Source organism: Nothobranchius furzeri, chromosome 18 (genome assembly GCF_043380555.1).
Source record: "Nothobranchius furzeri strain GRZ-AD chromosome 18, NfurGRZ-RIMD1, whole genome shotgun sequence".
Taxonomy (NCBI): Eukaryota; Metazoa; Chordata; class Actinopteri; order Cyprinodontiformes; family Nothobranchiidae; genus Nothobranchius; species Nothobranchius furzeri.
The window spans coordinates 30,797,604-30,867,093 of NC_091758.1; the positions used below are offsets into that span (position 1 = coordinate 30,797,604).

Sequence of the window (69,490 nt, forward strand, 5' to 3'; positions counted from 1 at the left end):
CATTTTCACAATTTGCTGCTGCTGAGCTAAGAAAGTTCCCATTTTCTGGTGGAATCTCCTTTCAGAGTTGCTCGGTTGGGTTTCAGGTGGGACTTCTCTCCATTTCTGTGTAACCGGAGAGTCGTGTTACCAATACAGTGGGTTAAAAAAAGTATTTAGTCAGCCACCGATTGTGCAAGTTCTCCCATTTAAAATGATGACAGAGGTCAGTAATTTACATCATAGGTACACTTCAACTGTGAGAGACAGAATGGGAAAAAAAATCCATGAATTAACATGGCAGGATTTTAAAAGAATTTATTTGTAAATCAGGGTGGAAAATAAGTATTTGATCACTTCAAAAAAGGAAAATCTCTGGCTCTCACAGACCTGTAACATCTTCTTTAAGAAGCTTTTCTGTCCTCCACTCGTTACCTGTAATAATGGCACCTGTTTGAACTCATTATCTGTATAAAAGACACCTGTCCACAGCCTCAAACAGTCAGACTCCAAACTCCACTATGGCCAAGACCAAAGAGCTTTCGAAGGACACCAGGAAAAGAATTGTAGACCTGCACCAGACTGGGAAGAGTGAATCTACAATAGGCAAGCAGCTTGGTGTGAAGAAATCAACTGTGGGAGCAATTATCAGAAAATGGAAGACATACAAGACCACTGATAATCTCCCTCGATCTGGGGCTCCACGCAAGATCTCATCCCGTGGGGTGAAAATGATCATGAGAACGGTGAGCAAGAATCCCAGAACCACACAGGGGGACCTGGTGAATGACCTGCAGAGAGCTGGGACCACAGTAACAAAGGTCAGCATCAGTAACACACTACAACGGCAGGGAATCAAATCCTGCAGTGCCAGACGTGTTGCGCTGCTGAAGCCAGTGCATGTCCAGGCCCGTCTGAAGTTTGCCAGAGAGCACATGGATGATACAGCAGAGGATTGGGAGAATGTCATGTGGTCAGATGAAACCAAAGTAGAACTTTTTGGTATAAACTCAACTCGTCGTGTTTGGAGGAAGAAGAATACTGAGTTGCATCCCAAGAACACCATACCTACTGTGAAGCATGGGGGTGGGAACATCATGCTTTGGGGCAGTTTTTCTGCTAAGGGGACAGGACGACTGATCCGTGTTAAGGACAGAATGAATGGGGCCATGTATCGTGAGATTCTGAGCTAAAACTTCCTTCCATCAGTGAGATCTTTGAAGATGAAACGTGGCTGGGTCTTCCAACACGACAATGATCCCAAACACACCGCCCGGGCAACAAAGGAGTGGCTCCGTAAGAAGCATTTGAAAGTCCTGGAGAGGCCTAGCCAGTCTCCAGACCTCAACCCCATAGCAAATTTCTTGAAGGGAGTTGAAAGTCCGTGTTGCTCGGCGACAGCCCCAAGACATCACTGCTCTCGAGAAGATCTGCATGGAGGCATGGGCCAAAATACCAGCTACTGTGTGTGCAAACCTGGTAAAGACCTATAGTAATCGTTTGACCTCTGTTATTGCCAACAAAGGTTATGTTACAAAGTATTGAGTTATTGACCAAATACGTATTTTCCACCCTGATTTACAAATAAATTCTTTAAAAATCCTGCCATGTGAATTCATGGATTTTTTTCCCCACATTCTGTCTCTCACAGTTGAAGTGTACCTATGATGAAAATTACTGGCCTCTGTCATCATTTTAAGTGGGAGAACTTGCACAATCGGTGGCTGACTAAAAACTTTTTTGCCCCACTGTAACTGCAGCAACGTTTTCACTAGAATTATAGATCTTGGTGCCGGCAAGTGCTTTTTTCTTTCCAAAGCTTTCAGCCAGCTGCTAAGACGTGCCAAGAAGCATCTTTAAGAAAAATGCAGCCAGTGATTTGTCAGTCTTGATGTGAAGCTTTGTTGGGCTTGTCGCAGGTCATCTGTCTTCATTTCCTTCTGAAAGAGGCGTTCACACGCTTGCATGGATGTTTAGTGAATAACACCGAGCACCAGGAGCCTGTGCCTGCATGTTTTACTAACATCGTTTGTCTAGGCTGCATGATAATTTTGTTGGATGCCAGATGACGGTACCACTGTTGCTGAAAGAGTCGACTGAGACGTCTTCACTCATCTGTCTCACTAAAGCAGATGTGTGCAAGATCATGTTAAAGCTCATCAGCCTGCAGGCTTACAGTATGAACACTCTGGTTGGCTCCACAAGATGCCAGTGGTGTCCCCAAGGGGTGGCCAGGGGGGCGATGGCCACCCCTGAAAAGTGTTGCCCCCCCCAATAATCTCCCCCAGGAAAGACCACCCCACTTAACTCTTTCGATCAGAAAAGCCCTTCGCTGCCAGCGATTTTCACTGTTTTTTTAAGAGTCGCAGAACGTTGCGTTCTATGAGGATGTCAACACCAAAACTACCAAAATAAAGAGTAGACTCACCTCTTACATCAGGAAGAATCAGCATGTTTCGAGCATTATCCGTTCTTTCATAACCCGTTGCTGAATTGTGATCAGCAGAAGCTTTTCCGGTTCACGCCTCCCTTGGACTGTCTTCTTCCTGATCACGTGACGTGTGATGAACAAATGAATGAAGATCAGCTTTATAGCTGGGATGCTTGTTCTCACGGTGCGGTGGCTCGTTCCGACGCCCACACAGTAAAAAAATGACAATGACGACTTTTGTCGTCAGTGGCGGTGAATGAGTTAATAAATCACATTCATGTTCACAATAACTATACATTCATCTTATTTGTTCAAGACATAAACTTTAAAGCCAATAAATAAATGTAGTAATTGTAATGCTTTTCCCGTACCTTAATCTTGGTAAATGACGACACCTTGTGAGCTTCTTAAGTCTGTTCTTTAATTAGCAGTCGTTTAGCCATGAAACAAGAAACCTCTTTTCCTCTTTCTCTCGCACTCCCTTCTGTTTTTTCCTCCACTTCCTATTCTCAAACTTTCAAAATTAAATATATGTGAACAACACTATCACCAATTTTCTTTTTTATTTTATTTTTTTTACAAAGTATACATTGAGGTGAGTTAAATACTGCACATCTAACACAAACTAGTCATACCATATTTTGCTGAACATCCTTAACACTTATTCCTTCATACTCTGTTATTTCCACGCAATGCTACATTTTCACAGATCTCTGACTGAAAACTATCTTCACTTGCAATCACATTACAGATTACTGTTTTACATTCAGGAACACCAGACCTATTTACATCTCTTAACCTTTCAAAGGTCATTTGAACATTCAAGTCTTTGATCCGATGTAGTCAGAAAGATGCATGGGTATGCGTCGGTTAGATCTGACTGGATATCTGGTCTTGTCCTTTAAGGAAGGGTTGACATCATCTCCAGGTGGAACATTTTCAAGTCCATGCTTGATTTTCCTGACAACCGAATGCCCATCCCATCTTCGTCGCCAATGTAATGTTTTTTTTCCCGTACCATAGTCTCGGTAAATGAAGACACCTTGTGAGCTTCTTAAGTCTGTTCTTTAATTAGCAGCCGTTTAGCCATGAAACAAAAAAAAACTCCTTTTTTCCTCTTTCACTCGCACTCCCTTCCATGTTATTTTTTCCTCCACTTCCTACTCTCAAACTTTCAAAATAAAACATCTGTGAACATCACACTAATAACATTTTTATCAATATTTTATTTATTAACTCATAATTTAAATATGTATGTCGAAAAGGTATAAATTCTTATAGTTTTCGTGGATATTTTATTGAGACAGCAGCAGGTAAATGAAACTGTTTTAATATTCTAAAACTTTAAAATTCAAAGCAGTAACTTCAATAAATGTTTTGATTTTTTTTCTCTGACATGTTTGTTTTCTCAAAATTAGCAAAATAATAATAATAATAGATTTTTTTAATCCTTTTGGAAATACTTTTCTTTGCATTTGACTCATCACCAAGGAGCATTGGGCTGGAATCTGTATCATGTCTGAGTGGCAACTAGGGTTGAGCATCTTGCCCAAGGGTGCTTCGGCACAAAACGTGTGGGGTCTGGGGATTAAACTGGTCTCCCTATTGATTCTTAAAAAGAATGAAGGAGCAACACAATGCATAACAGGCTAAACGCTCCCAGAGTTACCACAGCTGCCACCCCAAAATCTGCAGTGGCCCCCTCATTAAAATGTTCTAGGGGCGCTACTGCAAGTTGTGGATACTGAGTGCTTAAAAAAGATCAACATTCATAATCTGACCACTTTATCCAAGAATGCTCTAATTTAGACATAATCCTTTATTTTTGTGGAGATAAATACTAAGTATGTCAGATTCAACTGTACGTCTCTCAGATTATGGTTTCCTTTTAAAATTTTAGGTCATAATTTGGTTAAATAAATCTATTGTAGGAACACAAACTAAGAGCTTCACCTTCACAGGACAACATGACCTTAATCAGTGGAGAAAAGTCAGGAGAGGACTTTGTGTTTTTCTGCCAAAGTTTCTTAACCCTAATCTTGATCGATCAGTACCATACCCTCGGAGGCTCCTGCCAATAACAAAAACATTTTCTGTGTCTATTCGTGGCTGTTAGAGGCATTTATTGAGCCGAATCATTAGCTGTTAGAGCTCAGCGGGGGACGCTGGGCTGGCATCACCACAATCACTAGTTATCTTCCACAAACACAGTTTTGCTCTTAAAAATGCAACTTCACACCCCATAAAGTCATTTTTTGGTGTTTTGAGTTAAAACTTCACATAATTAAGAGGGAAAATACATTTCTCGGCCAAATCCGTCCTGGCTTGAGTTTAGACGACATCTGGTCTGATCGGTGTTTTTAGACTGGAGAATCAAAGCTAAGAAGAAAACATTTAAATGATAAATGCCACTATGTTTCCTTTGCTAGCCAGAGGGAAGTCTTAAATAATGGTTTTAATTTCAGAAATGATCACAGAGGAAATTGAAACCTTGAAGTAAACACTTTTCTCGAGGCACAAAAAAGGCATGCAGCCAATTTTCTAGCAATTACTCAGCCTTATTATTTAAAAGTTTAATCACTGAAGGATTTGTTTAATAAGGTGTTAGTTCTGTTTATCTTTAATTCGTGACGTCCTACAAAGGAATGAGAGCTGTTAGGTTGGAGTATAAATCCTAATCAAGTTCTGTTACCGTAATTTCCGGACTATAGAGCGCACCTCAATATAAGCCGCACCAACAAAAAAAAAGGTTTTCTACACACACGCTGCACTCGAATACAAGCCGCGGCGCAGCAGCCACATGCAGGTCTCTGGCGCACGGCGCATGTATGGCCATAACATAAGATAATTAGACAGAAAGACGCTACACGGAGGTTTTTCGTTGTTGTTTTAATTCAAAAAAATGAACTTTAAACACGGGTGAACGTGCCTGCAAGTTTAGAAAAGAAAACAGCACTGATAGCATTCATATTTCTGGATGGTTATAAAATAAAAACAGAAATGACACGTTATTACCGGTCATTTGCATGCATGTTTAGAAGAAAAGAACAGCGCTGACACAGCATTAATAAGCCCTGGATGATTAGAAAATAAAAACACACAAAACATGCCTGGTTAGTAAATAAAACACACTTGCCTACCAGAAAAAGTAATTCGCTCTCATCTTCCTCTTGTGCACTAAAGCCATTAAAGTCCTCTTCTTCAGTGTCGGAGTTGAATAGCCTCAGAAGAGCTTCGTCACATACCTTTTCTGTGGCGATGTCAGTGTCGCTGTCCATGTTGCTGTCATCATCCCCGGGTGAAGCTGGCTTGAATGAGTTCTTCCTGCTGCCGTCTCCAGCGCCAAACCATGGATTCATTCATGCCAAGCTTACGTGCGGCAGCACTGTTTCCCTCCTTTACTGCCAGATCGATGGCCTTCAACTTAAATGCGGCATCATATGAACTCATACATGTAGTTACCATGATGAGGGGGTATGGATTTGAAAAAAAGTCTTCGTCGTGCCGGCTGCTTGCATGTGCTAAATTAAAATGAGCACTTTCTTCGATTTCCACTTTTGACTTCCACCTGTTTCACTTTCTGCTAAAGCGCCCCCTGCAGGTGAAGGAAAATCTTCAGTAAAGCCGCACCTCATTATAAGCCGCATGGTTCAAAGCGTGGGAAAAAAGTAGCGGCTTATAGTCCGGAAAATACGGTAATTGATTTAGAAAGTTGTTAATTTAAAGGAAATTAGGACTTTTGACATTTTGATCAAAGCGTTAAGAAAATGTAGACGAGATAAACTACAGATTCGCTACAGAAGGAATAATTAGGTTAAATGTGCTTGTTTGCTTTCTGGGTAGAACAAACAAAGATCTGGTGATAAACTCCAGCTGCAGCGGGCTCGGCACCAGACCTGGATACGTTTAAGAGAACATGCGTGGTGAACTAGTGAGACACCAATACCGTAGTTGGATTTGGTTTACACTGAACCGCCTCATTATTTTGTGAGAATCTGAGAAAGTTCAAGCAGGTTTTGCCTTATTTATTTTTACTTGTTTTCTATTTTATTATTTGAACAGGAATATGCAGATGAATTTAGATCTTTATCAACCTGATTAAATAATTTAAACACATAAAATCAGCTGACCAGTTAGTCATTACTTAGCTTTTTAATAAAATACTTTTTTCCTTCTTGAGTTTTGATGGCTACTTATTACTTCTTCTTCTCCACCGAATGCTTGTATAGCGCCGTTGTGAGCCAGAGAACTCCAAAGTGCTTTACAATCACTCACACACATTCACACAATGATGGTGATGAGCTACATTGTAGCCACAGCTGCCCTGGGGCTCACTGACAGAGGCAGCAGTGTCACAGGTCACCAAATGTACCTTTTTTTTTTTTTACAATTTGAGCAAAAGGAAATCTGTGTCCTTTATTTTGAAAGTTGCCAGACACGTTCCATTATTTCTGACTTCCTGTCTGGTCTGATCTGAACTAAACCACTTAGCAAGGATGAAAATTACAGTAGAAATAATCATTTTTCCACTCTGCTTGATTATTATTAACATTATTTTCACTCTTTATTACCTCACTGAATGTGACACATTAATACCTATTTCTAATTGGTTATTAATGTAAATATTTGTCAACATGTGTAACAGTGTCCCAGGGCAGCTGTGGCTACAATGTAGCTCATCACCATCAGTGTGTGAACCAACAGATGACTGACTGGAGTGTAAAGCACTTTGGAGTCCTCGGACGTAAAACGGTGCGATGCAAGTGCAGGTTAGTTACCATAAACCCGATTTACGGAGAACACGATGACGTAAACATGACCCAACCCCATCAACGCCAGGTTGTTACACGGCGGTCATCCCAGTAACTCCAATAACTCATATTTTAATCAATATAGCAACAAAAGAAGCAAAAATAATAGTCCATACAAACTCATCTCCACCTCTTTCCCATCATGATGAACAACACGTTGTCTGGTTCCAGCGTTGGTCTGACAGATGTGGTGTGGTGGTGTAAAAAAAGTTTCAAAGGGGCATTCTTAATGCTATTTTTGAATAGTAAACGGTTTAAAAGATGAATTTCAAGGTAAGCAGCACAAAATGAAACACTAATGTAGTGGGACCCGACAGGATCAGGCTTATTTCACATGTAAAGACAATAAACTGGTGCCTCATGCACAATTACAGTTTTAGTGGAAGAGTAACAGGCCAGTAAACGACTGGTGAGTGTGGTTGGTGACCAGATGGAACCAAGTCTTTCCTTTTGTGTTGATTTACTGTGGCCATCAAATGTGGTTTAAATGAATGAGTGTGGCTGAGATGAACTCTAAAAATAAAATGCTACAGCAGGAATATCATCATGTGGCTTTATTTTTATTCACAATTCTAAAAATAATCCTTTCAGGCACTTTTGATGCAGGTTTTTTTTTTTTTGCCTTTTTCTCCAGATGATTAGAACTGCCCTGGGCTGCTTTGGAAAAACACCGGAGTCACAAAAAGACACAAGTACAGATGGGACCTGCGCCACGTCCCATCTGTACTTGATAAAAACCGCTGATTGTGGCAGAACAAGCAGTCAGGTCAACTGTCCTGCATAGCTGGACGAGCCTGGCTCTGATGTGGGGCTCAGAAATGTTTCTGTAACCGTTTTGGTGAGTCTTCCATCACCTTTTGACTTTTCTCCCCCGTCTGTTCATTCACACGATGCTCATCCCCTCTAACCTTCAGTGCTACGTTTCCGATCTTCGCTCCTCTCTGTCTCCTTTGTCACCCTGCAGACGGAGAACGATCTCCAGACGCTTCGCCCTAATGGGAGGCAGCTGCTCGTAGGTGTCAAAGCCGAGCTGGAGGTGCTGTTGGGGCAGGCGGAAAAGGAGCAAGTGGTTCCTCAACACCTGGAAATGAGATATGAGGAGTGAGAAGAAGCCTCGGTGTGAACCAGCTCGACCCTGCAGGTGACTCCAGAACCGTTAAAGACCAAACGTGGAGCGGCTGTGGAGAGCATTAAGTTAGAAAACAGAAATACTAAATACTGATTGTTAAAACTCTTGAGTTTGGATGGCAAAAATCAGGAAATGTTAATGAGACAAAAAGTGTTTGAAAAATGATCCAATTATTTAAATATTTAGTAAAACAATCAAAGAAAATCAGCCATCAGAAGAACAAATAGTAAACTAATAACTAACATCTTATTTATAATTAAATGAAAGGCACACATTTAAAAAATGTCCCATAAATATAATTTGTCACCAGAATAATGTAAAAATGACAATCAGACGGCAGCTAATCGATTCAAATCCCATTTTTAATGGATGTAGTAAATGAGCACGGACCAACATGTGTCTAGCTCCGGTCGCAGAGACTTCAAACCATTTAGATAATTAAAAAAAGTGTAAGTGATCAAGCCTGAGTCATGCTTCTCCGTCTGCGTCAGTGCGGAGACACGCAACGCCATTATCCGTCCTTGCGTAGGGCCCCGGCAGGCACGCAAGTACCTACAGAGTCTAGCCCACTTTTTGAAACATCCGTCCGTCGAGACGGAGAATGCAAGCTTGTGAGGGGCAGCAGTAGCTCAGGTGGTAGAGCGGGTTGCCTCATGATCGGAGGGTCATGGGTTCGATTCCAGCTCCAGCCAGGGGTATCCTGCTGTTGTGTCCTTGGGCAAGACACTTCACCCAACTTGCCTGTGTTAGTGGTGGTCAGAGGGGCCGACAGCGCCAAATGGCAGCCTCGCCTCTGTCAGACCTCCCCAGGGCGGCTGTGGCTACAAGCAGCTTACCATCACTAGCAGTGTGTGAATGTGAGAGTGTGTGAAAGCGTCTTTGGGTGTCTAGAAAAGCGCTATATAAGTTCAATGCATTATTAATATTATTATTATTGGTCAGGACGCCGCTGTTGTTTACACCGCTGCCATTGCGCCCTCAAAAACATACAGAGAGCCGAGGATAACTAGCGGGAGACACGGAGAAGCCTGAATAATTCCTCACGAAAAAACTCTAAAATATGAACGTTTAATTCCCCGTGACTGGAGGAGTGAAAAGATGCGCAGCAAGCGTTTTATTTGTGGACGGAAATGACAGGAAACGTGGGTTTAGAGGTGGCGAGCGCATGAAGAGGTGGGAGAATGAGAGACAAATTTGTCTGTGTTAAAAAGTCCCTTATATACAAAAAACACAATATAAACACACTAGCTTGGACTGGAGACATGACAGGATACCACAGAACAGCGCTACGCCCTCTGTTGTCCTGGCGGGGAATTGCTTTGCAACACTCCCCAGGAGACGAGAAGTATGAGGGCAAAACGCTTCCGTCAATCCGTGCGTGTCTGTCCCTTGCGGAGCTGACGGAGAAGCATGAATCAAGCTTAAAGGACAGCAGAACCTCCTGAAAATGTTGTTTGGATCTGATCTTGTTTCAGTTGCTGGACTGAGCTAAGCTTAGGAAACACTGAGGTGCATCTACCTGCCAAAGGGTCTGAGAGGCGCTAGCAAACAATGAGAATCAAACTCAAACGGAGCTAGTAGGCCAACAAAGAAAACAAACAACAGCAGCTTGAAGTGTGAGGAGCAGGAGAGAAAAGAGAGGCTGAGGCAGAAGTACCTCATCTGTAAGGTAGTAGATCTTCCTCAACATGCTCTGTCGAGCTGCTTCCACTTCCTGAAAAAGAACAAAACGTTCAAAGTCTCAGACACGTGTCACTGATGTGTACAGATTGAGGAGGTGAGATCTGGTCTGGGACTCCCCCCTCAGACCGAGAGCAGGTGCTGGGAGACAGGAGCCATCATCACCCCTGGAAAAAGTCGAGACGGGGCGACGTGCCGCCAGCTGTCAAGACTCTGGAGTTCAGCTTCATCTTAGTGAGGATGATATTAATATTACTGAAGGATGTTTTCTCACTCTGTAGTTGGTTCAACTATTGCTGCAGCAGAATTACAGCGTCTAAACTTATAACCATCATATTTGATCATTTTTAACCAAAGCTGCAATTTATGTCAGAACGTGGCACCATTGCTCCACTTTTTAAGGACAACATGAGTCATAATTACCTTATAATATAGCCTATGATAAAAAAAAAGTTTATTTACTGATAATTCACACCATAAGAATGTTTTTCAGCAGCAATCAGATGACGAATCAATAAACTTCTTACAATCCGAGCACTTCTGATGCTGTTGGCCCAGTTTTAATGGTGCACTGCTATAAAAAGTGTTGTTTCTGCTTCACTGTCATTATCAACAACATGAAAAACTTGGTTTGGCTCATAAATTCTTGCATCTTGTGTTCAGTGAGCTTTTATTTGATAAATAAAATGTTGATAGAACTTTGTAAATGCCTGAGCTCCAACCACAAGCCCAGCTGCATCTGTAACATCGCTGCACGGCAAAGTTTGTCTCGCATCCTCAGCTTCAGCCAGAGAAACGACTCCCAGAGAGACGTGTGTGTGTGTGTGTGTGTGTGTGTGTGTGTGTGTGTGTGTGTGTGTGTGTGTGTGTGAATCAGCGGCGTACCTGTGCCGCAGCATCCTGGGAGAAGACGAAGGAGTTAACGTGAGACAAGGCCACGGCGTATAAGACAGGACACCAGGAGGACCGCAGCGTCCCCGTCACTAAAGAGCGGAAGTAGAGACGGAGGAGAGGGAGGGAGTCTTCCGGGGGGGAGGTGAACGCCTCGATGGGAATGGACAGCTTCAGATGTAGAGACACACATGAGTGAGACTCAAGTTATAGTTAAAAAAAAAAGATGTTTGAATTCATTTTCAGGGACTAACCTGATCCAGGGTGACCCCCAGCGACCTCAGCATCCCAACATGTTCCCCAAACACAGCCAGCCTCATGGTGGCGCTGTATCTCCTCTGCAGGGGCAACAGCACCCAGCAGCCAAACAGGCGGTCTCCAAACGATACGGCTTCATACTGAGTCAAAAGAGCTGTGTACAAGTCGTGGAAGGAGGCGAGTCCCGGGGGGGGCACATCCAGGTCCAACGAGTCCAGCTTGGACTTCCTACACCAAAACAAAACAATAGATTATTTTAAAGGAAGCAGAGGATCTTTTTGGACAAGAACAGAGCTTTATCTTCACCAGACCTGGTAAGCAGCCTGAACAGACCCCAGGTCAGTTTCTGAACTGGCCTCTCCAGGAACAAGTCACTTGAACACAGGAAGACGCAGGACAGGCGGGCCAGCTTAGCAACGGGGAGGATCATCTAGGAAACACATGCGGTTTTCACTAAAACATGAAGATGCAAGCATCAACTATTGTTCCTACTGTGAATTATTCTGCTAAACATATTTAAAAGGAATTCGGATGTTTTCTTATTTGTTTGTTTGCGTTAAAGATGTTTTTCAGCATCTTGCAGGAGTGAAGAACTCAAAACTGATCAGAAAAATGTTTTTTCCTTCTGATTCTTTACAAAATTGTTGCCTTGACTTGTGGTTTTGCACCTTCAGAGCCTCCCCCCTCCAGATCTCCAGCATCAGCAGCCACTGCAGACAGTGGGTCACTGCCTGCAGAGCCCCACGAGGAAGCTCCTCCACCGCCAGGCCTCCGCCGGCAGAAACCCCCGTCTGCTCATACAGGCTGATGAGCGGGAGGAAACACCAGTCGGAGGGCACCGTGGGGCCGCTGAGCTCTGGAAGGAGATGGGAGTTGATCCACGGGTTGCGGCCCAGAAAAGCGTCTCGTGATGCGAGCACAGACGGCTCCAGGTGGGCGAGGTGCGTGAGGAAGCAGCCCCGTATGGAGGGCAGCTGGGTGCAGGCTTCTCTCAGGAGAGCACCGACAGTCTGGAGGGAGGGGGCGGAGTTTCGGTGTGTGTGCTCGTGCAGCCGCAGCTCCTCCAGCTCCACGGCCTCAGGTCCTCCGCTGTGTCCCTCGCTGCAAACCAAACGAGAAGGCACGAAGAGTCAAATAAACGGCGGCATCTGTGGACAATCAGCTAAGATGAAAAAGGACGGTTACGTTAAAAACTGCTTGTTGAAGATGATGCTGGAGAGCAGTTCGTGTGCCAGGTGTTCACTGCCTGGAAGTAACCAGGGAAGCAGCACCAGTGCCACCTGGTGGTAAAGTGAGGAATGGTTCGCTACAGTTGACTCAACAGTAACCTAGGAAACCAGTAGAGGGGGAAACAAACATTAAAAAGAAAAAACAAAAGCAAACAGCAGGTTTCAACTATGACTCACCAGTTTTTGTGCCAGTCTGAGCAGCAGGTACAGGAGGTGGTGCTCATGGCGGAGCAGCCACGCCCTGCTGGGAGACAGAGTAGGCGTGGCCTGACTGCAGCTTTGCAGGTAACCAATCACTGGCTCCGACACCAGCAGGCCACTGAACTAAAGAGCAGGAGGAAAAATCAGATAAAAAAAAAAAAGCAAGAACATTTCCTTTAACCCGTCTTCTGAAGGATCTACCTTGATGCTGAGACCTTTATGGATCCCTGTGACTGTTTCCAGCAGGAGTCCCAGTCCTGTCAACAGAGGGAAGGGGGAGCTGGGAACAACCAGTCCAGGACGATCCCTCCATCCTGGGCAGGCCAACCCAGGAAGGTTAGGAGTAGTGTCTGGACCTGGAGGACTGGACTGGATGTTACACACCACTGAGGAGGGCCTAGAGTGGAAACAGGAAGTAAACCAGAAGGCTACAAACACAGGAAAAAAACATGTATGATCAGTTTGCTTTAGCATGACGAATCGGTGTACCTGAGCTTTTTAATTAGATCGTGAACGACCCAGTGACTCGTGAGAGGGAGAAGAACCTCAGAAGTGAGAAGCTCCAGTTCTTGTAGCGTCTCCACCGGCTTGAAGCAGTTCTGTGGATCATCATTAGCATGTACACAAATGGGTCTTCTAAAAGTACCAGTTGAGATTATTTTCTCATGAACTGTTTTCACATTTGACAGAAAAAACAAACCTGTCTGGAGAGCTGATGGTAGTAAGCTTGTAGGTAGACCAGATACGCAGGAATCAGAGCCAAGCTGCCATCCTTCTGAGCCGGATCATCAAGGCTCTTGATGAAACCCTTCAGATGTCCCAACAAGGTTGCCTGCAGACCTGTGACGTGACCCCAGGACACGGGAGGCGGAGGCGGGCACTCCTCGCCCTGAGCGCTGTGATGAAAGCAGAAAACAGCATAAAGAAACATAAAAACCCAGACCCCATCATCCCATCAGTACCAGATCATTCCAGCCTGGAGCTCCTGATGGCAGCCAGCTGTGTGTGTAACGTGTGTGAGCAGAGACACCAGAGCCAGCAGACGGTGGATCTGCAGGGACAGCAGAGGACCTGAGGAGGACAGGAGGCTGTGGATGGACTGCAGTGTCCTCACTAAGGCTGGATACAGGTCTCTGTGAAGAGGACGAGGGACAGCAGGTAAAAACAGCATTTACAGACATAAACTGGTGATGTAAGGGCCTGAGTCTGCGGAGAGAATGACACAAACAGATGGAGTGTCTCCCTACACTGTGATCCTCTACAGAAACATTCATCTATTAGTTTGAGTGACTTTGTTGGTCTTTTAGCATGAAGTTTGTGAAGCACGGAAGTTTTAAAAGCAGCAACATCATTAGATACCTAATCCAAGTGACCCGGATCAGCATCGGAATCGGGACATCCCTGATAAATAATCTATAAGAATAATGCCACCATGCACAGGGTCGCGTTGTACCCACATGTAGAGCCTGCAGGCCTGTCCGTAGGCGGCTGCTACGGCCCACAGCCTGTAGGCCTCGGTGGTGATGGAGAGAGCCTCGCTCGGCTCCAGCAGCAGCTCACTGGGATCGGCACTCAGGAGGCACGACAAACGCTCCCTCGCTCCCAGAGAATTTAACTGAAAAGAGAAAGAAACCAGCTAATGATGAACTATCTATTAACAACCAGGAACAGAGGTCCCCTCTAATCATATGCTACAGAATAACCCGGTGAAGATGCATCTGGAAGGATTTGTTGACATCAGTTACCAGTCTGGCACAGGTGTGTCTGCCGGAGGAAGCCAAGACCCTTAAGAGCTTCATGGCGCTGGCGAGTGGGAGTCCATAAACAGACGGAGGATTGAGGGACAATGACTTCCAGGAAGCGGGAAGAAACTCGGACATCACCGTCTCCATCAGTCGAGGACAATCCAACACCTGAGAGGAATGCAGAAGCTATGAAGGAGACATCCGGTAAAGGAAGCTACGTTGTTCATCTGCGTTAGCATGCCTGCGTGACGGATGACGAGGAGTGTCGGGCGATCCGTGTCAGGATCTGCAGCACGTCCTGAACCACTGGAGGTGACGGTCGGACGACTTCGAGAATGTAGCGCAGCCTGGGGAGGAGCTTCATCTTCAGCAGGCCCTGAAACACAAACCCACACGTCAGTCTTCATCTACAGAGACTGAAACATGAAAATAAATTATGATTTTACCTTCACTACATCCTGTCTGGAAACTTCATAATCACTCTTCCTCTCTTCCTTTTCCTTTGCCGTCTCCTTCATGCTTTCATCCAGACCTTCATCCTCTTCATCTTCCTCCTCCTCCTGAGCAAATGGCAGCAGAGGAAAGGACGCCATGCCGCGAAACCAGGAGAAGGTGAAATCCAGACACTCCTGAGACAGATCCAGGACAAGCAGAAGAACTCCGAGGTCACACATTTTATCAGAGACTTGTCCAACATTTCTAACTACAGGTTAGCTTCTCTCTACATCTGAACATAACGGATGTTTTGAAACAGAAAATCTACGACTACTTCTGTGTGTGGAATCTGAGTGAGGACAACGTGTTCCAATAAAATGACGGATTCATCTTACTTCATCTTCTGCACACACGAGGAGTGCTTTCAGTGCCTGCACAGCTGCAGACATCACACCCTCCACACCGTCATCCAGCCCAAAGCGGAGCAGGAAGAGCAGCCCGGCGTCGAGCAGCGTGGACACCACGCTGCCGTTCAGAACCGACAGGTACGCTCCAGCACGAGCCTGAGGAGGGCGAACCACAGGCAGACGTTTAAGCACCCGTGTGTGTGGGTGCGTGTGTGTGTGTGTGTGAGTACCTTTGAGAGGATGTTGGCTAAAGTGCTGAGAGCCAGACTTCTCTGCTGGATAAACTGGCTCCGAGCTAACAGGAAGAGCTCCTGCAGGGAGTAACCTGCTCGCTGTGGAAACATCACAAACAGCAACAACAAAAACACTTTCTAAGTAATCAATCAATCAATCAATCAATCAATCACGTTTATTTCTATAGCACTTTCCACAACCATGGAAAGTGACCAAGGTGCTTTGCAGGACATAACAATAAAAGACATTACATAAAACCAGCGCAAGTAAAAACTCAGAAAACAATAACATACAAGTAAATACAACATATAGAGTGACATAAGTAAGCTAAAAAAAGAGATTAAGAGAGCCAAGAGAGGATAGCTACTGATAAAAAGCCTGTTGGAAAAGGTAGGTTTTAAGCTTGAGCTTGAACAAAGACAACTCAGAGGTCAAACGCAGGTCATCGGGGAGTTTGTTCCAGACTGCTGGAGCCGCGACTGAAAAAGAGCGGTCACCCCGGTGCTTGCATCTAGATCGAGGGACTTCCAAGAAAAAGCGTCCCCGCTGACCTAGTGGACCGTGTTTGCCAACGTATGGAAAAAGAGTCAGAGAGATAAGCAGGACCGAGACCATGGATACTCGTAAACATTATGATTTTGAATTTTATTCTGAAAAACACAGGAAGCCGGTGCAGTTCTAAGAGAATGGGAGTAATATGGCTCCGCCTAGGTGTGTTAGTGAGGAGACAGGCTGCAGAATTTTGGTCTAGTTGAAGACAAGCGATGGAGGATAAACCGACATACAGAGCATTGCAGTAACCGATGCGTGAGCTTATAAGGGCATGATTGACTTTTTCCAGGTCAGGGCGGTTTAAAATGGTTTCAGCCTGGAAACAGCCCTAAATTGATAGAAACTTGACTTGACTACCGCATTGATCTGTTTGTCGAAATTAATGTGTTCATCAAAGATGACACCAAGGTTTCTAACATGTTGCTTACATTTAACGGCCAACTGACCAAGGATGGTCACAAGGACACCTGGGTGGTTTAAGAGAGTAAAAACAACACACTAAGTTTTGTCTTCATTTAACAGCAGTGAGCTGTCGGAGAGCCATAGTTGGAGGTCAATGAGGCAGCTCGGTAGAGATGATATGTTAGAGTTGGAGTTGGGACTAATTGGGAGATAAATCTGCACATCGTCAGCGTAAATTGAAGTTCATGCTTAGCAAAAATTCTTCCTAGTGGTGGCATGTATAATGAGAATAGGAGTGGCCCCAGGACAGATCCCTGGGGGACACCACTATAGAGATAAGACAAAGTCATTTAGAAGTGACTTTCTCAAGGCTTCTTAAACTGACTTTAATATACTTAAATCAGAAACGATGGATTGATTTATTGTTGACTTTGTGCTACAGACCTCAGGCTCTTCTCCATGGTGATGCAGTCCCAAGTGGGTCGGCAGATCCTCAGAAGGTGGAATTAAGGTCCCTACAAAGTCGAACCGAGCCTGCATGGCCTTTAAAGACACATAAATGTTCATTAACATTCAAACAAGTCAAGGAAACAGTTTTCATGTGTAAAACGAGCTTAAATCCAGGAACCAACCAAGCTGCACATCTCAGCTTAACTCCTCACCTTTTTGGTTCCCTTCTTCCTCGGTGAAGGTAAGTCTCTCATCCACTCCAGCTTCTCTGGCTCTAGTTTATCCATATGAACCCACTCCCTCTGCGGCTTTACTGGAAGATTCTTCACTGATTTCATAGACATAATAATTATAATAATGCATTGAACTTATATAGCGCTTTTCAGGACACTCAAAGACGCTTTCACACACTCTCACATTCACACACTGCCAGTGATGGTAAGCTACCATGTAGCCACAGCCGCCCTGGGGCGGTCTGACAGAGGCGAGGCTGCCATTTGGCGCCATCGGCCCATCTGACCACCACCAACACAGGACACAACAGCAGAATACCCCTGGCAAGAGCTGGAATCGAACCCATGACCCTCCGATCATGGGGCAACCAGCTCTACCACCTGAGCTACTGCTGCCCCAAAACATGTACTCACAATGAGCCGGGAAGAGCTACAACAGGAACGATAATCAAGACGGATCAAACTCATACCAGTAACAGCTGGTTTCTCTTCCTCCTCCATCTCCACCTCTTGGGAAGGAACAGCAGCACCGGAAGAACCTGTGGTAAGATTTTCAGGAGGAGGATCTCTCTTGCTGCTTTTCTCTGTGGTGTGTTTGGATGGTGAATCAGAGGACAGAACACTCTGAGCTTTGTGAGATCTGATAAACTCCACCAGTCTGGGATCTGGAAAGCAGACATAACGAATTAGTTTTGGATTAAAAACTCACTGCAACCATAAAGGTTCTGATGCCAACCACATCCCTCCTTACCGAGCTGAGACAGGAGTTTATTTTGCTCCTCCATGATCTCAGCCTGAGACATGGTTTGGAGCTTGATCTGGTTCTCCTTGTGGATCCTCATGGTTTCTCCTGTGCTGTCTGGACTCTGAAGCCCATCACCAAACACCAACCTGGGACCTGAGTGCACAGGTGACGTAAGAATCAGGAGACGTGCAGTGAAAGTGAGTTTGTTCTAGCATAAGGTTCAGTGTAGCGTACGATCACCAGCATCATCACTAAGACCTGGGTCACTGTGAGCATCATGAAGGAGACTCTGCTGTCTGGACTCAGGATCCTGAGGTGCTTCGGAGGAAGGAGGTGAAGGTTTCTTCTCCTCCTTTAATCTCTGAGCAGCAATCTGACGAGCAAAGATGCTCTTCTTTCCTTTAACCAACAAAGGTGGCACCTGTAGGAAATAAAACCAGCAGAATCTTCTGTTACTATTTTATTTAACTTCTTTATACAATATCGTTCCTTTCAGTTAATTACAATAAAAATAAATAATGTAACTCAGGCCCATTATATGTGTTTAGATATTTTGCATCTACTAGACACCAATGCATTCACCTGACTGCTGGTTTCTAAGCGGTGCAGCACCTTGGGGAACGCCCGGTCTGTAAATACTGGCAGAGATATTGGTGCACAGCTGGTATCTCTCTCCTTAAAGAAAAATATAATGATATCTTTCCAAACAAGGAATAAAGGACAAATACATAGATTGTTGATTGCACAAAACCAATTAATAAAAGACACTGACAACAATCCTGGAAAGAACGGCACTGATGTGAGTATCATGTTGGTCCAGCCTCTCTTCAGCATCCTCAAAAGTGACCCGACTGGATTTGAAGCGGGACTTCTTGGGAGCGGCTGGAGTCAGAGAGGGGAGTTCATCTGGAAGATCTACACGAAAGAAAACAAATAAATATTGTTTTGTTTTATTTAAAAATCATGAAATACCCTTATAATGGTGTCTGATCAACCTTCTATGGTGACCACGTCCTTCTGATTTCCTTCATTCTCCCTGCTGTGTTCTCCTCCGTCTCCAGGTTCCCCTCTCCTCTTGTCAGGACGGCGGATCACGCTTGCAGCAGATGGAGCACCAGAGGTCAGGAAGCGCTCCTGCTCTCTCAGGAGGTCGTCTTCGGAGTCAGTGGGTTTCGGACGCTGCAACATCCCTCTGAATCAAAAATACTGAAATTAACCTTTAAATATGTCTCTTTCACACTCATGATACTGGGTGGTAACAGAAGCGTAGTCACGACTTCAAGGGGGGCAAAACTGGTAGATGCCCACTAAGTTTTGATTTCGCCCCTGCTAACATCTTTATTTATCAGAAGCTCGTTAGAAACCACAAAGCTGCTTTATAACAGCGTATTTAACAGATACGTGTTTGTAACTTCCAATATACTTTAGTGTTTTAAGGCTTTTTGTTTAGCGTGGCTTATATTAACGAACATCGTCACAACGGGCGCAAATGAACTATCCACACAGGCAGCGGTGTTGCTTTTGTTTTCACGTGTTTACAGCGTCACGCGCCGTAAACATTACCCACAGGTTTCATTAATAAACAAGCCACCTCCAGCTTTTAAACGTCTGTTCTAACACTGTTTTAAAGAGCGTCTCTAAAATTATCCGCATCTGTTTGTAGTATTTAGTTACAGTGTTAGCTAACCTTCAGTTTTCAGGCGCATCCAGACGGAACTATGTCGAAAGTCTGCAGTTCACACGAAAGAGTTTCAGTGTAGCACGTAGACTTCTCCTTCAAAGTAAAAGCAAGAACTGGAAAGCTGCTGGAATTTCTGTTGTTTAACATTGGTTTAAGGATATTTCGAAATATATTTAGTTATTTTATAGGAATTGTGCAAATTTAAACTAAATTTACTTTAAATTAATTAATTTAAGCTTTAGAAAATCATGGTTTTGTTTTATTTTTTGGTCACTTCCGCCAATAATCTTGACAGGATGCATCATGGCCAAGTGTAGTCCAATAATTTGTCCCAAAGTTGTTTTATTCGGCGACTCCATCACTCAGGTAATTCTGATTTATTTTCTCACATGTGGTTTTAAAACTTCACTTGGCCGATATACTCTCACTTATTAACTGCAGGCCTGTTAACATTAGGCTGTACATTTCTTTCAGTTTTCCTTTCAACCCAACGGGTGGGGAGCAGACATTGCCAACAAACTTGCCAGGTCAGCTGATAAACATAAATATTTTTATTTATTTTTTTTTGGAAATTTCATTTTTAAAGTTTAGCTAAAAAAAGATAATTTAATAATTTAGGGCTGTTTTACATGAGCTCAGAATTGCATCCTTTTTACATAGTTAACCAGCAGCTTTAATTTGTCTGATAATTTTTTAAATATTTAATACGATAAATTATACAACAGTAATATTGTCATTTAAATCCAGCGTGTATCATACTTTTTAAATTATTCTTTTTAAGATTTCGGTGTGTGTGATGGTAATTGTCAGTTCTATCAGGTAGATATTGTCAAATAAATTTATCATCTTTTTGTATCATATTTAAACCATTTTTTGTCTTGAATTTATTCCAGTTTTCATTTAGAGATCCTGCTTTTATATAACTTTAAATCTGACGCACCACATGATATAAATAAAATAATAATATTAGGACTATGATGACTTATCTGTGCCTTTGACTGATGTGGGAATTTAAAATTTACCTCCCTGGTAGAAAGTGTGACGTTGTAAACAGAGGACTGTCTGGCTACAACTCCAGATGGGCCAGGATTGTACTTCCTCGTCTCATCCAGAGCCAGAACCCAGGAGTCGTGGCTGCTGTTACGGTCTTCTTTGGAGCCAACGACTGTTCGTTGGAAGGTACAGCCTCGATTAATCAAGATGCTTGACTGGATGCTTCTTTTATTCTCCAGCACACAGATCTAGATTTTAATGCTGTTTACATCAACTCATGGACTTTTGGCCTCCTCCAGATGAGAACCCACAGCAGCACGTCCCTCTGCAGGAGTATTCAGAGAACCTGAAGGAGATCAGCAGATTTCTGACATCAGCTGGCATATCCGCAGACAAAGTCATCTTCATCACTCCTCCTCCTCTCCATGAGCCATCCTGGGAGAAAGAGTGTGTTCTCAAAGGTGACCTTGAGTCGCCACTATTTCCTGTGTTGATTCAGATTAAGGCTGAGTGTTTGTGTCCCGCCTTGCGTCTCATTCAGGGTGTCCTCTCAATCGACACAACTCTGTAGTGGGACAGTATGCTCAGGCTTGTATCCAGGCAGCCCGTCAGTGTGGTTCAGATGTCCTAGATCTCTGGGCACTCATGCAAAAAGATGGACAAGTGAGTTAACCCTGTCCTCCATTTGTAAGAACAGAGACATAGCTTCTTACTTTAGACTTTTATTTCGTAGCCAAATGGTCGATAAATGAAAAAGAAGTTCAAGAACTTTTGAGATTTAAAATATAAAACATTTGCACTTCCTTCGTTTTTCACATTTTAGTTTTTCACCTTCTTTAAAAATAAAAAAATGCCTAAATGTATAATTTTATAACTATTATAGCAGCTAACATTTGGTCCTGATCCCTCTAGGATTACACCGTCTACCTGTCTGACGGGCTGCATCTCTCAGAAAGGGGAAACCAGTTTGTGGCCGAGCGCCTGTGGGGTTTACTGGAAAGTCGTCTGGCCCACCTGCCTTTCATCCTGCCCTACTGGGGAGATGTGAATGCCAAGAGCCCCGAGTGCAGCCTCCTCTCTACCCAGTGAAGGGGGGCATTTGTTCTAAAACATAAATGATTAAACAACCTGCAGAGGATCGTCTCACAGCTGATTTACAATAATGTGTTAATGTTTAAATATGCAATAAAGGTCCTTTTTACTGAGATGTGCACCATGAATACAAGCAAAGAACGTTGAAAATCAAACACTTACAGGTAATAATAATATACACTTCTGGTATAAAAATGAACACCATCTGCTTCTTTACCCTGACCTACAAAAACAAATTTACAGTGAAAACATGACAGCAGGTAACAGCAAACAGGAAATCCTGTGCAGAGCTCACATTGGCACTAGTGTAGAAAAACCAGAATATCTGAGCAACTCAAATTCACGAATACGTTTGACTTCCTTCTGCACAAACTGGGCAAATATTCCTCTAAAGGCACCATTTTTGTTTTGTGCAGGAATCATCAGTATTTCTGTAGATGACAGGTCTGATTTGTACTGGAAGTCTGAGGTGTACAGTTTACGGTTTTATTTCCATCTTTAGTACAATAAACAAAGCTAAAACTCCTCAGTGTTGTAAAATAAACAAAAGCATCAGATAAGCTCAAAACCTAAATTCTCCAGAGATGTTTAAAAAAAAGTGTGAATAATTAAAATCGATTCAAGACTAAATTCGTCGATTCTTGTGTCCCATCTTAAGACGTCCCACTGAAACGCTTCCTGTCTGGATTTTTCCGGCTCGCATCACATGTTAACAAAATTTTCAAAGCTGAAGAGGAGCGAAACAGTCACGGTTTATATCCATAAACTCAGAAAACTGATGAATGCTTCAGGATTGTTGTGCTCTAGATCCTTTTTCCTCCTGAGGAGCACTTGCTTAACTCTCCAGCCTACGTTAAAACTGCTAATCTTATTTACTTAAATCCAAAGATCCTCCTGAATTCATCCTGAAACTAAAAAAAGGCACAAAAACGTGAACTCACAGTAGTATAACTCAACAATAATCCACATTTCACAATGTAAACACCTGTTTGTTGTATGAAAACTAAAAGGTGTGTGTCTCTGGGTGTTTGTGTGTTTTCTTAAATAATTAAGAGGCATGTTTTTTTTTCTATAACAAAAAAGATTCACCCATTTCCTCTCAGCACTCCGTCTCTTTAGTGTCAATGCGCTCCTGCCTCTTGAGGCGCCGCCGCTCCTTGGACGATGGGTTCTGTTCGGTTAGATCCTCGTAGGAGGACTTCGTAGCCGACGAGGAGGCTCCTGCGGTTGTGAAAGCGTCCGGCAGGCCCTCCTCTCCCAGATGAGAGTCGCTGCTGGTGTCCTCCTGGATGGTGGCCATCCGCTGCCCCCCTGCGCTGTCCGGGGTGGCGCTGTAACTCAGGCCGGGGTCCTGAGTACTGCTGGCCGCAGGAGGGGCCCGAACCTGGCTCAGCTGCTGCGGGGACTGGGGGGAGGGCGCGGTCTGGCCGCCGGAGGAGGAGGGAGGCAGAGGAGGCTTGACGATGCGGACGGACGCCGACTCGAGGTTGCTCAGCATATCTTGACTCTGAGGAGCGAAAGCGACAGGTGAGAAGAGGTCCATCAGAGCGCTGTGCCTCTGACTGAGGTGGGATCCATTCCTTTTTTACTTCATTCTGTTTCTTTCAGACGTACGTTCATCCACCACCTGTCGTGTTTTACTCGTGTGACCTCATCCCCTTTAACATCCCAGAAGTACGAAGGTTGGAATGAGTAAAGCAAACCTTTCTGCCTGAGGACATTTTGAGCTGTCAAGCATGAGCGGAACCTTCCTGCTGCTCTTTTTATGGAGCACCGGAATCCTGGTGGGACAGCTGAGCTTCTTCTGTACTGACAAGTCAAAATGTCGGCTAAGGGAAAGGTCTGCAGAGGAATGTTCCCTCAGTCAAAAAAAAGTACAAAACAAAAAAAGGCTCAATGCAAAAAAATAAAAAACACCCTCTGCTCGTGGCTTTAAAAGCATCAGATGCAAACTTAAAAATGTTGACACACTCCATTTGATTCCACAAAGACAACGTGTTCAACCCTCTCGCTGTTTTGAATACTCCGAACAATCCCGCTTCCTCGAGGTAACGTCTGATCAGATGAGACCGAGTGTCTGCGGCCCGATCAGGGATTACATCAAACAGGAAGTGTCTGCAGGAGTATCCAAAACTGGGGCCACTGACCATGCGCTCAATGGCAACACATCTATCTCAACACCAGGCTGTGGCGCATTCACACTCACCTATGGCGGCAGCTCTACTACAAACCTCCACCATCTGCTGCAGTTCCAGGGTAAAGAGTGATGGACAGATCATTCAGAAGCCCCGGCAGTGACAGGGCAGCTAAAACCGGTTCATATAATCCCAAATTATCTCTGAATAGTGATCCACTAGGGATGAAAATTTTCACTTAAGCCACGGTTCGATTTGATTCCCGATTTTAAGCTCAAGATTCTGATTTTTTACAATTTCTGTCTTGTCGGTATTTCGTTCACCCTTTTCATTTGTAAACACGGAGAAGCCACGCTGTTGACTTCAAACTGATTGGAGCGTCCACTACCTCCAAGGTGCTTGCTGTAGCCATGCTTGCCTCTAGTGGTGCGACTGATGGAAAATCTCACGGTTTGGATCGTATCGCGGTCTTCAATCACGGATCGGGTCGTTTTTCGGATCAGCAGTAAGAAAAAGAACAGAAAAAACAAAAAGCTTTGCTCTCTGTGCAAAGCTTGCACAACTTGCTATAAAAGCAGGAATTACAGAGGGGTCTAATTGCTGATTAGTTGTTAAAACGGCTTGCCTTATGCAGACACGCTCTCTCTCTCTCTGTGTCCTGCTTTCACTTGTCATCTCCTCACCTTTCAGATGCGCTGTTTATTTCTCTTTTACAGATTTGTCCCCAATAATATTTACAGGTTTTACCACGTTTATGTGATAAATGCCCAAGGCGTCTTGCGCACCACCTCTCTCTCTCCTTTCCAACGATCAGAGAGAGAGAGAGAGAGTGTGTGTGTGTGTGTGTGTGTGTGTGTGTGTGTGTGTGTGTGTGTGTGTGTGTGTGTGTGTGTGTGTGTGTGCAGCGCTGTGCCTTCAGACTGATGGCGCGTGTTAAATTTTGGATCATTATTGTATTTTACAGGGGAGCCAAGATGCTCCCATTCATGCGACTTAAATGACGCCGGTGGTTTTTCAAGCTCCTCTCCTCCTCCTCTGTTGTGCGTTTCTGCTTTGGATTAAACGGGTGGCACCTACGCCCTCCACGTGACCGATCCGCGGACCAAGTGCATGCCGGACCAATCCGCACGAATCACAGATCATTAATAATTATATTAATGATTTGTTACATCCCTACTTGCCTCTGTTCTGATTAGAAGCTCTTTGGTGCGATGTCTGGCACAAGCAAGCATGCAGTATTGCGCAATATTTGTGGCCGTTGTGAATCAATTTCCCTTTTTTCTACAACGATGGATAATTAAACTAGTTTGCAGCGATTTTAAATGGATTCTCGGAGCATCGTTACATCCCTATAATCCACATCTTTTCTGTTCTAATTACTGGGTGTTCTAGACTGTGGCCAAATTCGTCAGCACCAGATTTATCAGGAATTGGATGATTTAAGCTTTTTTAAATAAAGACAGTCTTTATGGATTAACAAGTGTTTAGGATTAGAATAGATTCACAGTGGCCAGAAATGTCCACCAACAACCCAATATCTAAAAGCGCAATATTTATAGATTATATTGGTGTTAGTTTTTTTTTTTTTTCAATCAGACAAAAAGCTGTAATAACCAGCCTTGAATTTGGAAATAAAACAAAGTTATTCTAAAAAAAAATTACAAGAAAATATGTTTCCTAGGTTTTAAAAGGAAAAAATAGTTTGGGAAACAAAATCTAATAAAAAATTCTGAATTGGCAAACAAAAACCCACTCAACTCTGCTATTCTTATAATTCCTACTCTTTTAACCTCGTTTTTGTCACTATAAATGCAATGTGGTTGACTTTACTAGGTTCCTTTTAGATTGCATGCACCTTTTCCTTCCTTTCTTATTAGGGATGTCAGAGTTTCAGAAAGCAAATGTTAGGTTGTAGTTTTCTGGTTAGTGTGGCAGCAAGGCTAGTGCGCTGCATGGGACTGGTTACAGGACTTACACTTGGAGGGTAGTAGAAGGTCTTTGCATTCTCTTCATACTGCTGGTCAAGTTGTTTGTCCTTCAAAGAGAAAAGAAAACATTAAAGCAACAATAAAGAGTTTTTAACACTTTAAGCTATTGCTTTCAAAATGGTTTCAGTGATTTCTGAGGCAGAACCTAGACCAAGTTTACGCTGGACAGCACTCTGTTGCCCTCTGCTGATCAGAATCTGCACTTAACAGTTTTGTGGTTTGTGGGGAAACACTAGTGGAAGGTTCCTACCTGCTTTACAGCAATAGCTTTTACTCTATTAGTAGCTAATATAAAAGCTATTAATTAGCTTTTTCAGTTTGCTGACCGGTTATAAAAAGCTTAAGAAAAGAAAAAGAAGAATTTAGCTTTTTTGGGCGATATCATGATGGAAGCTGGAAGTAAAAGTAAGAGAGTAATGTCTTTGGGGGTGAAGCAAACAGCTAAAACCAGGATGAACATGGGCACAGCCTACACTCATTTGACGGAGCTAAAGGAGGCTTCGAAATCACAGACTGCTGGTGACCTAGCTTTGTTGCTACTTGACTTGTAATTTTTTTTTTGTCCAAAAGTGTTGTAGTGTCATGAATGTCCTGTTTTTGACCTAAAGGTCATGATCTGCTGCGTCTGCACGAGCAGAGACATAAAAGTCTCTGACACCGGCTAATCTACATGAGATACTGGCCAAGGTCTTTCATGCACTCTGCTCATCTGAACTACTTCACCTCTGTTACAGCTCAAGACGAAGATGAAGAGCTCTCTTGATAAATATATAATCAACCAACTTTGTTAATTACCAATAATAATGTGAGCCCAATGTTCAATCAATCTGTGAAATGACAATGTTATTACTTGATATTATAATCTTGTGATCTGTAGTATTTTACAAGTAATTATAATCTTGGACATTTGCACTAGACACTGATGACACGCAATGCTAAAGTCACATGACACATTTCCTTTTGTCTGATCCAATCAAAACCTTTGTTTCTGACGCGAGGCGTGGTTATCTGTGGTGTTTGTATGAACCCTCTTTTGTATGTCAAATTCTGATTTGCCAGTAAACCAAAATATGACAATTATAAAAACTATTCCATGCCACCTTTTCTTTAGTTCGAGCGTTCTAGAGAAGTCTCGGACAAGCCATCCGGATTCCTCTTCAGCCAAAAGAACCTCAAGAAGCTGGATAAAATCTGTTACAAGTTACACCTGACCGCAAAGGTTCCTTCAGAATAAAAGCTGAACCTCACGAACCCTTCAGGGTCTCGTAGATGCCAATAATCACTGTCGTGACCTGGAAGCATTCCAAGACTAGTTTGGTCAGCGTCGCTACTTTTCTACCGGCTTCGGTTCCAAGGAGGGTCCAAGAGGACCTCGGCAGTCTGGATCTAAACGGAAGCTTCCCCTGGGGTACGTAGACCGACAGATGGCGTCTCATTTGTGTTATAAATCTCCAACTAAAGTTTAGAGTGAAACATTCACTCCAACTCAGAACTAAATGCTTCTCCGGATCCGCTGGTTCTGATAATAACATTCCACACACACACACACACACACACACCACCATCATTCATCACGTCTCACTCCACCTTAGTCCATCAATACACAGAGTGTTTAAGTTAGTCTCGTTTAAATTGTGTAGAAATAAATTTCTTAACTATTTTAAACACGACTCTCTCTCTTCCCTTGGAGTTAATACGAAGTGTCACTTAACCCCTGCAATAAAAAGTTCTGATCTTCTGGTTAAAATAATCAAAGATCCATCAGATTGATATTTCATATTTCTATGGAATCTCACATTTTATGGCTCATAGGTAAGATGTAAACTACTCATCCTTTACAGTGTGGATCTGCTTACGTCTTGGTTTATTTAGTATCAGTTGGCTTGTGTTAGCGTTAGCTCACTGTTAGCACTAGCGCCAGGGTTGTTTACAACAGTTATAATTTCGCTTTGAACCAGTGGGACAGAAAAATGGCAAAACTTATTTAGTGTTGCTTAAGTATAAATGAACAGAGGACATAAAAGGACAAAGAGGACCAGCGCAAGCTGCAGTTGCCCTACCACACAGTGGACAAGGATACTGAGAGGAATCCAGAAGATGAGAGAAAACACCACCACTGAGCCCACAATGTTATCAGCCAGGAACTTGCCTAAAGTAGAGAGGGATGATGAAACTGAGTAGGTTAAGAGTTTGATTCAATACAGTCTTTAGAGATCTTTAAATCTCATGTCAGCGTTCAAATCTAACATGACTTACCAAACGTGTTGATGTCCAGTTTGTCAATGAAATCCCACAACCTCTCGATCACATCCTGCACCTGCTTCATGCATTTCCCCTGTTTTAACAAAGAACAACTGAATTAGTGTGACAGATTTCCATCAGGAACTAAAGAATCTGCTCATTTACTGTCCGTGTGGGAGGTTAATAAAAATGCTCAGACTCACGTTTCCATCACAGAAGCCCACTGTGCAGGGTTTGCCTTTGCGAAGGTAAACAAAGCTGCTGTTGGTCTGGATGAAGGGAGAACAGGTGCCATCTTTTCCCCTGCAGCAAACTTTGCAGGAGTCATTTGTCTCTGCAAGAACAGGAAATAAGAAGATCCAAATAAAAAATGTTCAAATTCACTAACCATAGAGACGATAACTGTCAAAAACAGAAGCAGCACACAACTGGATATGTCACAACCCATCCATATATGACATAACACCAAATAAATGTTTAAAACCATAACAAAAGGCTTTTTTTACGGTCTCTTAATGATCTGCATTACCGTTGCAAGCACACGACTGCAGGTTCTGCAGAGCCTCACAGAACGGGTTACAGTCCCCGTTACGACAGCGGCCATTGTCGACACACACCGTATCATCAGGAGCGTTTGCAGGAGGTGGACACTGACTGCTGTTGCCTGTGGAGTGAGGAAAATTTTTGCATTTGTGATTTTTAATACTTCAAAGTGCCAAAAGCTGCAGTAGTGAAGTGAATAATGCAGTTATTGTGTTAAACCAGCAGGTGGCGATCACCTGTGCAGGAAGACTGGCCCTTGCACGTGGCACTGATGGGTTCCTGGCACCTCTTTCCTGCTTGTTCATACTGACAATTCTTACAGCAGGGACTGTTCCTGTCGCTGTGGAAACAATTTGACAGTTCTGAGATTTTTTTTTCAAGCACATGTTTTATCTGACTTTCAGATGACTTGCCAGCACTTAGCACTTCTTTTGAACTTGCAGTCCGCGGTGCAGCAGGGGTCATCGTTGAGATGGAGTAACCCGGGATCACAATCCTCCCCCTGCTCCACCCTGGAGTTCCCACACACTTTACTGTTCCTTTCCTTGAAACACTTGGGGGCCTTGAGACTCAGCGTCTTCTCCACCGAGGCCCTGCTGCAGTCTGAGAAGCGCTTTGAGACAAAGGGGAAGTAAATTAAAACAATATCAGCAAGATCTGAATGCTTTTCTTTTTTTTTTTTTTTTTGCACATAAAGCAAAATAAGAAAATGCAGTGAACTGAATCTAAAAGACCTCCTGAAATGTGGAGTCGAGCCAGATTAAATGAGATGCAGCATAAAATGTTCTGATTCAAAGCTTTTCTCTACAACTCATGCTGGAGTGCCAACACTGCAGTGGTTATGTAAAACATAGCAGCAGTGGGTGAGAACTGACAACATTCCTCTTCTACACGCTGAAGCGCACTGAGCAGTCACAGTTAGAGCTGACTGCACTGCTTTAACAGTTCACCCTGATTTAAATATTATTCCACTTGTTTATCCAGCACACATCGCCCCATTTCAGAGCCGGATCTGTCGGTGTGTTGTCACAAAGAGTGTAAGCTAAACCAAACAGCAGTGGATTACTTTAGTGTCTCCGGTGATGAGTGACTCAAAAATCCAGACATTATGTAACCACGGGGCTTTGTTTTAAGGCACCTCGGTATCAAAATATTATTTTCAGTGACTATCACATTTACAGACATCACAGGTCCACCCCAGAGAATTACCCAACCTCCCTCAGCCGCCGCCTTTTAATAACATGGAGCCCCAAACCCCAACCCACTGAAATGATCTAGTCTTACAATTTTTGTATTTTGTGTAATCCAGCGTATTTCATAAAACGAGGACATATTTCAGTCTGTCGCTTTTCTCATCAGAGTGGATCGTTTGCCAAAAACAGCCGCTGTGCCCGTCAGCCTGCTAATATCACTGCAGCTGTTCAGACCTGTGTGGGTGTCGCACCAGAGACGGCGTTTGAAGATGACACTGAAAATGTGATCGCTGACAAATTTTAAAAGGAAAACGGTAAGATATAAACGTTCCTGCCTGAAAAAAGTCTGATGGATTTGAGTCTAGGTTTAACTCTTTTTTGAGGCAGATTAAATCACATCCCTATGTGCTGTCGTGGAAGAGGCGCGTCACATTTCACAAGAACAACCATGACTCAGCAGTAAAGGCTTTCTTTAACATTTAGAATAACTGTTTATATTGTATTTACTAACAGAAAAACCCTACATGAATAAGCAGGGTGGCTGGTTGTGTGTCTAATCGGATCGGTACCTTGTTGTTTGAATGGTCTCCGCTGACAGCGATGGGAAACATAACGAACTTCCCACCATCGTCGTCACCGGGAGCGCAGTTAGCGACGTTATCGGGATCGTGTTCTGCTCCAAAGTTATGACCGAGCTCATGAGTCGTCACCAAATCTGCTTCCTGTGGAGACAAAAACCAATAGTGTTAGCATCAAGGCAGTTGTGGCTAATATGAACATGCTGGATGACATGTTGCAGAACACCAGAGATTAGTTAGGATTAAAAACAAATCAGACCTTTGTGAGTATGGTTTTGCCGTAGTTCTTGGTGCTGGTCAGACCCGTGTTGAGGAAACTGGGTTTCTTGGAATACTGAGATGGGTAGTAAGCTAGGGCAGGACAAAAATAAAAGAAACAGCAAATTGTTTTGGGTTTTATTTGAAGCTCTTGGTGTAAAAGGAGACATGTTATGACCCTTTTTCTTAAGTTTTAATATTTCTATGGTTGATATAAAACATGTTTATGAAATTCTCTGCTCTAAATCCCTCTCACATGAAGTCATTTCAGCTGTTTAATTTTTTACATTTTCAGGACCTTCCAAAATGAGCCGTTTCAGGGCTTTGTCACTTTAAGGAAACAAACAAGAGCTGGTCACGCCCACCCAAACACCGCTCAGGCTACTATAAGCTGAGAATCTCTGATATCTGGGATTTGCCAGGGATTTTCCTGTTTGTGATGACACAAACCAGGACTTTTTTTAATTACTCATTTCTAAACTCAAATACTAACAAAAAATGGAGGGATGTTTTTTTTTTTACATCTGGAATGTGTATAGAGGCAGTAGAGCCCCACATTGCAGCACAGAAAGATGCAAAAGTGACTTTTGCATAATATGTCCCCTTTAGGCAAAGTAATTCCTGCATGATTAGTCACAGTTATGGTAAATAATCTATAGTCTCAGAAAATCAAAATGCTTATGAGCCATCTCTGTAGAGCACGTTGGTCATATCTGTACTCGACACAACGTCACGTTATCGGCCATGTTACCATTACCTGACATTTTTTATCGCGGAAAGTTTTATTCTAGTTTTTTTTAAATATTTTATTCTATTTTATTATATTTCTAATCTTATTATTCATGTTATACGTAGCACATTAGTACCGAAGCAAGTTCCTAGTTTGTGAATTGTTTGTTCACTGATAATGGCAATAAACCTATTCTGATTCTGATGCTCAGCTGATCAAAAGGCTGTTTGCAGGTGAAGGGCAGCGTCTTACGTCCTGAGCAGATGCCACCCAGGGGGTGGGGTCTGGAGGGGGCAACATAGGCCAGCCCCAGCGTTCCCATATCAAAATCCTGGTACGTGAACAGGTGGGCCAAACACACAGAGGAGGCGTTGTCTGAGATGTCCAAGCTGAATTGCTATTAGACATAAAGGGAAAAACCTATTAACATTACTCTATGCTGGCATGTTTTAAATTTTTAACATCTCTGATTCTCACAGAGCAAACTTTGAACAGTTTCTTTGTGTTCTCACCTCTAGAAGTTTCTTCACTTCCCACACTTCTTTTCCTTTCACAGGACTGTCCTCCATATTATAATGGACCCAGCCAGCAGGCGATCCGGAGGGAGGCTTCGTCGGCTCCTGGTTAATAATGATCTGATGACAAAAAACACACTCAGAATTACTCATGACGAAATGTTAGTAATGAAAAGCTGAACTTTCTGGGATGAGCAGGTATGTGTGTGTGTGTGTGTGACTAAATTAAGATAATTATAGAACAATCACACACGGAAGGTTGTTAAAAATAGCAGACCTATAGCAGCTATTTGAATACATGCTCAAGAGTGATGAGATGTTTCCTCTCGCGGTAGCTTAGAGTAAAAACTTTGAGACATTTAGAGTAAATAAACTGTAAAAACAAAAAAGGCTATTTGGCATTTTAGAAAGGAAATAAATGAAAAGCCCAAGTTCCTTCTCAAAATGCTGTCCACACTCGCTATTTTCAGCCTTTTATTCCAAGAGTGACTCTGAATAAACTAAAGCACTGTACAGATGTAGGTTTGGGAGAAAAAGGGAGGAAGAGGACAGCACACCTGCTGGATCTGAACCCCGTAGCCTTTAAATTCATCATTCCAGGTGGTGTTTCTGTAAATGTCATCGACTCGATCGATCAGCTCAATCTGCATCCAAGATGAACAAAGATGTTGAAATAAAACAAAAGGAGAGTTTCTTTATTATTAAATTCTTATAGAAAATAGACATTTATCATGTCAGACCAGGTAGTTGAGAGTAACGCTCTCTTGCCCGCGGCCCATGTGTTTGAAGAAGCGGTAATCTGCAACCAGCAGCAGGGAGCAGGTGTTCTTCCTGTGGTCATGGACTTGTCTTTTCTCTCTGTGTTGGTGTTCTACAAAGAATAAAAATGTATCTTCAAACAGATGCAGATGGATTGTTTTCAGATTAAATTAAGGATGTGCGAGAAAAAAAATGCAGCAAAGGATTGAGGGGGTTTTATCTACATATTGGGCCGATTTTTACATTTTTTATACATCGGCACTGGCTGATATTTGTCCTTAGTATAGCCGATTCAAAGTCAGGCACATCCTCGGGCAGCCCGATGCTGTTGCAGATTTGTATTTAAATGTATTTTTATGTTCACTAATAACATCTGCATAGGGTTAGGGTAATACTCTAAATTAACTTGGGTGCCAGGCAGTAACACTGAGCAGAGCACAAAGCTAAGATTTAACAGTTGGTTAAACTCACTAAATCTGATTCAGCTTAAGAAATTTTGTGCGTCAACTGATTTTATTAGTGACATTTCAGCATGAAAATAAGGTGGAAAACGTCTAGATATCGGTCATGGAAATCTGCAGTACATATCGGCCATCAGCATCGGAAAAATAAAAACCAATATCGGTCAACCTCTGTTGTTATACTGAAGCTTAGATGCAACGTAGGTGGTGTGGTTGCTTTTAGACAGCGTCGAAAGTGAAGGGACATATATCTAGTACTACAAATATCGGTATTGATATCAGATATCGGCCCAAATGTTCTCACTGGTGCATCTGTAGATTAAAGGGGCTACACGGAAGTTTAACAACCAATACATTTCTTCCTCATACATTCTCCTGCAATGCCCTGGTCCTGCAGAATGATCCCTGGTACTTTTACTGATTGCCTCTGTATTCCTGTAAAAAAAAAATCACAGAAAAAGAGCATGTTTGGGTCGACCAAGCACGCTTTCCCTGTCCCTCCTAGAGGCAGCGTGATGACGTCATGCACGTTCACGCACAGACAGCCCGTAGCGTTTGCTATCTGTAGCTTAGCGGCAGAGCGAGAGGTGGTTCTGGTAGCACGGATTCAGCCAAGCACAAGAAGCACCGGCGAAACTCCAGCCCAGACCCCAAACAAAACAAAGAAACTAAGAGTGTATTTCAGCGCGACAAAAATGGCAAAACTCAAGCCTGATCGCCGACAGCAAAGAACGAGAATAAACATCGGTCCGACATTTGAGAGTCTCGAAATGCCGGACAAAAGACCCGCAGTTGGCATCATTGTTGCTTGAAAGGTAAGAAGTGATTACTAAATATGTGTGTGTGGTGGTGGTGGTGGGAGTGCTTTCAAAGCAAGCCGGGGGCTTTCCGTAGATCATAGTAGGAACATTGTCCGTCTACATCTGAGTACAGTTTCTCGTTTATTAGAATTGTGTCTGTGTCACTAATCAAATCGTGTTTATATTACTAACTCAATTGTAAACGTGCACCTACTAAATGTACTAGTATTTGTTTTTTCCTCCATCAAACATGATTTAAACATTTATTATCGGTATTATTTGGTGTCTATCCACTTTGCAATGCATTTGGTCACCCACCACAACCTGGAAAACATGCAGTCCAAACTGGGTTGGTCTAAATATCTTATATAACATTTATTACCTCTGTCGAAGTCATGCCGGCAAACCTGTAAATAGCAGCGGAACAGGACTGAGCATAAAAATGTCAAACTCCACATAATCTATTTTCTGGTATTATAATGTTAGTTATCCTTATTTTTACATTTATTAAAACATCTTTTTTTATTAGTCGGCTGACGTTTGATAGAAGTTTTTCTCTGGTCCAATGAGATTAAGCAGAAATGCAGAAAACATTTTTTTATTGTTTACAATGTCAGCTGGAGAATGAAAGTCTACTTTACTGCTCGGTTACTCAAAGTGATGCATGGGGTTTGAATATTATTTGGGGATTAGAGTCAATTAATCAACTATTAGGACATTAATACAATTCCAAGTGCTTTCAACAACTAAAAAATAAATAAAATCCACGTAGTTTTAATCACTTTAAACCCCTTTTAAAGATCTCTGTCTAGAAAAGTGTCAGAAAATGAGCCAAAAGACAATCTAGCTTTAATCAAAATTAAACCATTAAAAAATGAACTAAGCAGTAACACATTTATACTAATGAACTGAATTAAGTAGGATAAGATCTCTGGAGGAAATTTTAACTAGAATTGTTAGTTATCTAATCCAACTGAGCCGTGATGTTCACAAACATCTTTTTTTGATGCTCAGACATTTTGTGTTGAGGCGTTAAACAAACGCACAACAACCTCTTCTGAAGAGAAAAGGACTAAAACAAAACGGACCTGATTTTTAGCATTACATCACACACGCCGCACTTGGCTCTACATAAGTCAGAAGAGTGGGAGGGCGCTGCTATGGCCTCCGCAGCAAGACGTGGGAGACCAGCGCTGACTCAGACTCATCATTCTCCAGCAGTCTTCATGAATTTTAAAGCTTCCTCCATGTGAACCTTCACCTCAACTCATCTCATCAGAACCCAGTGAGAAGAGTAGGAGAGATCTGCTCCGGTGCAGCAACGCTCTGATAAGCTTTATATTCCCCTTTATATTAAAACTGGACACAGACTTTGCTGCACAAATGTGTACATACAGGCAAAGAGTCCACATTTCTAGCTAGATAACGGCAGAACTCACCGGTTTTGAAGTCCACCTCCTCATGCCTTTCCCATCTGCTCCTGGAGCTCTCAGGCAGAAGATCCTCTGCGTCTGCGTGGATGTAACCACACACTTTTGGAGAAGCAATCCGACTCAGATTCTTAATGTCTTCTGATCGATAAACCAGCAACCTGCCATCAACTGGGGAATCCGTAAACCTCCACAGGGGCTGGACAGAAGAGGGGACAGACTGGATTTGAGGGTTTATTAAACCCAAGTGGAAACAGTTGAGAGCAAAGAAAGAAAAAAAACTTTAAAGGTGTCCAAGAACAAGGTCTTGTTACAAATGGAAACTGCTCTTTAAAGCTTCTATATGGCATGAAGAACTTTGATGGAGCTCAAATGGCCTAGTAGCCCTGATACAATCCCATAATAAAGCCTGTATTCATGTCTATGACTGAAACCATAGACATGAATACGTAGACGCCCCATTGGGCGCTGGAGAGCTTAACAGCGTCGCCGCCATATTGGATGGATTCCTCATTCTCCAAACCCACCCGGAGTCCACGCAGGGCGAGCAACAATGCCTGTTTTTTTTGTGCCACCTACAACTCCAATAACTGGTGTACTGTTGAAAACAGATCACGTGGGATTACAATTGACTTTTCTAGCCTTCCTGTTGGGATTATATATTTTCATTTATTTTATTTTATTATCATGCCATACCATTGGTCTGATTTTGTGAAGAAGTATAATAAAATGTGTTTAGTTGCATAAACACATTCCTCAGTAGAAATAAACGCACTGGGGGAAAAAGATGGCAGCCTGCCACTACGGCAACACCAGTCCACAGGGGTCTACATATACGATATCTGTGGCTAAAACATCCTGGTAACCATAAACTTTATAAAAACCAGATCCTGCAAATATGGCCCCCCATAGGCAATAACGGTCGGTGTGGCGTCTACTATTCAATGTCTATGCTGATGAGGACAGACCTCTGTAATGAACAAATCTACACTAATTTAAAGGGACTTTACGGAGTTTTGAATTTGTATGCTCACGATTGCCCCCTCAGGCCAAAAGCGTAACGGCAGCTTCAACATTAGGCTCGTGCACGAGGGACGCATGCTGTACGTGCACACTCCTTAACGAAAATAACAGCTGAGACAGTCCCTTGTGCGTGTGTGTGGCCCGGAGAACAGAGGACAGGAGAACGCGCAGCTAATTAATTAAATAATTTGGTTCTGTCCCATTCTCTCCAGTGCAGCCGACAAAGGTTTAAGATGGGTCAGTCCTCCTGCATGCTCAGATCATTCCCTTCCCTTGATTGAAAAATTGTTCCAAAATGAAAGTTGAACCCACATCTTTTTTATCTGTGAATGTAATGCCGTTCGGCAAGTCTCAAATAAAAATTCGGGCATCTTAATGTAAAAAATATACCATTAGTGTAAAAAAGAAACTCTAAAACTATGTTCACACCCAGAATCGAATCCAGGTCGAGAGTCCGACGTTTTACTAGGTGAGCTAAGCGCCAGTGATGTCTGTTGCATCTGTAACATTTATATACTTGAAAATAGCTGAAACAACGTTCAAAGAGCGAAAATGGCTATTTTGTTGCTAATTTGCAGGAAATATCCAGAAGAAAGTTATACAGAAAGTAGCTAAGGGTCCTCAGAAATGTAGCTAGCTTTGTCACTAGGCGTTAGGAACAGCAACAAAGACTAAAGCTACTGATAGCAAATGCTACGGGCGATGCCTGAGCGTGAACGCGCATGAAGCAGCCTGCTCGACCCGAGCAGCTCTCTTTTTCTGTGATTTTACAGAGAAACAGGCAATCACAATAAAAATGCCAGGGCTCTTTCTACAGGACCAGGGCACTGCAGGAGAATGTATGAAGAAGAAATTTTTTATTTCTATACATGTTTTGGCTGTCAAACTTCCATAATGCCCCTTTAAATAAATAAAAAAAACTTTTATTTTTGCAATTACACTGACAAATAAACATGTCCAGTGCTATAAGCTAAAAATGTTAGCGTACGGCCCTGCAACTGTCAAATATCTAACAAATAACAGATTCTAGGTTCTTTCATGATCAGCTAACAGATTGATGATTACCTCTATGTTGTATTCAACTTCATCCGTCAGGATATGAGCAGAAAACTCGTCTCCGTCAAAGTGTGCCTGCACTCGTGAGTTCTCCTCCCCTGAAAACGCAAAACAGGCATCACCCTGAGAAAAGGTAAATGTAGAAAAATCTAGTTTTTTTTTTAAATAAAAGCGTCATCAACTCACCAACAACGTGCCCAGTAAAATAGTTTTGAAGCTGAACATCATATTTCTGCTGCTTCCCATTCTTATCCACAAACACAGCTTTGAAGCCGTCAGTGAAAAGGTCTGTGTTTGTGGTCAAGTAGAGCTGGAAATTTCTAAAGTTGAAATAGAAGAAAAGGTTAAAACACAAAATCTGTTTTACCTAAACAGGAGTTACATTACACTGAACGATCAAAATATTGATAAAATATTTTCAAAATATTTTCAAAATAACGTGTTTGAGTTTTTCTTACTATAAAACCACTATAGATATGTTTTTCTTTTTATTACTCAGGAAGCCATCTCTTCTGAAGGTTTCACCAAATTTGACGTTATGCACATGACGCCGTCTCAGACACCAAAAGACAAGTTGACCTCTGACTCAATGATCACAGACTGAGTGGGGAACTTAAACACAGATAACAGAACCAAAATGAGGAAGAAGAGTTGTGCAAATAGCTGTGTACAGGATACCAGCAGAAATATAAGACAGGAGTGTTAAAACCAAAGACAAGGGCCTAAATGATCAAGTTTATAGTCGCTGAGAGACACAAAAAGTTCTATTTTTACTTAAAAAATGCAAACGAAAAAGTTTTCATTTGTACAGCTCAAAGATAAGCCTTAGAGGCCGACCAGATATATTAATTTTTTTTCTATATCGAACATCGGCCAAAATTGTTTTTAAAAGTCGATAAAAGAATTTAAAAAAATCAGGCAACTGTGTGCCAAACTGCAGCCACCACTAGACTAAAGGACACAAAGGACCCCAACACACCGATGTTATTAATATTTTGAGTTTGTTTTATATTTGAAGTTCAATAAATATTAAGAGGTTATTGACTTGATTTATATTGCACACAGTGAGTGTTCAGCTGTCTTTCACAATCAATGTGCTGCTAAAGTGTATATAAATATATATCGGCCTTAATAATCGGCTTTAGATGTCGGCAACAAAATTCTTTAAAAATCGGCATCGGGCCGGCTTTAAAAAAACCATATCGGTCAGTCTCTACTTATATTGGTAAAGATGAACAAAAAAGTGTTGATTTACACAAACAGCCCATTCTAGAACTAGAACTTTGATACACACAACATCACAAAAAGGTATGAAAATTCCTCCTTTAAGGCTTTCTTTATACAAACTCTCAAAATATATAGCTGCAGATCAACTGGAATCCAGAACTAGAAACGTTTGTGATAGTTTCATTCAACAGGAAGCTTAGGAATCAGTGGATCCTGAGGAAGGTGGAATAGGTGGGGAGAGCAGAATAAAGAGAGAGTGGTGATGAAGGTCATCCAAAAGCCAGCTTGAACAAGTGAGTCTTCAGCTGCTTTTGAAAGGAGACCACTGAGTCCACTGATATCAGGCTCAGGGGGAGAGAGTTCCAGAGTCTTGGGGCCACAGCAGCAAATGATCTGTCACCTTTGGCCTTTAGCCTGGTGCTGCACAACCAGTAGGCTTTGGTCACTGGACCTCAGGGACCTGCTGGGGGTGTAGGGACTAAGAAGATCACCAATGTAAGATGGTGCTTGTCCATGTAAGGCCCTATAGACCAGAACCAGGATCTTGAAATGAAGCCTGAAGTTGACTGGCAGCCAGTGAACCTGGAGGAGAAGCGGGGTGATGTGGGTGTGTTTGGAGGACTTGGTCAGAAGCCGAGCACAGGCATTCTGAACCACCTGTAGACGGTTCAGGGAGGTTCTGCTCAGACACGTGAAAAGAGAGTTACAGTAGTCTACGCGTGAGGAGATGAAGGTGTGGAGAACTGTCTCAAGTTCAGAGCGAAACAGAATGGGACTCAGCTTAGCAATGTTCCTGAGATGGAAGAAGGAAGAGCGAACAAGAGAACTGACATGAGAATCCAGGGTGAGAGCTGGGTCAAAGGTCACGCCAAGATTCCTGACAGAAGGTTTGGTGTGAGAAGCAAGCTGACCAAGAGAGTCTCTGACTTTGGGAACCAGCTTGTCTGGAGCACAGATGAGGATTTCAGTCTTATCTTCATTCAGCTGTAGAAAGCTCCCAGCCATCTAGGGTTGTCACGGTGTGAAAATTTAACCTCACGGTTATTGTGACCAAAATTATCACGGTTTTCGGTATTACCTCGGTATTTTTTTTTTACGTGTTACATTTTCAGACAACTAAATAAACCCTGTATATCAGGAAAATATTGTCCTCAGTTTGTGTCTAAATTTTGCCTAAAATGTGTTATTTTGTAATTATGTTTATTTGTTTACATTTTTCCCCTTTAGTCTTTAAAATACCAATATTTGCCTATAACTTCTTATTTTTTGTCTGTTTGATGTCATCATTTAAAAAATATTAGATCAGATGATACTCAGTACTCAAGTAGCCTTCTAATCAGATACTTTTTTTTACCCTTACTTGACCCTATATCAGGAAAATATTGTCCTCGGTTTGTGTCCTTCCAGTGAGCTTTGCAGATTTGGGAAAATGCCATCAGGCAGTAATCATTGTTAAATTCATAATTATTCTCGGAGAGAGACCAACTCTTATCTGCCCCTGGGAGCCCCGTAATGCATAGCGTCATTTCAACATGGGGGTGTCCGCGACACGGTTTATATGCAGGTAGCGGCGCTGCGGCTGCTTTATATGGCGACTCACTGCATTCTCCCTCAACTCAAATCCTCAGATCATGCATTTTAGCTAAAACGCTAACGTTAGCTTGCCTTGCGTTGACTGTAGAGTTGTGGGTGATGGACACGCAGATGTGTCATGAGATTGAAGAGTTGCTGCCTTTCACAGACACTTTTTCTGCACGTGCTGCAAACAGGATAGCCATCTTCTATCGACTGTCCCTCAGCATTCTTCAAATATCCAAAAAATGCCCGTACTTCCCACTTTGTCTTCTTTGAGGCATAATAAATGTCCTGAGCGCTGCCGTCTCGTCCTTTGGCCATTATTTCAGCTTTAGCTTAAAGAAAGTTTTGGTTGTAAACAACAAAGTGCGCATGTGCCGCCGGCAACTTCAGCAGATGATACGGTGGCTGGTAAGGGTCACCGCGCCTACACCGCAGCCACGGTAATCCACAGAGATCATATTTTTTTTTAAAACAAGACGGTTATGATTATTGTTAACTTTTTTTACAGGGGTTTACCGCTACACCGGTTACCGTGACAACCCTACAGCCATCCAGGTTTTAATAGAGTCCAAGCAGGTGTGTAACAGCTGCAGCGTAGACATCTCATGGGGCTTAAAAGAGATGTACAGTTGGATGTCATCTGCATAAAGATGGTAGGAGATTCCTTTGAAGGAGCTCAGGATGTGCTGAAGAGGAAGCAGATGGAGGAGGAAGAGCAGAGGCCCCAGCACAGAACCTTGTGGGACACCATGGGTAAGGGAGGTGGTGGAGGACCTAAACTTGGAGACAGCCTCAGAAAAGGTGCGCTCAGAATCAGCTGAGTAGTGCACACACAGGGAGTGGTGTGTAAGATGGTAGGACAACCCAAGTTATCTCATTGATCTCATATTAAAACAACTCAGATTTACCTGAATTGTATTTCTCAAGTGTTTACAGTAAAAAATCCTTAGTTTTAGAGTGCTTACACCACAGCGGTTCACCTCCTACTACATCTGTACTCCACCTTTACGTGATTCTCTATGAACTGGGTATACAGATGTAGTAGGAAGCGAACTTCTGTGGTTTAAGCACTCTAACAATAAACACCACTGTTCCTGTTTCTGAAACAACTGCAACACTGTCCTACATAATGCAGTATTGTTTTGCTCATATGCCTAAAATGATTATACACAGCAGTGTGTGAGATGAGCAGACAAAAGGAGCAGTCTGGAGTAAAGCTGGAAATATTTTCTGTCATTGTGACTAAATTGTGATTCATTTGGTGTGACTGAATGTGTTCAACCAGTAAAACTTTTATAACTTGAATCTGAATGGGTCTGAAACTTTCATTAAATCGCTGTGACACTGACATTCTTTTTGCTCTACCAAAGCAAGATTTATTATTTATAATAATAATAAATATTATTTCCTCAGTTGTCATTTGTTGATTGTTTTTTGACTGACTTTGTTTCATTCTAGTGTACTGCCTCCGTCTTCTTATATTTCATTTCTCCACGGTAGGAGGACCCACTCGTAAACGAGATGTTTCATCTCAAGTGGTTTTATCCTCCTGAAATATAAGTTAGTTAGTAAATAAATAAATAGTATATTGTCAGTAGTGATTTATGGCAGGTATAGTTTGTTTTTTAAGGAAGACCTGAAAAAGATCCTGTAATGTTTTCTTCATTTGGTAGACATTATGAGCTACGAGAGGGAATAAGGCTTGTTTACCTGTGCAGGGCTCTGAAGCTCACCAGCCGCTCCAGGTGAGACTGGGTGTGGACGTCCCTCTTCCTTACAGAATGGAACTGGAAGCCTGACAGGGGCAACACTTCATAATCTGACAGGATGCCGTTTAAAGTATCTGGAAAGCAGAAGAAAGCTGTCATTATACAGTCAACAGACATAAATGTAACACTAAGACAAATATCAGAGTCACGAGGGTTAAAATGCCTAATATTCTCGAACACTGTTCACGATTAAATTCAAGCTAACGTCAGCTGAGGTTAAAAAAAAATCGATATTTACCTAACTCTGGGTAATCTTCCTGAATATCTTCCGTAGAAAGTCTTGGTTTAACAGCGCCATTTACCCAACAAGGAGAAAGAAAAGCAATAAACAACATCTTCATCGCGTTGAAGCGTCTGTCTGCCATGTTTACAAGTGTTGTTTGTTCCGAAGGATGCTAGCTGTTAGCGGCGCAACCCGGAAGTTCTTCAGAGTGGAAAACATCCGCTTTTGTCAGACGTTAAAGACGAACCGCCTCAGGCTTTGTGCTGGTTAAAATGTTAATTATTAAACCTCCATCTACGGCAAACTCAGTCTTCAGAACGATTCAGATAATAGATATCAAGGACACTAGATAAATAAAAACTGAACTGAGCATGTACAACAGTCATAAATGTGCTTTTTCTAAGACTTAAATACAAATTGAAAAAGAAGTCTAATAAAATGTTAGTTTGTAAAACTTTTCAGCTTTGGAAACACAAAATGAAATCTGTGGGGACTTGTCAACTTATCTATTGATGGCGTGAGAAGTAAATAGCTGATAAGCAATTTATCATGTTGTCAACTTCAAAATTATTTATGACGTTTACTTGTTTTTCTAACAATTTAAGCAAAATATGTCACAGGAAAATAATCAAAAATGTAATTTGACATCTGTAGCTCTTCTCATGACTCAGAAAGGGGTCCCGAGACCCCACCTTTGAACACCTTTGGTGTGGACTAATCAGAATAAGCCCTCACATCCTTCCAGAGATGTATACTGAATACAAGAGTAAATAAAATCACCCTTTTATCACACAAGAAATGCATTCAGTTACACTTCAATACTTAAAAGCATTAAGATCACTCCTGCGGTGTCTTCTGTTGTTTTTAATCCCATCCATTTAGCAAGGTTTAATAAAAATATGCACACAATAATTCTCCAGTGTGAGAAAAAATAGAGAGAACGCTTTGGTTTGGTTTATAAAATGTTTTATTCATGTTGACATAGGGGATGCACCAATCAAAAGTTGATTCAAAAGTTCCACAAGGTTTATGGGGACTACAACTGAATCGATTACAAAACAATAGTGGCCCAAATATCTAGTGACGATCCCTGGACAGACAAGGAAATCATACTCTTGTTGAGTGTATACAAAACTGCATTATTCCCATTCCAGTGTAACATCTGAAGAGAAGTGCAGGACAATTACGGCTTCTCTCCAACAAAAAGGTCCTGGTGTTTTATCAGATAAGACCCTAAATTTCCCACCAAACCAGTTTGAAGAGTCGTAACTTCAGGAGATTAATATTCAACCAGTTAGCACTACAGCTCTGGGGTTTCCCTGCAGTGTTAATTGCATTTGTTTGAACTTCAACCCTTATCAAATGTAACAGTACCACACAGTTATGTAGACATACTGCAAAAAAGATGCGACTAGTTTATATATTTAATGAGATTTAGGCGTCCAACTTCTATGTCTCTAAATAGAACAGGGAATTCCTCTTTTTTCCTACAGATGAAACTACACAAATGGGAATGCTGAAAGGAAAACTGAAGGATTAGAAGGTTCCTCTTTTGCGTCCAAATCCAATACTTTGGTTCCTTATCATAATTTTTGTCAGTGGAATGAACTGGTGGAATGTTTCAGTGAATTGTTAATAAGAAATAAAGAAAATGAGAAAAGCTTTTCGTCTTTGTTCCTTGTTTCGGGAGATTGTTCCAACAGTAAGAACACGAGCGCTCTAGTTCTCGGTCTCTCCGGCCTCTCCGTCTCCACCCTCGCCCTCCTCAGGAGCGTTGTCTGATGTCCATAACTGTGGAGACAAACACACAACAGTTTCAAATGTTAAAAGTCCAGCACCAAAAAAATATGATTACTTTTGTAAAATTTTGTTTTGTTTTACTGAATTTGAACTAGTTTTTGATTTCCACTTTGAAACGATAAACTAGAACCATGAAAGAAGCTTCAAATTTTAAAATAAAACTTTGCTACGTTTATACCTCCATTTTTCTTTACTAGAAGACATTTTCAACCCAGTAGTGACTCAGCAGCTCCAGATTTAAATTAGCTTACATCAAAAGTATCCTTGTTAGCATCAGCGGTGAGTTAAAGTTTAACAAGTCACCAAATCAACTCTGGTAACGTAGGAGGATTTGTTTCCATTTCACCACCACAAAGTCTTCCCCCTCAGCACGTTTTTGTTTCTGCGGGTGTTGGAAGTCGTTGCTGCGCCGCCGGTCGTTTCTGTGTCATGCGAGAGTCGAGCACTTACTGTCAGATTGTCTCTGAGGAGCTGCATGATGAGAGTGCTGTCTTTGTAGGACTCCTCATGTAGCTGGTCGAGCTCTGCGATGGCGTCGTCAAATGCCTTTAACATGAAAAGAACAATGAGCGTTAAGATACTGAACACCAAAATAGGAACAAATTATTTTTTGTGTTTACGAAAACCTTTTTAGCCAACTCGCAGGCTTTTTCTGGGGAGTTGAGGATCTCATAGAAGAAGACGGAGAAGTTGAGAGCCAAACCCAAACGGATGGGATGTGTGGGGTCCATCTCAGTCGTGCTGATGTCGAACGCTGACTGGTATGCTTCCTGTGAGCTTTCAATGGTCTCTAAGAAGTGGGATTAAGCAAACGGAACACATTCCTTTTAATTTCACCAATATTTGATCATCACCCTAAAGTGTGAGCAGATGCAGAAAAACAATCTTCACTTATCAAACGTTTACGGTTATAAATCCAAATTAGCACCACAACTGTTTTAAATCAACTTTCCAGTAGAAACAGGAACTAAAATGTTTTGATTTAATTATAATTCAAATGAAAATGCAGGACTGAGGTTTTCTTACTTGTCTTGTCATCTCCAGAGGCAACTTCAGCGAGGTATCTATAATAATCCCCTTTCATCTTTAGATAGAAGACTTTGCTTTCTGCGGTTTTGGAGTCCTTAATTAAATGATTCTCCAACAGTTTCTGTAAAAAGACAAAAATGTATTTCATTACATAACTCGATAGGGCTGAACGATCTATCGTTTTTGGACCAAAATTGCGATTTCAAACAGCACGATCACGTAACCGTCAAAGCTGTGGTTTTAGCGGTTTTGACTGATCCAGGATCCGTTGTGTAACTTTTTTTATTTTTATTTTTTACATCCGGGGTTTTCCCCGTGTTATGGCGGCGGCAACAGCCAGTGCCGGGGAGGGGTGTGTGGTGTACCTTTCAGAGCCGAGCCCAACTCCGCAGCCGACAGCTGCATGTTCAGGTTATTTTCCCTGTTTTATGTTTCCACATACAGCGCTGCTAGAGCCGGTAATAATGGCACCGTAGGTGATATTAAGGTGAGCCCGGTGTCGGTACAGGATATGCTCGGGTGCAAGATTGGCACGGGGTTCTTCGACTGCCGATGACGTCAAAGTAGTTGATTGGATGAACATGAACCTTACGGAAGTTACGTTATCACGTTACATTGTTATGACGTCCAGGCAAATCTTTCTGTTGGAAAGATGGACAAATTTTACAAAGAAATCCATCATTACCTCTTTGAAAATACACTTTTAGCATAGAGCTGCATGTATATTAGGGCTGAACGATTAATTGTATGTGCAATTGAATTGCGATGTGACAAAAGGAGATTTTCTAATCGCAAAGGCTGCAATTTGGCAGCGAGTGGTTAGCACAATGCTAATATACATGGAAAAAAAACATAGGAATGCTAATGCTAAAATCACTGATTACATTCTTACAAATTATGAATTTGAAACGTGCCAAATGACTACATTTGGAGTCTAATAGAAAGTAAAACTACCATCAATCAAATAAGTACAGACAGATATTTTAGTAAAGCCAGAAAACTTTTAACTCCAGAGTTTTGGCTAGCAGCTATGAGCGTAACTGAACTACACATGGACAAGACGTCAAAAACTCTACTTCAATAAACGGGACACACTTCTTTCCTGCAAATTCTATTTCACAGGTGTTCCTAATACCTATGATCCTTCAAGGGGTGTGCTCAAAGAGGAGTTCAACATTATGAATAAAATATAGTGTTTTATTTTACAAATACCATTATAAACACAAACTTACGTCTTAAGAAACATTATTTTAATAACGAAACTGCTAAATTCTTTCCAACAGTATAAAGATGTGTAGTGTATTTTGTCCGAGTGGGTTTGCCGTACTTTGACGTCATCGGCAGTCGAAGGACCACGAGCCGATCTTGCACCCGAGCAGATCCTGTACCGACACCGGGACACAGAGAGAGAGAGAGAACGTAGTTGAGTAAGGGAGAGAGAGACTCCTCCCACATCAGAGCAGGTTCAGGCTGACTTCTAAAGCTTGGTTCATGCTTCATCAGCGCGAGTGCGGAGTCGCGCACTTTAGTTGACTTGAAAGCTCAACTTCTCTTTTAAAAATGGTTTGAATGTTTCTGATGGCACGCGTTAGTTCAAACAAGCGAAGGTGTCAGAATGCGTGTGTCTCTCAAGTAACTGACGTTTTAGTGAGGAAAAACTTATCAGACGGCTTCGAAAAACATGCAGCCAGCCTGCCTTGGTAATGCAGGGAAAACTGTGCATTTTTTATTTATTTAATACATTTAAAAGCTATTTCTACCTACAGATTTCCTCCATGCATTTTTGGAGTAGACCATGTTTTTATAAAGCTCCTCGCTAGATAAAAATCACAAGTACAAGTTACTTCAAATACAAAAAAAAAATATGTACAAAAAAAAAAGATAATGGGAGAAAATATTAATAGCTTTAACCGTTTTTATTGTATGATCAAATAGTAAATATTAATGTGAATGATTAGTTGTACTAGATTAGAATCTAGAACATCTTTTAACTTAATCTACAGGATGGCTTGGCAGGCTAATGTTGGATTTTTGTTTGCAGGAAATCGTGAATCGAACCGAAATCGCAATTTCTGCTAGAAAAATTGCAATTCAGTCTTTTCCTAAAATCGTTCAGCCCTATAAGTCGATAAACATTTAGTCCAAGAAAACACGTCCATTTTTAACCCCAATGGCACCTAAATGGTTGCACACAACTTCATCACAACACACCTTTATAGTACACTTGAAATAGTCATAATGTTCCATAATTCAAATGGAGTGTAGAAAGTCACTTCCTGTTCGGCGTGCCAAAAAGATTACAACGGATAAGCTGTCAGTGAAACCACAAGTTGTGTTTGAGTTAATCTCTTTAAACAAAACAACACGGGCAAGTCCATTTCCTGTTCACCTTTGTCAATCACGAAACTAATTTTACAATTGGCAAACCAAGACAGGCGGGTATGTTCACCAGCTACGTTTATGTGCAAGAAAATCCCCTAAATTGCCCCGTTATGACCTCATGAGAGGTCACAATGGGAACAAGCTAGCATAGAATTAAGATATGTGCTTTACAAAACCAAAAACAAGATTCTACAGACTATTTGGGCTGCAAAAACCTAGCAAACAAGTTGCCTCTTTAACCTATTTTATGTTATTTCTTTTAATAAAATACAAAAGTAGAAAATGCTGAGTAAAGATGGAGAATATACCTTTGAGGTGAAAGATTTTTAGAGGATTAGAGATTATATGGACTAGGCATAAACATCTCAGAGGCAGATAAAGTCAGCTGTGAAATGAAGCGAAGCCTCTTTGTGCTTCTTCTGTCTCCCAAACGGAGAAACGTTTATCCGACTTCATCTTGCAAAACATCAAAGATGACAGGAACACAAGCCGCTTACTTGTAAGCTACAGACTTTTCTCTGAGCAAGTGCAAGAAGACTCGTCAGGCATCTGAAGACAAGCGAAGGCTTGATAATCAACACACCCTCTCTTCACAGACACACAACAGCACGCACTGGCACCCATACTGAAGGCTGAGTCACCGCACATTCTCAGGTACATGAAAGCTGCAGGAACGTTTAATGGTTTAAGCAGCTTTTCAAAAACAGTAGCCTGGGGATATGTTTTTTTTTGTTTGTTTTTTATACTTGTATTCATGTTTCTGATTGTTCAAATCAGTTTACAAGGCAAAGAAACAAGATGGATCTCTAATCCGGTATGTTGTAATGACCTAAGCAACAAAAAGTGAAAGCACATCATTCATTGTTCCATTATAGTTAAGCCTGCAAATGCATCTAAATCCACAGGATTCATTAAGCTGCTCCGTAGGAGGCTGTTACTTTGGTGCAATGCATAAAAGTGGGCTTTAGGATGAGAGAGTATGTGGATTCTTGCACTAGGGCGACCACATTAAGCTTCTGTCTGCCAGATGGGACTGGGTGAAGGGAGTGCGAGTGTGTGTGTGTGTGTGTGTGTGTGTGTGTGTGTGTGTGTGTGTGTGTGTGTGTGTGTGTGTGTGTGTGTGTTTTAACTCTCATTCATCCTGACACACCTTGTTGGTTTGGCACCGCAACCTCTTGTCAGTTCTCCAAAGGTCTCTCAAACCCATTGTTCTAAATACAGATTTCCAAAAGGCAGGAACAGTCGGAAGACTACATACTACTTCCTTGTCCTGTCTTGCTTCAGAGGTTTTATTTATAAAACAGAGGACAGCTCACAGGAAACAGGTGCCATTTAACATGTGGAAGGAAAAATAGCTGTATATTGAAGAAACCCGTTTTAGTGACACCTCATGCTTATGTGAATGGGTTTCAGTAAATCTATAATTGAAAAACATTTTAGTAAAGGTGAGCTGTATCAATCTCTTACCAAAACACAGTTGCAAATCTCTTCCAGCTCCTTTTCCACCTTCTCGCGATATTCCTTGACCATCTGCTGCTTCTTCTCGCAGCCCTCAGTCTTCATCCCGATGCTGGACATCACCCTCCATGCGGACCGCCTCGCCCCAACCACGTTTTTGTAGGCGACAGAGAGCAGGTTCCTCTCCTCGTTTGACAGCTCGCCTCCCATCTCTGTAACTTCCTTCATACTTTCGGCCATGTCTTCGTAGCGCTCAGCCTGCTCCGCCAGCTTGGCCTTCTGGATAAGATCCGTTCTATCCATAGTTAGTATATGGAAGAGGGCCGAAAGTCAAGAAATCCTGGGAGGAATGACAATCACTCAAAGGCAACTCGATTCACAGATGGGTGTAGTAGGGAATGGGTGGTGTCGGTCTCCGCGAGCTGTCAACGAAAATCATGTGTATTAGCTGGTGACCTGGTCATTTTAAGAAAAATAAACGACCACGACATGGACAGTTGTCAGTAACTGTAAAAATATAATTTTAAATAGGTGAGCTACAACACACCATTTGTGTTTTTTTTCCTACTTTCATCATACACACCGCACGATGTCTAATGATTTTATACATGTAATGTCTTAGGCTCTTATTAGATGCGGGTGAGCATCATTACTAGTTTGTGATGCAAGGCAAAGCGCCAACAAGCTAACACTAGCTACATCAGCCACTCCTTTCTGTCATGTTAGCGTGGTCACATACAAATTACGGGACAAGCCCATAGCGAAATAGTTTCATATAAATAAACCAGTAACAAAGTAAAATATTAGCGATATTTCACCTGAGAAGGTCCAAATTTGCTTCCAAAATCGATCCAAGTTGAAAGAAAACAGCAAACGTAGCAGATGCAGAAAAAAATCCAACTGAATGTGCTAAAATGGGGGGGGGGGGTCATCTAGATGTAGGCCTTCCAATCAATAAAAGAGGTTAGCAGATTGACAGGAGCAGCTCAAAGTTTAAACGAATAGCTGTTTAGCGCGGGGGAGGAAGGCGGGTCTTACGTTTTAGCAGAGGAACTGCAGAGACAGGGGACACGGGGTTTCCTCCAATTAGAGCAAGGGATGAAGACGTCACCGCGTTGCCATAGAGATTACTTATCCAATCGACTTCTAGTTCTCACACACAGCATGAGGGTGTGGCTTGCGCCCTCTATTGGACATTTTTTTGTTTGCAGTGATGCTTCAAACGCTTCAAACCACAGACAAGATGCCCAGTTGACTGGTGCTGCCATAGTGGCCGGCCGCCATGTTAGATGGGTCTCCATTCGCTACATGTGCATTCATTTCAACTGAGGAATGTGCTAATCCAACTAAAAAACACATTCTATCAAGCTTTTTCACAAAATCAGACACAATGTGTGGCATGAAAATTAAAATGTGAATATAATTAAAATAAAATTTATAAAAATAAATTATGAAATCCTATCAGGTAGGCTAGAAAAGTCACTGGCCATCCCACGTGATCTGTTTTCAACAAAACACCAGGGGTCTCATTTATCAAACATTGCGTAGAATGCTAACTAAAACCGTACTTAAGCTCAGCAAAAAAAATTGTACTTACGCCAAGAAGGTTTGTGATCTATCAAACATGGAGTACGCACAGCTGCACGTTCTCCGCTTCATAAATCAGAAACTAACGAGAATGTTTCTCAGCTGCATTGTAATCACATCCTGCCCTCACCACGTCCACTTACTGCCATAAATAGTCAATGCAAAGTGCCTTGTGGATCTCATGCATATACATAAGCCGGCTGTTGCAGCACTCCGCCAATGACATGGCGACTGTAGATCAAGGAAGCGCTATTTCACAGAAGCAGAAATTGAGGTACCTATGGGTGAGGTGGAGAAATGAAAGGAAGTGCTTTTGCAAAACAAATAAGAGAAAATCCACAGAGTGGCACAGCATCCCTGAAGCAATCAATGTTGTGAATTCTTCAGAGAGATCTGTGACAAATTCAAAAAAAGATGATCCAATCGGGATTTGATCTCCAGACTCCCAGGGTAAATTCACGCACGCTAACCAGTCAACCAAACAGAGATCTCCCCTGTCAGAGGCGGTTTTACCATTAGGCATAGGTAGGCGGCTGCCTGGGGCCCCCTTGTGTTGGGAGGCCCCCTAGCCCTGACCGCCGGCACCCCTCTGTTAATGCACAATATTCTTATTACCAACCTGTGGCCGCAGACGGGATTGGACATGCGCACTTCTCATTACCATAATTCCTGAACCATTCAAGATATAATTAAAATTCCAAAAGTGCTGAAAAGATTAAAAATGGGGCTTTTTGTGCATATACAATACATTACAGTAGCCACTGGGGTGCTCTGTCTTGAGTGCAACGAATCACAACACAGATTCAGAGACGTGCTGAGTTTGTCATCCAAAATGCTCTGTTTTATAACTTTTGAATGGCTGACCAGATTCAAATAATTCTAACGGTTCCTAAAAGTACATAAAAGCAGCTTTCCAACGATCTATAGCATGAAGCAATCAGAGTTAGGGAAAATATCGCTACGAGGGGAAATCCTGCTGTACAGCCTGATTGAAACGGAGCTCAGCGCCGTGGTGAAAGCGGATAACGGAACAGGGAAGCTAATTAGCATAAAAACCAGCATGAAATTATGGAAATGCCTCAAAGAAAATCAACACGATCTATTAGGTGTCCCAGAAGGCTTATATCTGAAGACAGTGACCACGAAGAAGGACAGATCTCCGGTGAACCAGGGTATGAATGTTTGTTCCGTCTTTATATTTTATTTTTTTATTTGAACAACCCTCATCTATTTGCTAATTGTAAGATTCAGCTTCATTCCAGCATTATTTATCTTTTCACCATAAATAATTATTTTTGCTAAAACAAAAGTTTTTGGTATAGCAGTGCACGGTGTGCCAGAGAAGCACCCCATGGCAGTGTGAGGTGTGCAGAGTGGGACTCTGCCTGCAGCTGGAGAGAAACTGCTTCAAGGTCTACCACATCAAATAAAAACATCTGAAAGTTTACAAAAATAAATGGTCTTAAAAACAGCTAAAAAAGATACCAAAGTTCACACTTTTTTAGGATTAGATGCATTACAGTTCAAAGTTTAAATTGTTTGCCCAGTAATTTTGAAGTTCCTGTTCAGTAATAAATGTAAAAAATTCTAATGCGTTTTTTGCTTTTTTCACTTTTTAGCTGATTTTTAAAGGCTTTAATAGAAATAAATTCTAAATACAAACCATACACTAAAAGCTGAGGTTTTTCTGAAAAAAGAAGAGTTACACACACTTTGCACTTTTTATTACAATTTTACAGCCATAAGATTAAAAACAAACCAGGCGGCCCTGTTATAATTATGGTCATAAGAGGGTTATTAAGACGGCGATGCACAAACAGGAAGTGATTGGTAGTCATTCCACTCCAATCCAGTTGGTGGCGGTAATGCACCAAATTGTTGTTTGCCAAGTTCCATAAGACCACAAATAATAATAATAAGAGAGGCAGGGGCATTCGTAACAAACTCAAAGCGATAGTCAAAACATTTAGCATGAAATTGAGTTATCCTAGTGGCTCCAGTAAGAGAAAGAAGCAGCATGCTTAATAAAAGCTTTTATTTTCACTTCTGAAAGTGACGTCGTTTTTCGATGTAAACATCAAAAGGAAGCAGAAAAGGAAAGACAATGGAAAATGTTTCAAAGGAGGAAAACATGGACCAAAATGGAAAATAGAAAAAAAAACTAAGGTTAAGCACAGGAGCACTGAAAGGAAGAAGAAAGCAGAGCAAATATTGAAGGCACTCAAAGGGAGAGAAAAACAGGAAAAAAGAGGAGGACTAATAAAAAGTGAAAATAACTCATGTCAGAAGAGGGGAGAGTTTCGCACATCCAATTAAAGGTAAGATTGTCGAAAATTTAGTGTAAGGGGCCCCTGTGTGTTCGCCTTGGGCCCCCAAATTGCTAAATCCGCCCCTGTCCCCTGTACAAGTAGCCAGGGCGGATGATCAATCTGTCACACTGTCACAGGTGCATGACATTCTGTCTCAATCTGTCCATCTGTCCATCACTTCAGGCTGTTTGTGTGTGTCTGTGTGTGTGTGTGTGTGTGTGCACGCGCACGTGTGTGAGTGTGCGCGCATGTGTGTGTATGTGCGTGTGGGGGGTCTTGTTCTGTGTGAAAACGAAGCAGTACAAGTGATAATGCTGCAGGCTTTCATAATTTTATCCTTCTCAGCAGCACTGCAGGTGCTCTCCATGTCCAAAATGTGTGTAAGCCAGGTCCTTAGGTAACTTAAAGTTGCGCACATTTTTCCGATAAGTTTCATTCACAAATCCCAAAGTTTGCGTGGAAAGTTGCTTACGCAGTTTTCCGACCCCCTTTTGTGCGTAAGCAAGCTTGATAAATGAGGCCCCAGTTGTGTAGGGCTCACTCTGCATTGATTTTGGAGAGTGAGGAGACCCATCCAATATGGCGGCAACACTGTCACGCTCTCCAGCGCCCAATGGGGGGTCTACGTTTTGATGTTTATGCTTCAAACAACCATCAAAATTTATTTGTAATGCACAGTTACAATCCAAAGTACAATACAGTAAAGTACACAACCAATAAATGTAAAATAAAAAGCAATACAGATTATATTAGATTTTATTATTATTTTTGCACACAAATTTCTCCATAAATAAAGGATGTTTCTATTCTATTCTATAGGGCTTGTGATCACACATGATTACGCATAGCATTTTGGGACATGCGCAGACATATTGGCAGCCTTACGTGTATAAACAAACCGTAAAAGCAACCCGTGAAAACAAACAGTATTGCAGAGAAGAAGCAGATTTGGGTGAAAGATGGTGTTAAACAACATGTTAAAATCCCAAAAAGGATGCAGAATATACAGGAATACAATAAAGACATCGGTGACCGGTATGAGGACAAAATCAGCATTATAAATGGTTTGGGTGCTATGAAAGACCCAAAACTGGAGCACCAACAACTTGTTACTGCTGCAACTCTGCATAATGGACATTTTCTGCTTTCTTGTTTATGGTGTGAGCAGATGTACATGTCTGGTTGAGAGGTACACGTTTCATTTGCTGGTTTTTCTAGTAAAACAATACAAATTGTCATCTCATAGAAGTGTAGCAGGAGAAGTTGTGCTGTGTCAATATGCCCGCATTAGCTTGCCAGCGTGTGTAGCCTGTGTGTGTTGGGTGTGCTTGTCGCCGTTGCAGGAAAGAATCCATGTAAACGTACACCATCTCTAACTTACCAGAATGAAAAACTGCAAAAGGAGATGTTTGGTCGTCTTACAGCTACAGTATGATCAAAGTGAGTCGATGAGACTTTGTTATGTTAAATACTTGGTCTCCCGAATGTGCCTCCTAGCAGGAAAATGGTGAAAAATTTGCCCATTTTCCACCATTTTCCCTGGCAATAACATGTTGCACCCCACATCACAGCAGCGGTTTACCATGGTTGTGTAATGTAACCAATCAAATGAATACTAGATTAATTAAAGCCACAAGAACGAGACTGAGCGTGCTGTTGTCAGTAGTAGCAAGCAACAAGCAAGGACTCGTATAGGCCACCAACGGGGCGGCCGCGTCGGTGATGACGTTACTATCGCGAGTTCTATTCTATTGTGGAGTAAATGTGAATGCAATAAAATAAAAACAAACCTAAAATTCTACAAAACACAAAATGTGTGTGAAAGAAGAGAAACTTCTGAGACAGTGAAGTAATACAAAAAAGTATCTTGGGTAAGCTGCTTTCAGATCTCAGAAACATGTCTTACACTACAGTGTCTGCTTCTTGACTCTTTGCAGACTGACATGATAAGCAAACAAGTAACTTTTGTGCATCTTGTATTTACCTGCAGCTGCAGCTGTTTCTTCTTTGATATGAAAACATGTTAAAAATCCCCAACATCATCATTTGCATAAGAATAACACATTAAGCATTAAAAGCAGCATGTTGATCACACTAATTTACAGCCAAAGAAGAAGCAAGTTAAAGGTTTTTGTTCCTTTCGTTATTATTAAAGGTGCAATAAGTAAAAATTTTACAGTGAAATAATCACAAACTAGTGTAATGTCGTAATCATGATTAAAAGAAGGATACATTGAAACAGATTTCTTTCTTAGGACAGTTTTTCTCATTTTACAAAAGCTGTTAAAGTAGTTTTTGTTTACAACTTGTCCTGCCTCCATACTTTCTTGCTCCAGGGCCAATCACATGTGAGCCTGACGAGTTGCCAAATCTGCGGTAGCATATGCTTTCATACTTACTTATAATTCGACCCCAGTCAGAAAAAGCAGCAGTGTTGTGGAAAAAAATCCCAAAGCCATTAAAAGGAGCGGCCCAGAAGTTATTTCTTGCAACTTTAAAGAGCAAGTCACTCCAAATTACCATTTTTTTTGCTGATATACTATATAAATGAGTGTCCAATTGTGCTGTAGACAAATGTAGTCAATAATTCGGCACTTTAGTGCATCTTAGTTAAAATTTAAATATTCTGCCTAAAACTGTCAGCGATGCACCGTCGTCAGGCAAAAATTGCACTGCATTTGAATTTAAATCTGCCATCGCCATTGGCTAAGAGGTACACTATGATGTTAGATGGTACATTATGATGTCACAATGTCGTGAGTGTGTGTATTTGTTAGAGGCTCTGCCCTCTTGGTCTGCTAGGCAACAGCATTTGTTTCATTTTTCAAACAGGAAGTGGGAGTTGAGTAAGAATCTGGCAGGGGTCGACTTGCTCTTTAAGAAGCCATGGCATTCTTTTTGTTTTACTCTAATATCGAGTAAAGAAGTTTAGAGGGTACTGTTTAGCTATAAATAGTGAATTTAAAAAAATGTTGGCCCTAAAAATATCTCAATCTACTTTGTCAATTGCCAACAACTCATTAATTCCAGTGAAATGTATTCATCTACTTATCAAATGACTGCATATGATTCATCTGGTGCTGGTTTCAGTGGTTTGTCACTGGCAGCTGCCGTGAAGTTCATGAACAGGGGTAAAGTTTGGTTTATGCTTGATGCATTTACTTTCCGCTTGGTGATGCTGCTCGCGCGGATGGAACGCGCTTCACAACTTGCAGCGTTTATGGTTCATGCGGCTTGTTTCTGTGGTGAGCCAATATTCTCCCAAACTGAACGGGGCAGCATGGAGCTCTACAGCATGCATCCAACACTACACCATAGTAGAAGTAAAAATTACTGTTGTTTGCAACATGTCATTCCAGCATTTTTTAACAGCGTCCTCGTCTTTCCCGACAGTGCGAGCTATTTCTCTCCAAGAATTATTAACAACATGTTGATCACGGTGATCTTTGAGAGCTGAATCATACAAATGTCTGTATTTACAAACCTCTGCCATACTAGTTCTTGCCAGTCCGCCATGTTTTTCCGCGTCCGACCGTCCACGTGGTTAGAAAATTTCCTAGGTGCGCGGCGCGGAAAGTTTGGGCCATGCGGAGGCGCGGTGGAGGGGCGTGGTTGTTAAAATGTTACAATTTTGCCGCGCGGAGCCGTGCGAACCTTGCGGACGCGTCAAGCATAAACCAAGCTTTAGGGGCTTTCCACTGAGAGGGGACTTGTTTGTTTTGATACATGGACTGCAGTACCCAAATTTGACCACCGGATGTCATTCTTACTTCGTGCACCTTTAAGTTAAAACTTACAAATATTTAAAAGGCAGGTTTACGTGTTTGATTGCAAGATGAAACAATTTAAAATAATGATGTTATGATATCAAACAATCTGCTTTTGTCAGTGTTGATTCAGGGAGATTTATTTATTTGTTATTTCTTGGATTTATTTCATTTTTATTGGGTTTTTTTTCTCTGTCTCCTTGATGTTTTTCTATTAGGCCTCTTTAATTCCCCTTCCATGGGCTCCTCACATGGGCTCCTGGTGGGTGTGGGCCCCTGGGCCAGTGCCCATGCCAATCAGATAATCCGGCCTTGCTTGTAGTCCATGTCTTTCCAGTTCGTCTAGTTATCACTCATGCCACTCCATAGTTGCTTACGGCTCTATATAGTTACTCAGTTAATCACTTTCATGCTCAATCAGTGTCCCACATTATTATTTCCCTGTTGCTTATATGATTTTTCTTTGTTTCGCTTGTAAAGTTTCTGTTATTAACGAGTTAGGTGAGTTTGTCCACAGTTTGGGTTCTCGCTCTCATCAAGATTCTAAAACCTCTTCCTTATCAAAAGATTTTGTTGCTGAAAATGTCTTCTTTTTTTTTTAAATCTTTTATTTTCATTTATTGACATTAAAATAAAAATACAATCAGAACTAAATTGCTGCAAGCCAAAATGAAAAAGGGGACAGAAAGAAGAAAAACTTATGTTGTCTGCCCCTTTTAACTAAAATAGCATTAATACAAATAAAATAATCATATGACTCTTAAGGAAATTGAACAATATAGTTCCTGGACTTGTTGGCCGACAAAATCTCAACCCATGAATTTGAGAAAAAAATAGAAAAAGAAAACAATTTACACAGAAAGAAGCATTAAGTTACAGATCTATATACATACATATATACACATACAAGCACATACTAGGTTAATATTTTGTTCCTTTAATCCCCCCCACCCCCCTCCCCTCACACATTTATGTAACGGATCTATATAAGTTAATCGTTTTATTTTTTATCTCTTTTTTGAAAGTCAATATTGTTTTTGCATTCTTGAGTTCAGTATTCAATTTATTCCACAATTTAACTCCATATATGGAGACACAATGTTCCTTTACGAGTATCCGATGTCTAGGTATGTTAAATAATTCATGTCCCTTTAAATCATATTTGCTATGTCTTTTTGAAAATCGTTTAATTAATCCTGCAGGTACGTTCCTTTTGTTTGCATTATACATAAATTTTAAAATATTGTAGTCCACCAGATCATAGAATTTTAGTGTTTTTAATTTAATAAATAATGGATTGGACGGATCTCTGTAGTTGCTCCTTGTGATTATTCTTATTGCTTTTTTCTGTAAGATGTAAATGGAATTTGTGTAAGTTTTATATGTTGTTCCCCAGATTTCAATGCAGTAATTCAGGTATGGTACGATCAGTGAGTTATATAACAAATATAATGAATTATTATCAAGCAACCCTTTTGCTCTATGTAACAGTGCAATCGTTTTAGATATTTTAGTTTTGACACTGTTTATATGTAGTTTCCATGACAGTTTTTCATCAATGATGACTCCCAGATACTTGACTTCTTGAACTCTTTGAATATTAATCTCATCTATATTCAATAAAATTTCATCATTTGAATTTGTATTACTAAATATCATAAAACAGGATTTATCACTGTTTAATGATAGTTTGTTTCCATCAAACCATAGTTTAATTTTTTTCATCTCTGTTTGTATCACTTCTATCATCTGCTCAACATTATCTCCTGAATAGTAAAAAGTTGTATCATCTGCAAATAAGGTGCATTTTAATATATTGGATGCCTCAACAATGTCATTTATATAAATGATAAATAGTTTAGGGCCCAATACCGACCCTTGTGGTACACCACAAGTAATGTTATTTATATGTGATTTTGTGTTGTTTATTTGAACATATTGCTGCCTATCGGTAAGAGAACTTGTTATCCATTTTAGAGCCATCCCTTTGATGCCATATTTACAAAGTTTTTTTTAATAAGAATTGTATGATCCACTGTATCGAATGCTTTTTTTAAATCAATAAAGATACTTATGAGATGATTTTTTTTTGTCAAGGGCTTCCGATATTTCTTCTGTTAATTCCATTAATGCCATGGATGTTGAATGATTTGTTCTAAAACCATACTGACTGTCATTTAATATCTCTTCATTGATCAGGAATCGGTCCAACCTGGCAATATATAATTTTTCTAATATTTTTGAGAATTGTGACAATAAAGATATTGGTCTGTAGTTGGAAAAGATATGTTTGTCTCCACTTTTATGAAGTGGTATGACTTTTGCAATTTTCATCCTGTTAGGAAATGTCCCTGTTGCAAAAGATAAATTACATATGTAAGTCGATGGATGAATAATACTTTCTATTATATTTTTTATTAATGTTATGTCTAAACCATCACAGTCAGTACTTCTTTTATTGATGCAATTATTGATAATATTTCTTATTTCATCACTAGTTACTGGACTTAAATATATACTGTTTTTATTGCTTTTGATATTCTCACCTATACTATAATTTGTTCTTTTTGGAATGTTTTTTGCCAGGTCAGGTCCCACATTAGTAAAAAAATTGTTAAATTCATTTACTATTTTACTGGTTTCACTAATTTCAGACTGTCCGTTTTCAAAATAATTTGGAACAGTTGAAGCTATTTGATTTCTTTTTATGACATTATTTATTATTTCCCAAGTTGCTCTAATATTATTTTTGTTTTCTTCTAATAAATTGCTAAATTGCAGGTGTCTTCTGCCCTCTGGTGGAGGATAAGACACCTGCAAATGATTATTATGGTATTACTGGAGAATTAATAAATGCTTTATTGTTGTCAGCCATTAAATAGTTTATTTAAAAAGGAAGTTGCATCTTGGGTTTGTTTTCACCGGAAATTGAATTGAAAATTATTTAATGTCATGTAAAAATCCATTTTTGATAATAAAACCCATTAAGGACTTGTGAGTTAACTGAGGAGAGGATGTCTCACATTTTGAGACTTATTGCCCCGTGGTATATTATCTAAAGTGTAAAAAAAAAATCTACATTTATAGATTAAATTAGAGCTTTGTTTCAAGACACTAGAGAAAACTTTATTTAGCTTTTTCCTATAATATTTATGTAAATAATAGTTTATTTTTTAATAATGTTCTTGTTGAAATATCAGATTAATCCTGTAGAGCCACCCTGTGGTCATTAGTTTTTATCGCAGCAGTTTGCCTGGATATGTTTGTTACAAAATGAGTTGAAAGACTAGAAAACAACGTTTAATCACTCGTATTAGATATAACTGCAGCATGTCTCATATTACATCCGTTTGGAAGCCATATAAATCCTGTTCATGCAAAACATTTAAGATATTCAAAAGAGATGAATAAATACATTTATTTTGCAAGCTTTAACACGCTTCTTTTCAATTTTGGGTGCAAATTGTTGAGGTGAATGAATATTCAATCAGAATGTTTGAATGCACATTAAAGATCATTTATGCAGACAATCACTGACAAAATGCATTAAAAGGTCTGAAACTATTGCAGCAAATGCTTGACAACCAACCCCAAAAAGCAATAAACACAAGGGATCATCTTTTGTGAGGAGGCTCAAACCTGGACATGTGCAGTAAAATGTTGCAAACCTTCCATCAGGCTGTGCTGACAGCAGCCATCTGCTGAGTTTCAGTGTCAAAGATGCCAGAAGGCTCAATAAACCCATTAGTAAGGCTAGAAAAATCATGGTCATTGGACAAATTAATTTATTTTAGTTGTTTGCACCACTAAATTTTGAATTTTAAATGTTTTTCAGGTATTTTGTTGCCAAAGTAATTTTCCTCAGAGGATCGATGAAGCATCGATCCGTCTGTCTTTCATTTTTCCCAAGAGGAAACCCCACTTTAAGGAAAAATAAGTTACATTCTTCAAAGACTTTCCAGTTTGCTCAAATCAAGTTTCTGTACCCAGAGTGAGAGGTGTGCTCACGCTGTGTTTCCATCACACACCTGCAACATCTTTCATCAGTCTGACTCATTATGCCTTTCTCCTCTTTTTCTGAATTCTGCTTGCTCTCTCTGTGTGCTATTCACTCTTATTCTCAAATCTATCTATGCTTTGCTTAAACACATAAAAACACATTTTAAAACATGAATGCATTTTCTGTTTTCTCATCTGATTTCATGTAGAATTTGCTTGTTTTTCCATCCATATTTATGGAAATTGAAGAAATAAATCACCACACATCCAGAGTTCATGCTTTCTGAAGACAGACAGTAATAATTCGGGCTTATTGCGAAAGTGTCCACCTTGAATGCATTCTTATGCTGCAGCTGTGAATCCACAGCAGGAGGCATCTCACTGATGCGAGTAAAAAGCGCCATAAACAAAGGATTTTATTGTTTTTGTTTTATTTGTTCTGAAAACGCTTCTTTTTAAGTCTCACATTTATTTTTACATCATAATGGGAACAGACTCGAGAATCTGTTCTTAAGTAGTTCAAAATCACAGAAAAAGGGTGCCTTAGGTCATTGTTGCTCAAAAATATCCTACATAAAAAGCTTTTTATCTCGATGCAGAGGAGATGGGGATGAAGCTGCAGACTCACTAATGATCCTCTCTTTATTTCATTTCTTGAGTGTGTCATCTTTTTATTATTTTAAGGTCACTTTCATTCTAAAGAAGACTTATTTCTAAGGATGATCATCTTGCAATTGAAGCAACTGATTCATGTATAATGAAAGCAGATCAAATAATCTGATTGTTTTTAGCTTGTCTGGTCGTCTTTAACAGCTTCACTAACAAAGGTTTATTCACAATAACCTGCATGGAACAAGTGCATTGGAGCTGTTAGTCTTTAATTTTACAGCAGGATTACTAAACCAAGCCATCGCACCTTTCAATTGTTTGTTCAAATCTATAAATCAGCTGTTTCTGGTTAATAAAACACCTTCTGGCACTGCTCCTGCATGGCTGCATGACAGGATTCATTTTATGTTTCATCCCCTGAAAGAGCGTTTGGAGCAAAATCAATAAAAACCTACAGAGATGACACTTCGTGATGAACTCACCCTTCCTTTTCCTCCTTCTCCTCAAATTTCCTCTCACTCAGATCACAGCACTAGATGTACCCACAGGTGGCCACATCCACCGCTAATCAGGGCCAGTGTTGTTTTCACCCCAGTCTTTGCTTTTATCTCATCTGCTTTGGACATGTGGGTGTTGTGAGACTCTGGGCTCTGAGCAACTTGGCTCCAAATGAGACAAACACACTCAGAAATGGAGGTGATACAACTGTTTTTATAACGTAGGTTTCAAAAATGCCCCAAAAATGTGATTCTTGAGCTCGTTACAGCTCGGCAGCTCTCACATCTCATGGAGCAAATGAGGTCAGACAAGCAGAGAAACTATAGCTTTTCATACTCACAAGGAAACTTGTTTAGCTGCTTGTTACGAGCTGAAAAAAAGAAAATAACTTGAAAAGCTCAAAGCTCCTGGTACTTGAGTTCACACTCCATTGATGCATCGATGCAGCAGTTTGGGTAAAAAACACGACACACAGCTTCCCTACACCTATGTGAATTTTGTAGATATACATATTATTGTAATATGAAGATTTTTCAGATTTCATTGATTAAATAATTGTTTTTCTGACATTTTAGTGAGTTTTTATTCAGGTTTGTGCGTAATCATTCTAATGATGTAGTAAACCTCACTGGTTTTGGATCCTATAACCTCTGTTACCACCTCAAACTGGATATTTACACATGCTATACAGCTTTTTGCACATGGACAGCTTGGACGCCTCAGGTGCAGCTGAAAATGTGAAAAACTTAGATTAAATTCATTAATCAGACATAAGAAGTTCTGAAAGAAAGTGAAATTTCTTTCAGAACTTTCAGGTCCAGGTCCAGGTTCAGCGCTTTGGGCTTCCTGACAGGGTTGCGGAAGGCGCTTTATAAATAAAGCTTTGATTGATTGATTGATTGATTGATTGAAATTTAAAACAATTATATTTTTATTAATATTATTTATTTACACAAGTCATCTGCATAAATTAATATGTGAGTTGTAGCAAAATAGAAAAGAAATGAGCAAAAACATGATGTTAAAAAGCTCTAACAGGGAAAACATGAAAATTTATATTTTAAAACAGTCACAGGCTGAGTATGACAAGCTTCTCTGGGGTAAAGAAAACACCAAACATACATTTATGATGAATATTTAATGAAAAAAACACAAATTTATTTGTTGTGGGTTTCTGCTGTTTGAAACTGCGACCTGTTGCAGCCCAAATTTGAGGATTTCAGCATTTTTTTAAATACGTAACACATTTTCTTCAGCGTGGAAAGCAACTCAGGTGCAGCTTTCTTGTGGGACAATGTCACTCAAAACCACACCTGGTAAATCCACTATGATAGTGGACGTGTGGAGGCGGAGCATTCTGCGAGAAGCTGTCATGGTGCTTGACCCCTGACCTCGGTCCTTTCCTTTTCTCCTACGAGACAGTGGGTGGAGACACAGGTAGGACAGGAATTTGTTGTGCAACGAGGCGTAAATGAAGGGGTTGTAACAGGCGGAACTCATAGCCAGCAGGTGTGCAGACACCTGGATGACATTTACATAATTCTTTCCCAGAATGGAGAAGTCAGTGTCCAGGTCCCGGATCAGGTTCACCACCTGGAAAGTAAAAATTGTTATTTTACAGCAGATGTTTTTACTTGGAAGAGCAGAGAAAGTGGTGTGTTTGCAAGGGCTGTATTCCACTTCTGCAGCCGTACATGCTGGTTGTTCTGTGAAACCTCTCATTAACAGAAGCTTTTTGAAATGGAACCCAGCCCTCGTTAACCTGCCATTGTGGGTGAATGTCATCTAGATCAGGGCTATTCAATTCCGGGCCTCAAGGGCTGGTATCCAGCACGTCTTAGTGGTTTCTCTGGTCCATCACACTAGATTCACCCGTGCAGCAGCTCATCAGGCTCTGCAGAAGCCTGTTAATCACCTACTAATTGAAATCAGGTGTGTTGAAGCAGGGTTAAAACCAAAATGTGCTGGATACCGGCCCTCGAGGCCTGGAGTTGATTAGCCCTGATCTAAGAGGATTTTACAGTACAGCAGGCAAACAGTTCCCCAAAGTGGTGCTGAACTAAGTGGATGCAGGCTGGTGTGATGATAAATAATGAAAACCCAAGAAAGAACAGGAAGTGCCAAGTGTCAAATTAAAATAAAAATTTTGCAAAATTCATGAAATCCTAACATTACCAACAGATTTCCAGTCAGATTAGTAATTATGTGCACATGGATTTGCAACTAAACATCTGTTAAGGAACGAGCAACTGTTCGTTGTTAGGATTCAATAAAGTTGGGCTAATTTTCCCTCCCAGAATCAATCAATAAAATTTTTTAATAATAAATCACAAACTTCACTTTTCTTTAATAGAATAAAATAAAAAATTTGCTGCAGCTTTGACTCATACGGAACTTTCTAGATGTTCAATCTTCTGCTTATCTGAATGAGTTGCACCTTGTTGCATTGAACTCTTATTTGTATTTTACAGCCCATATGTGTGTGTGTGTGTGTGTGTGTGTGTGTGTGTGTGTGTGTGTGTGTGTGTGTGTGTGTGTGTGTGTGCGTGCTAGATCCGTACATTTACAATAAATTACAATATGGTGCAAAAGTTCATTTATGTCAATAATTCAACTTAAAAGGGGAAACTGATTCATGAGATAGACTTGCAAAGCCAGAAATATCAATCCTTTGGTGGTTATTATCATGATGATTGGCTTATGGCTGAAGAAAATCCCCAATTCAAAATCACAGACAGTTAGAATACTATGAAAAGTTTCAATGTTCTAGAGACAAAGTGTCACTCTAATCTGCTAATGAATCTAAAACACCTGCAAAGAGTTATTGAGCCTTTAGATTGTATCTCAGTCTAAACTGAATTACTGAAATAAACAAAACTTTGCACCATGTTCTTCTCATTTTTACAGTTTTACCTGTAGTTTCATACTTCCTGCAAATAGAGGCACCCACAAGGGGTGGCCAGGGCCCCCTCTGTAACATTGCTGGCCACCCCACTGCCCCATTTGCAGATCAACATATTTCATTCCAGTAAATTCAATAACATATTTCCTGTTTTATGCACCTGTAAGGGGAGCCAAGAGAAGGCAAAACACAGAACAGACGCCAGCAGCAGGCAGAAAGTCTTCCTCCTCCGTCTGCTCCAGGCGGCCCGTGCGCATCTCAGCTCTGGACATGCGGTCAGAGCTGAAGAGGTCCTCTGCTTTAGGTTGTAGGAGATGGCACAGTAGGAAACGGAGACTGCAGCCAACGGGACAAAGTAGGAGAAGAAGAGGATGAAGCAGGAATAAATGAGACGGCTTCGCTCCTGACCATCCCAGAACTCCTCACACACCGCCATCTGTAGACCGGTTGCATCCAGGTCCAGATAGATGGTGTGTAGTGCTGTAGGAGTGGACAATCCCAGGGAGGACAGCCAGATCAGGACCACCACACCCCAGCAGAACTGGCATCCCACTCTTTTGTGAATGGGATAAGCAACAACTATATAACGATCCACTGCAATGGCCATGAGGGATAAAACCGCTGCATACACAGCTGTGGACTGCATGATCGTGACAAAATAACACATGTGGGCCCCAAACACCCATCCCTGGCTGTCGAATGCGTAGGACGCCGTCAGGGGGACACAGAAGATGCACATCACCAGGTCAACAAGTGCCAAGTTACCAATGAAGAAGTTTGTAGTGTTGTGTCTCTTTTTGTTGTGCCAGATGAGAAAGAGGAGGAGGAGGTTCCCGGTGCACGCGACTATGACCACTGCGGAGTAGAGGGGGACGAAGAGCAGCTTCATACTAAACAGCAGGTCAAAGCCGGAGAAGGAGGGAGCCGAAAACAGCGAGGGTGAGAAAAGATGAGGAGAAGAGTTACAGCAGGATGAAGAGAAAGAGTAGAAGGAGTCGGAGGCTGGAGCAGAGGAGTTCATCCAGGAGTGATTCACTGCCTTCTCCCAGTCCATCGCTGCAGAGATAAAGGAGGATGTAAGCTTTTTATTACGGGATCAGACCAAATTACGTGAAGACTTGTAGAAAAAAACGCTCCAAATCTCTCTTTCAGTCTCAATAAAAAGCTTTTTTGTTGCTTTTAACAATACCTTTGCTTTCCCCTCCTCGACTCTTTGAATCTTATCTGTTTTTTTCTTTGCTGCTTTAATAAAAAACCCAGAAGGACAAAAGTGAGGTGTCCACCTCAACACTCATCTTTTCTGTGCTGAATCAAAACAACACGTGAGGATCGTGATCCTGAACGTGTGAAGAAGCCTTTTTACACAAAATGTGAAGTGAAATCTGAGCTGAGCAACAGGAAGTACTGGAATAATCTGAGATTATGCATGGAAACGGTCACAAATTACACGTTTGATTTGCATTTTTTGAATATCACGAGGATTTGAAGGTTTGTTTTGCCCAAGCAAAGCAAAGAAAAGAAAACATGAAAAGAGCTCATAATACATGAATGGCTTTTGTAATTACATCTGCAATATTGAATGAGGAGGATATAAATAGCATGAAGCTGAATGGTGTCACTTTGACATGTGAACAGGGTGATCTTTTCTCAGTTTCTTCCTTTTATATCAATAGAATAAGATCAGATCAGCTGAATTTTATGTTCTAGGTCAGAAATAAATGAGTATTAATGATCCAGTCAGGCCCAGAAAATCCCTCTGGGACAATTTATGTTACTAAATTACCTGCATGTTCTCATAAGAATTCCCAATCAGGAAATTTGCATTCCTGCAAATAAAAAATTTCCTTTCTGTGTATAATCTTAGAAAAAAATTGCACAGAATCATGGCATGTAAATATTAAAGATACCAATCTGATTCATCATCTCTTTTAAAACTTCTAAAAATGCATTTATTATCAAATATGGAATTTTAAATGACTTTTCCCAGCATGTAGCGTCAATATTAATATTAAAGTACCTGCGAAAGGCTTCAGTCGGACAGCTCAGCACCTGTTTGAGTCCTCTCTGGTGAGGAGTCCAGCTTACGTCTGCGCTGCAGCCTGCTCGGCTTTAGAATAAAGAGTTCCTCTCACTGTGTGTGTGTGTGTGTGTGTTTGTGTGTGTGTGTGTGTGTGTGTGTGTGTGTGTGTGTGTGTGTGTGTGTGTGTGTGTGTGTGTGTGTGTGTGTGTGTGTGTGTGTGTGTGTGTGTGTCTCACATACCGCATAGTATGTGTTTGTGTGAATGAGTCACCTCCCTCATGGCAGAAAAAAAAACCAATCCTATTTTCCTATAAACACACCTCAAGGAAACAGTACTGGTATTTATTTTAAATCAAATTTATGGGTGTGCGTTGTAATAAAATGTGTGTAATTTTGAAGATATTAGAGGAATTTAATTCAGCTTTAATGTCATTTTCCTTTAATAAGTTCAAACAGCTCATCTTTAAACATCTTATTAGTTAATAGAAGAGTCTGACTGCTAAGAAAATGTCATTTGAATCATGCATGTTCTCCTTCACCCTGAACTGTGACTGAATGGTGTCACATATGAGGCTTGGAAACTGAATATCTCAAAATTGAACTATTTAGCAAAAACTACGATCTTGATCAGCAGCAAACATAATAAATGTTCATAGCTAAATTAAGGATTGCGAGTCCAGTGAACGCCTTCTCCGGGTCAGGGACGAGGTCCTGCCCCAAGTATAGGAGTTTAACCCTCTCAGGCTCAAAACAAGTTTTGATAAAAGGACAAACTAAGTCCTTCAGGGGTACTTCTTAGTTAAAAAATAATCATGAAATACGTATGTGGAGTAACCAGGTAGGTAGGTTTTAAATGTTGCAAATCTGCAACAGTTAAAAAATCACAGTGGTGCAGTGGTTAGTGCTGTTGTCCTGCAGCAACAAGGTCCTGGGTTCAAATCCTAGCCTGGGGTCTTTCTGCAGTTTCCTTGCAGGCTCCCTCCAGGTATCCCGGCCTCCCCCCACAGTCCAAAAGCATGACTGTCAGGTTGATTGGTCTCTCTAAATTGTCCTTAGGTGTGAGTGCATGGTTGTTTGTCCTGTGTGTCTTTGCGAGGGACTGGCAACCTGTCCAGGGTGTACCCCGCCTGCTTGACTGGAGACTGCTGGACATATACACCAGTGCCCCCCCCACCCCACCCTCCCACCCCCCGCAGCCCTACGTGGATAAGCAGGTACAGAAAATAGATGGATGGGTCCAGGGGTGGTCCTAGTCAGTTTGGTGCCCTGAGAAAACACCCTCATATAATTTTGCCCAATTTATCAAACATTCCTCATTACTGCATGTATAACAAGCATTCTGATGGCGTAGGCTATCACAAAATCAGTGTTTGGAGCAAAAAAAAAAAAGCATTAATATTAGATAGCATCACTTCCAGAAAAAATGACTCAAGACTTCCCAAAAATGTCTAAAGTACAAGTGATGTGATTTTTTACTTCACGTCAACAGTCTGATTTACTGTTTATTTTACGAATCTTAAGACTTCTTGATTTTACCCAATATTCAATGCAACATACTAACAATAAGTCACAATTTAGATATTATTTTATCCCATGGAATATCCACCAAAATGTCTGATTACAGACATTAGCCTTTCAGATCCTTTTATCTACATCAAGAATGAAGGATCAGTTCTTAGAATCTCTTAGAATAAGGATGAAAAAAGATATAGGCTCTGAAACCTTATACGTTTATTTACTGTGTGTCCTTTTATACAGGAGAAAGGTTGACAGTAGGTTACAGGTTTATAGAGGCAAAAGCCCAAAATCCAAGGCAGCACCCCTGCCTCTATGAAACATTACTTACACTCACCTAAAGGATTATTAGGAACACATGTTCTCCTTAATGCAATTATCTAATCAACCAATCACATGGCAGTTGCTTCAATGCATTTTGGGGTGTGGTCCTGGTCAACACAATTTCAATGTCAGAATGGGAAAGAAAGGTGATTTAAGCTATTTTGAGAGTGGCATGGTTGTTGGTGCCAGACGGGCCGGTCTGAGTATTTCACAATCTGCTCAGTTACTGGGATTTTCACCCACAACCATTTCTAGGGTTTACAAAGAAATGGTGTGAAAAGGGAAAAACATCCAGTGTGCAGCAGTCCTGTGGGCAAAAATGCCTTGCTGGTGCTAGAGGTCAGAGGAGAATGGGCCAACATTCAAGCTGATAGAAGAGCAAGTTTGACTGAAATAACCAGTCGTTACAACAGAGGAATGCAGCAAAGCATTTGTGAAGCCACAACACGCACAACCTTGAGGCAGATGGGCTACAACAGCAGAAGACCCCACCGGTACCACTCATCCCCACTACAAATAGGAAAAAGAGGCTACAGTGTGCACGAGCTCACCAAGATTGGACAGTTGAAGACTGGAAAAATGTTGCCTGGTCTGATGAGTCTCAGTTTCTGTTGAGACATTCAAATGGTTGAGTCAGAATTTGGCGTAAACAGAATGAGAACATGGATCCATCATGCCTTGTTACCACTGTGCAGGCTGGTGGTGGTGTAATGGTGTGGGGGATGCTTTCTTGGCACACTTTAGGCCCCTTAGTGCCAATTGGGCATCGTCTAAATGCCATGGGCTACCTGAGCCTCTTTTCTGATCATGTCCATCCCTTCATGACCACCATGTACCCATCCTCTGATGGCTACTTCCAGCAGGATAATGCACCATGTCACAAAGCTCCAATCATTCCAAATTGGTTTCTTGAACATGACAATGAGTTCACTGTACAACAATGATCCCCACAGTCACCAGATCTCAACGCAATAGAGCATCTTTGGGATGTGGTGGAATGGGAGCTTCGTGCCCTGGATGTGCATCCCACAAATCTCCATCAACTGCAAGATGCTATCCTATCAGTATGGGCCAACATTTCTAAAGAATGCTTTCAGCACCTTGTTGAATCAATGCCACGTAGAAGTAAGACAGTTCTGAAAGCAAAAGGGGGTCAAACACTGTATTAGTATGATGTTCCTAATAATCCTTTAGGTGAGTGTATAT

At 41.3% G+C, this 69,490-nt stretch overlaps 5 protein-coding genes across 8 annotated transcripts; 1 reads left to right on the forward strand and 4 right to left on the reverse strand.

Moving 5' to 3' along the window:
• Positions 1–8,103: 8,103 nt before the first annotated feature.
• rpap1 (RNA polymerase II associated protein 1) lies at positions 8,104–19,577 on the reverse strand. Of its 3 annotated transcripts, none has more exons than XM_015969997.3 (27): positions 19,500–19,577; positions 18,808–19,004; positions 18,585–18,727; positions 18,395–18,487; positions 18,071–18,233; positions 17,819–17,965; positions 17,538–17,732; positions 17,047–17,162; positions 16,829–16,927; positions 15,427–15,528; positions 15,185–15,352; positions 14,801–14,983; positions 14,596–14,730; positions 14,355–14,522; positions 14,067–14,224; positions 13,572–13,742; positions 13,310–13,505; positions 13,099–13,208; positions 12,811–13,006; positions 12,586–12,732; positions 12,365–12,507; positions 11,848–12,280; positions 11,491–11,609; positions 11,176–11,407; positions 10,916–11,092; positions 10,008–10,064; positions 8,104–8,302 (listed from the first exon to the last, which is right to left on the reverse strand). In XM_015969997.3, exons 2-27 carry the CDS (start codon positions 18,998–19,000, stop codon positions 8,138–8,140), a joined length of 4,209 nt encoding a protein of 1,402 aa, XP_015825483.3. In that variant the 5' UTR covers positions 19,001–19,004; positions 19,500–19,577; the 3' UTR covers positions 8,104–8,137. The 3 variants fall into 3 exon arrangements, with proteins under 3 accessions (XP_015825483.3, XP_015825482.3, XP_015825481.3); XM_015969996.3 differs by having other exon boundaries at positions 18,053–18,233; XM_015969995.3 differs by having other exon boundaries at positions 18,047–18,233.
• Positions 19,578–19,581: 4 nt separating this feature from the next.
• On the forward strand, positions 19,582–21,691 carry iah1 (isoamyl acetate hydrolyzing esterase 1 (putative)). The gene is made up of 6 exons (XM_015970003.3): positions 19,582–19,859; positions 19,968–20,020; positions 20,527–20,672; positions 20,786–20,947; positions 21,028–21,149; positions 21,399–21,691. Exons 1-6 carry the CDS (start codon positions 19,797–19,799, stop codon positions 21,573–21,575), a joined length of 723 nt encoding a protein of 240 aa, XP_015825489.3. The 5' UTR covers positions 19,582–19,796; the 3' UTR covers positions 21,576–21,691.
• A 776-nt stretch (positions 21,692–22,467) lies between these two features.
• On the reverse strand, positions 22,468–42,363 carry adam17a (ADAM metallopeptidase domain 17a). Of its 2 annotated transcripts, XM_015969998.3 has the most exons (20): positions 42,101–42,363; positions 41,804–41,936; positions 37,475–37,608; positions 37,298–37,386; positions 35,219–35,408; positions 32,500–32,630; positions 32,317–32,403; positions 31,757–31,879; positions 31,497–31,641; positions 30,516–30,607; positions 30,248–30,400; positions 28,899–29,098; positions 28,722–28,825; positions 28,472–28,606; positions 28,146–28,276; positions 27,958–28,036; positions 27,762–27,850; positions 25,689–25,748; positions 23,785–23,821; positions 22,468–23,085 (listed from the first exon to the last, which is right to left on the reverse strand). In XM_015969998.3, the coding sequence occupies exons 1-20, from the start codon at positions 42,225–42,227 to the stop codon at positions 22,700–22,702; spliced, it is 2,625 nt and encodes an 874-aa protein (XP_015825484.3). In that variant the 5' UTR covers positions 42,228–42,363; the 3' UTR covers positions 22,468–22,699. The 2 variants fall into 2 exon arrangements, with proteins under 2 accessions (XP_015825484.3, XP_015825485.3); XM_015969999.3 differs by lacking the exon at positions 23,785–23,821.
• Positions 42,364–43,029: 666 nt separating this feature from the next.
• Positions 43,030–49,693, reverse strand: LOC107392287 (14-3-3 protein beta/alpha-1). Its single transcript, XM_015970000.3, has 6 exons — positions 49,573–49,693; positions 48,764–49,176; positions 44,912–45,035; positions 44,512–44,675; positions 44,336–44,431; positions 43,030–43,876 (listed from the first exon to the last, which is right to left on the reverse strand). Exons 2-6 carry the CDS (start codon positions 49,055–49,057, stop codon positions 43,805–43,807), a joined length of 750 nt encoding a protein of 249 aa, XP_015825486.1. The 5' UTR covers positions 49,058–49,176; positions 49,573–49,693; the 3' UTR covers positions 43,030–43,804.
• Positions 49,694–62,632: 12,939 nt separating this feature from the next.
• On the reverse strand, positions 62,633–66,657 carry prlh2r (prolactin releasing hormone 2 receptor). The gene is made up of 3 exons (XM_015970004.3): positions 66,443–66,657; positions 64,586–65,481; positions 62,633–63,116 (listed from the first exon to the last, which is right to left on the reverse strand). Exons 2-3 carry the CDS (start codon positions 65,477–65,479, stop codon positions 62,793–62,795), a joined length of 1,218 nt encoding a protein of 405 aa, XP_015825490.3. The 5' UTR covers positions 65,480–65,481; positions 66,443–66,657; the 3' UTR covers positions 62,633–62,792.
• Positions 66,658–69,490: the final 2,833 nt, after the last annotated feature.

Coding starts and splice junctions, on each gene's coding strand:
- iah1 (XM_015970003.3), top strand. CDS start 19,797: ATGGCCAAGTGTAGTCCAATAATTTGTCCCAAAGTTGTTTTATTCGGC. Junction 20,673..20,785: donor CAACGACTGTTCGTTGGAAG/GTACAGCCTCGA, acceptor GGCCTCCTCCAG/ATGAGAACCCACAGCAGCAC. Junction 21,150..21,398: donor TCATGCAAAAAGATGGACAA/GTGAGTTAACCC, acceptor TGATCCCTCTAG/GATTACACCGTCTACCTGTC.
- adam17a (XM_015969998.3), bottom strand. CDS start 42,227: ATGGCAGACAGACGCTTCAACGCGATGAAGATGTTGTTTATTGCTTTT. Junction 29,099..30,247: donor GAGACCATTCAAACAACAAG/GTACCGATCCGA, acceptor TTTGTCTCAAAG/CGCTTCTCAGACTGCAGCAG. Junction 28,607..28,721: donor GGGCCAGTCTTCCTGCACAG/GTGATCGCCACC, acceptor CTCACTCCACAG/GCAACAGCAGTCAGTGTCCA.
- rpap1 (XM_015969995.3), bottom strand. CDS start 19,000: ATGTTGCAGCGTCCGAAACCCACTGACTCCGAAGACGACCTCCTGAGA. Junction 14,523..14,595: donor CCTCGTCATCCGTCACGCAG/GCATGCTAACGC, acceptor CATTCCTCTCAG/GTGTTGGATTGTCCTCGACT. Junction 11,093..11,175: donor TGGGGGTCACCCTGGATCAG/GTTAGTCCCTGA, acceptor CTACATCTGAAG/CTGTCCATTCCCATCGAGGC.
- prlh2r (XM_015970004.3), bottom strand. CDS start 65,479: ATGGACTGGGAGAAGGCAGTGAATCACTCCTGGATGAACTCCTCTGCT. Junction 63,117..64,585: donor TCTCTTGGCTCCCCTTACAG/GTGCATAAAACA, acceptor TTTACTTTCCAG/GTGGTGAACCTGATCCGGGA.
- LOC107392287 (XM_015970000.3), bottom strand. CDS start 49,057: ATGGATAGAACGGATCTTATCCAGAAGGCCAAGCTGGCGGAGCAGGCT. Junction 45,036..48,763: donor AGATTTGCAACTGTGTTTTG/GTAAGAGATTGA, acceptor GTCTTTTTACAG/AAACTGTTGGAGAATCATTT. Junction 44,432..44,511: donor CCTGCGAGTTGGCTAAAAAG/GTTTTCGTAAAC, acceptor TTCATGTTAAAG/GCATTTGACGACGCCATCGC.